Below are 68,921 nucleotides of genomic sequence, written 5' to 3' on the forward strand. Positions count from 1 at the left end.
AGTCCTTGCAGCCTTCCCTGACGGATAACAATTTGGCTTCCCTGGCGCAGTCCAACCATCTGCAGCAAGCACAAGCATGCTCTGCATGGGAGGACAGGCTTTGGTGGGGATGTCAGAGATGAAATGAAACCTGCATGGCATTTCTCTCTTTGAAAACAACCCAAGGCACACACACGGTAGATTTGGGCTGCATTTGTTGACGCAACATCCAGCTCCTACAGCATGGAGCAGCACGCAGAAAACCTGCTCCACCCTTTCCAGGAAAGAACAGCCCACCTGGGCTGGACACCACCCAGCTGCTAAACTTGCATCCCTCGAGCCATACCCTCATTAGGCTGATTATAATTACCCGCCAACCTAATTGTACTCTTTCCTTAGGAAGATGTAAGCTCAGAGATACAGCTCCTACAGAGCATCTGAGATTTGGCAGCATGCAGGGAAGCTACTGGTAATTAGAGAGATATTTTTATAACCTATACTGAGTGCCTTAAACCAAAAGCGTGGATCTAGGCATGCAAAAATCTGTGGCGTGTATCTAAAGTGTGCTGCTCATGCTCCTCGTGATTAAACATCATCATTTGCACATTCACTTGACAGACAGGAAAACCCCAGCTTCTGTGTTCATGATCTGGAAGGGCTATAGTTTCAAATGTGACATGATTTCAAGGGTGTCCTGGTTGGTTTCCTTGCTCAGAGTTTAAGCCTGGCTCAGCCTATGAGGGGTAGCACAGAAAAAAGATGCGTTCTTTAGCGACAGCACAAGAAAATTAACCTTGAAGATAAAAAGATCCCTCCTCTCCATTTCTAAGCATGGCATATGCTTCAGGAAGCCGTATCTTGGTCTTTCTGTCTTAAAATCATTGCTAGCTTTCCCCTGGAAAACAAGACAAGTGTATTTGTAATTGAAGGATGTCAACCAGAGGATGAAAACAAGCTGGTAAGGAAAGTTTTCACTTTCAAATGCTACAGCTCTGCTGTTTGGAAACTTTCTTTATTTCATGTTCTCCTTTCCAGCCAATTCACATTTTTGTTTCAATCTTTACAGGCCCAGCCAGGCACTTCTGTGTGGAGCTGTTGTTAGTGTGTCATGGATAGCAACACATACCTAAGGGAAGGAGTCAACGTTTGCTGGAAACAGGCCTGGCTGAACTCCCTTTCCCCCTCTCTAATCCAAATGGCCCCCAACTTTGGAAAAGTTTGCTTCCAACTCTGAACTTGCTTGGCCCCAACTGCTATAAATAGTCAGAACAAAACCTTCCGGGCCAAATGCCCTGAGTGTTTAGAAAGCTTTGATCCCACACTGCTTTTTGAGAGCATGAGCCTTTCCAACTTGTGCAGCTTGGGCCCACACTGTGGCTCAAAGCAGAGCCAGGGAGACCTGACTGGTAGGCTGGGAAGCAGGAGGGTGTCAAGCCCTGTCTGCACCCTGAGTGTGGATCCTCCTTGTCTCTCCTGTGGCGAACAGCATCAGTGCAAGACCAGAGGATGGGGCACCTAATTGGAGCCATGATACCTGCCTCGAGTCCATAGACCTCCCCAAGGAGAGCTGCCCCTCATCCAGAGCTGGCAAGGAAACCCTCCTCGCTCCTGGCTGCTGTGTTTGCTTTCTGTCCCCATTTTCCTGTGGGTTGAGGGTGCTTTGCTTCCCCCTCCCTCTGCGTGTGCCTGGCTTTTGTGCCTTGGCACCACTCGCCTTGACCAGAGACGGAAGTGGAAAGACACAAACATCAGGGGGAAAAAAAAAAAGCAACAAAACAGAACAGAAAACGGCTGCTCTTGCAGTATTTCCAACCCATCAAGCCCAGAGTGGGAATCCTATGAGAAAGTTGGCTCTCACAAAACTCCAGGCCAAGAGGTTTGGATAAGCGGCCCCAGGGTTTGCATCCCCACCATCCAAGATCCCAATGGTTTTGGAGGAGCACAGCTCAGCTCTGACAGCCACCGGCATTTGCAGGGGTGCTCAGAACCCACAAACGAGCAGCTGGAGCAGGCACCTGGGCTTGCCCTGCCCAAGACTGCTGTGGCTGCACGAGGAGGCAGCCCCACATACCTCCCCAGCCTTCACTGACCCCAGCCCTTGTACAGCTCCAGCCACCAGCTTGTTCTTCCCACCTGGGCAGATGAAAGGGACCCTGAAGGCCACCCCAGCACAGCTTCCCAGGCTCAGTGCTGCAGCAGGCAGCACCTGACTTTCCTACCTCTGTATTTCCAATGGGTTTCTATGTGTACAGCTCAGAGTCCCCAGGTCCCAGCCAGGAAGACAGCTTGCTGCCCAGGCACCTTTGTCCCCTGCCAAAGCTTCTCCTTTGGGAGTAGACGTTGGCAATGCCATTGCACACAGCAGCACAAGGAGTGTGGCAAGGCTGGGACAGGGCAGCTCAGGATAACTCACTGGCAGTGCCTTGGAGGAGAGGGGACCTCACCACCCACAGTAGCCAGCACAACAGGCAGCTAGGACAGAGGAACAGCATCAAAGCATCCTCCCTTCATGTTGCATTAGCATCAATAGCATTTGCTAGGAGTTTTGCTGCAGCCTCACACTTGCTCAGTGGTTTTCCCCAACCAAGTGACTTCAAGGTGGTTACAGGACACTTTGCTCCAGAGCAAACCCCACCTGAAACTCTTGGAAGTTTCTCAAACCCCAGCAGTGAGTGTTTGCTCCTGGCCTTCTGACCTTGCCATGCAGCAGGCTGGCAATGGTGAAGTCGTGGGTCTGTGGAAATTCAGGGGACCTGGCATGGGCTTGGCCTGGCACATCTCTGGGGAGACAGTTTAGCTAATACTGCATTGAGAAAGGGCTGAGGTCAGCCCCATCATCCTCTGTCACTGACAGGCACCTAGCACGGGGGCAAGAGAGCCTGGAAATTACTCCTTAGGGGAAGTTATAAATAAAGCAGCCCAGTTTTAAGAGTGCAGTGAAACCCCATGCACAGAGCCCACTGCAGAGAGAGGACCAGCATTTGACCACCTCCTGCCCTGCTGCGTCCCACGCATCAGATCGTGCTCAGTCCTGCTGCCTGGGATTGTGCCTTGTGGGGCAGCCAGGTCACAGCAAAACCCTTGCAGGGGACACCCAGCCGCTGTGTCCACACAGTGTCAAGCCTGGCGTCACTTCTGGAGCACTCATCCTCAGCTCACCGAGGCCATGGGACTTGCCACCTTAGCCCTGCCAGGGAGCTTTTCCCCCATTTTCCTGCTTGCTCCTCACCAATGCCATAGGGCAACACTCACCCAGACACAAAAATGGCTGCAGCACCCAGAAAACCCCCTGGGCAGGCCCTCATAACCTCCCTGGATCCCAGGCTGTGGCACCCTGGATGGGGTGGCTGCTCCTGAGGGGATGGGCTGCCCCGCGGGGGATTTGGCAGCACACTGCCTCTGAGGCGAGGGCTGGCTTGGGGCTTTGTTTTATGTCCTGTTTATCCTGCTGAGAGAAACAGAGGAGTTCAGTGTGCAGGAATCTCGTGCCCTCGCCCCACTCCCCCGCCGCATGAAAGCTGCTGAGCAAACAGGAGAAAATCAAAGGCGACTGCGCCCCGCTGGCAGCCCGCTGGGTTTCCGCACCACCAGACCTGCTGCCAGATCTTACATAAGCTGTCGGCTCGGCCCGGCACTGCACTCGGGGCTTTTTTCTTGTAAACCAAGCAGTCTCCCCAGTGGAGGGACCTGAGGGACCTCTCTCTGGGACCCTGCTGCTGTGCTACCCTCTCTGCCTATCAGGGAAGACACCTCTCCTGCATCCTTGACAGCCTGTTGGGTTTCTTTTCCTCCACCATCAAATAAGATGTGAAACCTGGGCAGCCCCTCAATGCACAACCATCCTGCATTCAGGTGGTCATTGGCATGGCAGGGCATAGGTGGTGGGTGACAGCCAAGCCAGGCTGTCCCCATGGCATCCTGCAGTCCCCAGACTCAACCCAACACCATGAGCCACCACAATCTCGTCTCATCTCATCCCACCAAGACTCAGGAGTGGGGCATGTTACCTTCTCCTGCCAGAAAAAGGAGATGCTTTGGCCCATCTCAGCTCGGCACTGGTGAGGCTGCACCTCGATTCCTGTGTTCAGTTTTGGGCCCCTCATTACAAAAAGGACATTGAATGACTCAAGCATGTCCATAGAAGGGCAACGAAGCTGGTGCAGGGTCTGGAGCACAGGTCGTACAAGGAACGGCTGAGGGAACTGGGGGTGTTTAGTCTGGAGAAGAGGAGGCTGAGGGGAGACCTCATCGCCTTCTACAGCTACCTGAAAGGAGGGTGCAGAGAGCTGGGGATGAGTCTCTTTAATCAAGTAATAAGCGATAGGGCAAGAGGTAATGGCCTCAAGTTGCACCAGGGAAGGTTTAAACTAGGTATTAGGCAGCATTTCTTTACAGAATGGGTTGTTAGGCATTGGAATGGGCTGCCCAGGGAGGTGGTGGAGGCCCCATCCCTGGGGGTGATGAGTAGAGTCGACATAGCGCTGAGGGATATGGCATAGTTGGAAACTGTCAGTGTTAGGTTAATGGTTGAACTAGATGATATTCATGGTCCTTTCCAACCTAGACGATTCTGTGATTCTGTAACATCAGACCTCACTTCTCTCTGTTTTGCACCCAGGGGCAGTCACAACAGGTTTGGCATCAGTGGCATTCTTGCCACCAAGCATGCCTGAAGCACCAGGGTAAACTGCCCCTGCTGTCTGTAAGGGAGTCTTGATCCTGTCATCTTTGGCTGTCAAGCAGTCCCCAGGTGTAAGGGTGTCCCCAGACACATGCCCTGCATGGATCATGAGGAGTCACTTCCACATCTCTCCTGAGCATGACCTCTCAGCAGAACAGAAATGAAAACCCCGCAGACATAAAAACACGTAGGAAAGAATATTACATCCTCTATGTATATGCCCCTCACCACCAGGCATGGCTTCACCTTTCTCTCCAACACAAGATTATTATTTGTTTTGGCAATGTGACAGCTACCAAAGGAGGACAAGGAAGAATGATGTCATCCTACCCTCTTTCATCCCCACCCCTTTTTTGCTCTCTGCATGCCTTTCAGCATCGGAAAAGGAAGAAAGCAAAGTTTCATGCTTTGAGAGGTCACTGGGAGCCAGTGCACAAACAGAGGTGGCTCTCAAGGGCCCCATGCCCCGACTCACCCATCCAGCCACACCAGTTCCCCTACCCTGTGCAGTACCCCAGGAAGAGCTCCCTAGACTGTTGCTTTAGCAGCTCCATCCAACACCACCTAGACCTGCCATCCATCAGTCTTTGCCAACATGCTGTCATCCTCTATCATGCAAAAGTATTCCTACTTCCTATATTTTTTTCACTCTTTTTAATAATTTATTATTAAAAGCAATAATTAAAAAAGTATCAAAATGCCATTTTCCTGGGTTTCACCATCATTCAAACCTAACATCATGGCAGCCCTGTTTACCTGAATACTTCCTGAGAACCTCAGTAGGGAACTCCTCACTTTCTAGCATGCATGGCAGAGGATTAGATCAAATTAACTCATACTTGGAGCTGCGGCAGTATCAGGCAAATCCTGGCTTGGCTATCTCTCTTCAGACTACATCTTGCAAAAAGAAGGGCTGGAAACAATTTTGCTTTAATTGCTTTTTAAAATACAGCTAGCAGATGGTTTGGTAACCTAAATTCATGACTCTTTCCACAGCTCCAGGCTGCTGGCTTGCAAACCAAACTCAAGAACAACCCAGGTAGCGAGGGACCCATCCTGCCTGTTTTACCAAAATGCTGGCCATGATGCCCAAGACAGGGCTGGCTGAGAGGGATACCTCAAGGCTGCCAGGCCATTGGCTGCCTTTGCTGCATGTCCTGTCTGCAATCCCCAGCCACCAGCATCAGCAGAAAGTTGTCTCCATTTCTGGCTGTTGGTCTCAGCTTAGAAACTAGCCAAATGGCGCTTGGGTAGCCCAGGGCTGGCAGGGACATTAAGCAGGCTGCTGTCCTGTCCCAAGTCTTATTTTTTGTTGGAGGGGTTCTAGGCAATGGGCTGGCTGCTCCCGAAGAGCACTCGCTCAGCATTGGACAGCCAGAAATGAGGGACAATTTGCAAGTGCACCACAGCCTGTGGTGTCAGGACCACCATGATCAGAAACACCCTGGTAATCCTGGAGAGCCCAGGAGTATATAAAACATGGTCCGCAGCTTCCCTGAAGAGCACAGTATGGTCTCTCCAGGGCACGGGGGGACATACCCTGCCCACATGTCCCTTTGTCAGTGGTTTATTCTTCATGTGTAGCCCTCACATCTCTATGAACACCTACATGCTCAGCATCCCACGGTACCCAGCTGCCAAGCTCTGCCCCAAAACCAGCCACATCAGTGTGGAGGAATTAAGGCCATCCTGAGAACCTTGCAAACGTCTTGTGAAGCAGGCTTGTTTTTCTCTTACAAAGTAATTTGAAATTCTTGGAAGGCAATCAGGAAAGTACAAAGTATTCCAGCTCAGGACAGCCAGGGACTCATTCCTTAGAGGCACAATGGTTGTTTACTCAATCCCTCATACATTAATATCTAAAAATTCATGAGTTCAATTGTAAACAAGAAGTACTGGCTTTACAGTGTTGTCTATTTAACAATAGTGGTTCCAGCCTGAATGCTGATTTTGTTGTTATCTTTCTTCTAATCTTGCTATCAGAGGGTCAAGATCTTGCAAAATTATGGGAAATATTTCAAGCCCATTTATTTCTGATTTTGAAATGCATCCCTCTGAAACCCAAGGCCAAAGAAAGATTATTTCAAATCAACATTGAAGAGTACAGGCAGGGAGAAGAGCTGTTTGTGCCAGCACTGTCCTCTGGCTCAAGAACAAATGAGGAAAAAGCCAGCCACAGATACATTTGTGCTGGAAATCTGTAGAAGATTCCTGACAACTGAAAGGGAAGGTCCCCAAGGCACTCTCCTAAGAGGACAAGCGGACACAAAATAGCCCAAACCCAACCATTTCCAAGACAAAGCACAACTGGTTTCTGGGAGCACTTGTACCAGCAGATTGCCTGTGGTGAACAGAGGTCTCATCTGCATTTGTCAGCCCAAGGACTCCAAGCCTTCTGAGGTCCAAGAGTCATGAATCTGGGTTACCAAACCAGGACCCTTCCCAACACTTGATCTGAGGAAAGCCTCTGAAACTGCATCCTGATGGCAAGCTGACAAGCCCAGCTCCTTCTCCCAGAAGGAGCTGTGGGGGATGAGGTTGGAGAGCCTGCAGGATGGACATGGTCCAGAGCTCACTGAAGTTCACTTCTCCTTCCACCTTCGCTGATTGCCACATGCCCTTCTCATCTCAGGTCTGTGCAGCCTTGAGCTCTCCAGCAGGTCCCACTTACAGACCTCTCTCCCATTTGGCTCTGATGCTTGCCAGAGGGAGTGAGCTGAGACCACGGCTGTGGGCTCCAAGAAGTTCACCAGGACATTCACAGCTAGGCTGGTGGCATTTCCTGGCTCCTTTACATTCCTGTATAAATGCACCACTGTTTCAGGAGTTACGCCAGGGAACATGGTTTTAGCTCAGCCTTCTCATCTCTCCTGAGCAACAGCTACTTGCTTAGGTAGCCTAAACAAGATGAGATCCATCCCTCTTACTTGCAGAGTCAGAGCAGATCAGCCAGCTCCACCCTGATGCTTTCTCACACTTGTGTGGAGCTCAGACACCCCCACACAAGCCCTTGTTCCAAGTGGGTGAGGAGAAACAAGTCAGAGAGTACTTTCATGGGTGATTAGGGCTGTTCGTGAAACTCCAGTTGCTTCTTCAGGGGACGGAGCCTCAGGCTGTAAAGCAGCAGACTGCATGCTAATCTCAAGGAAGCAGTGCAAAACGAGGGAGCTTCCTTGAGCAGAAGGTTCATGTATCTTTATCTTTGCAGCTGTCAAAGGGCAATAGCTGAGATTGCAGTGTCTTGGAAAGCCTCTATTCAAGCTATCTCTCGAGGACATCAGGAAGTCTGGAAAATCACATTCACTCTCTCGATAAAGGTTTCAGTGAACAAATGAACTCCACAGCAGGTTCCCAGGGAGCAATCACTTCTACTGGCTAGAAATACATCAACTTACATTTGAGTGAAGTCTTTGGCATCGCCTGGAGATGCACAAACCTGCTCTCCTGTTGAGATTCACCACTGTTTCAGCTGTAATTTCTGCCCTGCAGAAACCAGACAGACAGGTAGGGTTTATGGGGTGGTCATCCAAGTGTTGCCAAATCACTATCCATGTGTGAGAGCTCTCAGACAAGCCCAGATTTCAATCAGCAAAGAAACTGGAGAGAAGACACTCCACAATTCACTCTCCCTTCCTGCCCCATGAAAGACAGCAGGACGTATCACCTGAGAAAGTCCATGAGCCTTTGTTCTTTACTGCTGCCTCTCCAGTCAAAGAGACCTCCACTGAGGAGAAGTCACTACTGCATCAAAACTTGCAGAGCTACTGCAATGCAAAAGGCAGCATCTGGCTCCCTGTTCACTCCAGCAAGCAGCTATTTCCATGGACATCACAGGAACATCCCCTTTGGGACATTTACCTCTATGTCTGCACACAAATTTTCTCATTGGAAGACCCCTATAGCCTGTCTCCAAACACTGGCCCCTCAGCCCACCTCACCAAGGAGGACATGATCTGCACCAAACCCAGCTGGGACCATACTGATGCCACTCAGGCTGATAAATATCCTGATCTAATGAAAAAAATCCATCCCACTGCCTCAGGCTATGGTGGGAAAGGCTCCTGCTCCCTGCACGGGCTGGGGGTACCACCCTGCAGACTGCGGGCAGGGTGGGAGCTCCTCCCTGGCCGCCTGTGGTGACAGCAGCAGAGCACAAAGCAAAAATGCTTTCAGGGCTTTGCCTGCCCAGATCCCCGGCTCTTGTCCATCCTGACGGTCAGCCAGTCCACCCTAGAAGGCAGCTCTGTGTTTGTCTTGGATGACCTCCTGCCAGACAAGTGCTTTCCACAGTGCAGCTCTTCTGCTCTGCCGGAGAGCGGATTTCCTGCTGTTTGATCTAAATTTGCCTGTAATTTCACTGAGTGACTACTGATTTCCTTCATCAGCCCTGATCTTTCCATCAGGGAGGCAGCCCTGCAGCCTGGTTCCGTTTGGCAGGGAGCTGGAGGAGAGGCCTGGCGGTCCGAGCTGCTGGTCCGTGCCTCCTCTGGCCCTGGAGCTGGAGGAGTGGAGAGGACCTCCCCTCCCTTCCCAGGTGGATCAAGCATGGACAAGCAGTGCCCTCTGCCGATCTGGCCGCCGAGGGAGATGCGCAGGAAGAAGCAGCATGCAGGGATCAGCAGCTTTGCAAACCTCGGAATGGGCAGGCAAGCCTCCAGCCTCCCTTCTAGCTCTTTGCTGGCAAGGCAGAGACAGTACATTGCTCTCTGCTGACAAATCGCCATTAATCACAGCTCTTGGAGCGGCTGTTTGAGAAGCCAAGCTGGTTAAAGAGGCCCAGGTGGTCCCATCAGCCAACTCCACACCAGCAGGTTATAGCTACCTAAAGAAACCAGGACATCTTCACTATGCTCTGCATTCCACCCGCAATGCTCTCCTTCCCCATGCAATGGGGAGGGGGACAGCCTGGCAAGACAGACAGAACATTAAGGGACAAGGAGCCAGTGTAGGGGACAAGATTCCTTTTCCCTTGACCAGAGGCTCCCTTTCCCAAGAGAAATGTGCTGCTTTCTCTTGGAATAGTGGAGGGAAGCAGCCGCACAGGGAGCACAGGCTGGTGGTCCAAATTGTCCTGGGGAACAGAACAGCCTTAACCAGGAACCACACAGATCAGGTGTGAAACAGAGACATCGCCCGTACCAAGACCTCAGTTAATTATTGCTCTTGCTACAGAAGCCTTCCTACAAAGATAGACATTAATTAATCAAAGGCCCAGAAAGTTCCCTTGTAATGTTTCTGCTCACAGGACTATAAGGAAGGTTAGCTGTAGCCCATCATCGTTAACTGCAACTTCAATACAGTGGACTCAGTGGCTGCGAGGCGTGTTAGGTCTGTGAGGGCCTCTGCTGAGTTCTTCTGAACCAGTTAGGGGAACTGTGGAGCAAGGGCAGCTTCCTGCTCCCAATTTAGGCAGAAAGAGCATCCCAGCTGGTTTGGCTGGAGTTGGTAGGGATTCTACTGAGGCCCTGCAGGTGTGATGGACCTGGGTTGCTGCAGCACAGAGGAAGCAGAGAGCTTGGCACAACTCCCAGACCACCCTGGGTCCCCACCATCATACCGGAGAAAATCTGGAGCTGGTCCTGAAGCAGCACCCAGACATGGGGCTGGCAGGACACCCACGGCTCTGAGCAGCTCACACTGGAAGAAACCATTTTTTCTTTCTTTTCTTCCTCCTTGTCAAACCCTCTCCAATACATTTGAGGGAGAAGAACCTCAAGTGAGGTTTAAAGGCCACAATACAGGTAGCAAAGTCCACTCCTAGTTAATAAGATTCACTTTAAAAGATAAGGCCTATTAGCATCCAGAGAATGACAGAGGTTTATAACACTGGGAACAATCTGACCCCCAGCAGGTTTACGTGGCACAAGCAATGTCCAGCTAGATAGTCATCTCCTGGTCCTGCACTGAAATTGGCTCCTTCCCCTGACCGCAAGGACTGCATTTTCCTTATCTCTGCTGCAGGGGAAGGTCACCACTAGCATGCAATGCATTCAAGTTTTGATTGCCTTCCCCCTCAATTAATTTTTCCAGGAATTGTAGGTGCTCAGGACACAAAGCAAGTGGAGAAGGATCTGGCTCAGTTTTGCACTTGGTTCCAAGGCAAGGTTTCCTTCCTCCTCATTTCTAGCCACAGCTTTTCTAGCGCTGCCAGTCCCAAAGGGTACCCACATCCCCTCTCTGCCATCAGTCCCTGCTTGTTACATACCACACTTACCATCCTCTTGGACAGAGAAGACCTCTGCACCTTCACATTGTGCCTCAATCTCTTTGGTGCTCTTCCAGTTGAGTCAAAGTGACTTAGCTAAGGGCTAATATGAAAAGTCAAGTCTCTCGTGTAAACCAAAGCCTAATTTCAGATGTGAGGAGCACCTGAAACCACACACAGCAGATCCCAGCTTGAGAACCTCAGTGCCTCTCTCAGGACCTCTCATTCAGTCTGATCTCTCTCTCATGAGCACCGTTTGTTATGTTTCATGGATGTATCAGTTCCTCCTTCCCTGAAAAGCCAGTTACTGCTGCAGTGGAGCCTGGCCGCTGTCTAGAAAATAGAGCCACACAAATTCTCCTGAGAGGAAGCAATTAGGCTCAGGCCACACAGACCTGATGCCTTCTGGCATAAAACCTTAATTTTTTTAAGGAGCATCCCAAACCCAGCACCTTCCAAAGTACTCACATCCTTTAGCACGGAGCCGGGGATATAGCTGAGGGTTGCTGACAGGGGCACCACAAGGACCTATCCCTATTTTCATGACCCGCATACCCTTTTGCCAACCCCCATCTCTGGCCCCAGCCTGCTTGCTGAGAGTGCACAGCCGGTATCTCTGTATTGCACCTAATCAGGAGATACCCATCCAGGACGACTGCCACCCCTCTGTGCACGGTATCTTCTTGTTATCTCACACCCGCTGTAAAGTGCTGGCACAAGAAATGCTGAATCAGGAGTGCTCAGCTGGAAGAAATTGATTTGTTTTTTAGCACCGGCAATTCCCTGAGCCAATTCAAAGCGTTCCTGCTCAGGGAGTGGAGGATGGCCGCAGTAAGTACAGTTCAGTGCCTCACTCCCTGAGGAATATCTTGGTCCCAAACCAGGATGACGTTGTGGAGCTGGGCAATAGGGAGGCCAAAGGGACCCATAGTACACCTTTTGACAACTCAAAACTATTTCTTAGCACCTTCTGGCCTCTCTTTCATAGGCTTGTGATGAGGTGCCTTGGCTGCTGATGTTACTTGCAGTGGCAGCACCCAGAACCTCCCACCTGCACCCAGGGCTGATGCCAGCCCCATTTTCTGTACCACTGATGCAGTCACCAGCATGTTGTTAGCCTGGGGAAGTCAGCAAAACCCACAGCCACTCCTCAGGAGCCTGCCCAGAGTAGGCAAACAATAACCATTTCCCTGAGCTCAGCAGCCCTGCCTGATAAAGGATGGGATGGAGCCACTCAGCAAAAAGAAGAAAATGCTTTCAGCACTGGCTTTCCTCCCATCAGATAGAGAGTGCACGGCCGTGCAAAGTCCCTGAGGTATGGCTCTGGGATGGCCACATGGCCCCGGGATGCAGCCAAGCCAGGCAGTGACAGCTACAGGGAACAGCCTGGCTTTCCATCCCACCCGGGCTCTGTGGGGCATAGGAGCGGTACCTGAGCATGGGCAGGAGATGCAGCCATCTGAGCATCACAGACTGCTGCACCCAGAAGACACCCACTGGCACTGGAGTGAGTCAGGGACAGGAGGCATGACACCCTGCTGAAGCTCATGTCCTGGCCATGCCAAGCCTCTACCAAGGCTCAGCAGTGGGAGCATCTTCACCCCACTCCTCAAACAACAGCCGACCAGCTCCATAGTGTCTCTCTCCAGTACCCATTCACAGGTGCATTCCCTGCCTCAGTTTCCCCAGCTGTCCAAATTATACTTCCCAGGGCCTAGCCAGAGCCAGCCTAGGCTATTTTACATCTTGGGGCTACTCCAGCTGTGACCAGCCTGGTGTGGGCAGCCCCACAGCAGCCTCTGCCAGGCAGGACAAGAGGGCAGCAGGCATAAAGGGGTGCCCCTGCCTGCCCCCTCGCTCGCCTCTCTTGCCTGTGTGGCCACAGGGAGCAGGAAGCCAAGCTAGCCGGAAGCCAAGGAGCACCACTACCAGGCACCCAACGCACTGCCAAGGTCCCCAGTTTGTCCCCTGTCACCAAGCTGCCCACACGGCAAGCATCTCCCTGCCTGCGGTTCTCGCAGGGCGACATTGCCATCTGCTGCCTGCTGCTTGGCAGGACATACCAGCCTGCCTCTGCCACCCAGGCCTGGCCCTCCCCTGTCCCATCTTGCAGGGGACTGTCCCTGCAGGGACCCTCCAGCACCACAAGCACTGCAGCAGCACCCATGCCACAGCTCCCACCCAGAGCCACCTTTCGCAGATGCCCCGCTGGCACCTAACCCTGCGGGCACCGCAGAACTCACAGCTCTAGCCCAGCAGCGAGAACAAAGCACCTCGAGGTCTACCCTACTCAAGGGCTGTGTATGGGGTTGGTATCATTTGCAGGTAATGAACACGCAACCGCCCAGCAGCACAGGGACAGCAGAGCAGTGTCCCAAACCAGGGCCGTGTCCCCTGCCCACAGCTGGCTTTGCAAGCACCAGCTTCACTGCTCTGAACCACCCCCAGAGCAAGACCCTGGCACCAAACAATGCCCTGCTGAATGGGAACGCACACCTCCAGCTCCCTCTGCCTTGGGTTCATCACTGGAAACACAAAGATGTCATTTATTTAACAGCCATACCAAGAGACATTCAGTTATTTTAAACTTTAAAGCACCAACATATTGTTTCTACAGCTTAAGATAGAAGATCAAAGAGGGGAGAAGAGCAGTAATTATCTGCAGTTCAGAAGTTTAGCCTTCAGAGAAGGAATTGGGTTTCCAGCTACACTTGTTAAATGCTGTTAAGCTGATCTCTTCTAAGAGGCTGTGCAGTTTGTAATTGAGATTACCCACCTGAGACAGGAGGTTTCCACAAGCAGGCCTGGGTTTATAGGTCACTGACACAGACCACGGCAGATGGTTGCTCTGATCTTTGAGAGGGACAGAGTCACAGAAGATGGCATGGTAATACATTGCTGGAGGTCACTGCAGGCAAAAAACAGAGGAGAAATGTGGATTCCCCTTCCCAGTTACTTACATGACGATAGGGACTATCACCAAAGCCTGTCTGAAAGTCAACAAGAGGCATCACGCAACGTGATTCTGCAGGGGTCTAGATGATTTCTTACATGAACTTACAAGCACAGCAGTGCTTCTGTAGGAAACAGAATACAACATTTTTTCTTGCATTAATTGTGGGAGAATTGTGGGGGGAGCAACTACCAGCATTGATTGCTGGACAATGCAAGGGGAGGAAGGTGTACAGCAGGCTCTGTGTGACTGATGGATGCTGTAGGAGGTAGAAAGTGGTTGGATGTGAGGGATCACTAACCTTTACTCAGAAAGCAGTGAGGGCTGAGGAGAGCTGTAGTGCAAATGGATACAATCCTTTTATTGATTCCCACTTTATACCTGAACAGCAGTTGGTTCCACTGAAATGGGACCTGCCAAAATACTTGAGGACCAGCCAAGCCCAGCAGGTCCAGAACACTGATGGCTCTGCTTTGAAATTTGAAATTCACTGGTAGGATCTGAGACAATCAAGTGCTGAGCAATACACTCAAAAATAAAAGTTATCCAAGTATGTGGGACCCCGTCCCTGGACCGAGGGAGCTTGCTTTGTAAGTCAGCTGACATGGCAGAAGCTGGAAACAAGAAAAGACCTCGAACAGAGCAGGAGTGTCAGTACTAAAATAGGCATAAAGAAAAAATAAAACCTAGTTTTAAGGTGTTTCTCCATCTCCAAACAAGAGACAATACTTTTCTCTGTGGGGATGGTTATGTCTTCTGTTGTCAACAGTGAGCACAAATCTAACAAGTGCATCTGCCACATCCGCTTTAGGGCTGCAGTGAGTTTTTGCAAGACATCAGTAACGCTCACACTCCAGGATGCCGAGATTAACTGAGGCGTCTGAGCTTACATTGTTGTCGGGTCCTAAAGGGTGCAGAAATGCACAGCCAAAACCAGCATAGAAAACCAACCTAACTGTGGACCAGGAGACTTGAGGGAAGCCAAGGGCTGGTGTCCCTTGTCCCCACTGTGTCCTGGACAGACCATCTGGACAAACAGTGACTTCTGGACAGGCCACTCGGCCACTCACCTTAGTGCTGGTGTGCACATGGCCATGAGGGACAGTGTGAATGAGTGAAATCAGGCTTGTCTGAGAGCAAAATCATCTTCCCCTCCCATCAGGGCTGGCACTGAGATTTGCTGTGCCGTTGCCAAATGCTGCAGTATTGTTTCCTAAATTTTCTGCCCACATGGCCTCAGACACGCAGCCTGCCCAGTAGCTGCCCCCAGATCCCAGTTTTCCCAGTTGCTGGCACCTGTACATGCCACAGCCCCAGTCCAGTTGTGGCACAGACCCCCAGCAGATGGCCTTGGACATGCCCCAGAAATGGGGACATCCACACCAGAAGTGCTCAGAAGAGCTGCTCCAGCTGCCTTGTCCTGATGGCTCATGAGACTGAGGGTCTCCGGAGATGGCCCCAGGGGAGCCCAGCCAGGGTGTCCCCTCCTTTGAGCCTGTAATTTGAGGTCCTATCTGCTTTTGTGCCTCTGACAGCTCCTGTGATGGGCGTGGAGACAGCTTGGACAGGGTGTTATTTGGGCTTCCTCCCACCACCTTCTCTGTGGGCAGGCAACATGGTGTTTATCCCATAACCTAACACTGGCAACCAGGGTAAATACCAGGTGGATCTCATCTCAGTCTAGGGACTACAAGGAAAAAGGAAGGACTTGACAAAGAAAAATTAAAAAAAAATGGACATACCTGTGTGCTACAGATTTTGTGATATCTTTTTCTTCTTAAAACACCATTTTCTCACCCAGGTCATATGATTTTGTGTGCTTTCTTAGTATATGGTGTCTCATAAGGCTTTTTCTTGGCTGCATCTTCGGCACGGGGCTCTGCTGCAGTGAGAAACCAGCCCGGGAGAACATGTTACCCACAGATGCAAGCAGGAAGGACAGTTTGTTATATTTTTCCCTGACAACATTTATCCCCTATTCAAGATTCTGAAGGGGAGAGCAATACTCATCAGAATGAACACCTTTTTCTTCTGCAATATTTCTTTTTCTTTCAGGAATGCCTGCCCTGGGCAGACAAAGAGCTGTGCATGGGGAAGGACCCCCCCCAGATACCCCAAAACACTCAGCATGGCCGAAGGTGGACCAGCAATGCCAGGGTCACTATGGGACCATGCTAGCCTGGCAGTACTTTCGTCAACCTGTGTTAGAGAGGGAGCGCCAGCCCTGGTCCCTGCTCTCTTTGTAGCTTGTGAACAGCCCTCAGCTGGCACCAGTGATGTTCCTCACACCATAATGAGATGAACCTCTGCAGATCGCTTCCCATGACTTTCTCTTGCCCTCTGGTTTTTAAACCATTCTCTGCTTGTGTTCACTGACAGCTTCCCTACAGATTCAAGTCCTACCACTATTCCCCAACCCACTAAACCCCTCTGCTTTGCCAAGATGCTGCTAAGATTCAGCAAACGATTTTTGCTGGTATGGTGTGGTTTGCTCCAGTGCAACAGGCAGCTACCTGGGAAGGAGCATGGGAATAAAACTATTGGGAGGAGGATTTCAGACTCCTAGGAGCAGGGATGCTAACCTACAGAGAGTACTGTTTGGGAAGCCAGTTCGTTTATATCATCCCTGCAATAAATAATGGTTTCAGCCCCAAGAGCAACAGTGCCCTGCTGAAGCAGCCTGCTCATGGGTGCTCATGTATGCCGTTACCCAGCAGCGACCTCATAGCCCAGTTGGCTCTGACTCCAGAGAGAAATGGGTTTGCATGTCTCTGGTTTCCTGTGGGTGCCACAACATTAATTCCTTCAATTTATTGGATCTAGAGACATCTTGGAGACATAGGCTTTCATTTACTGCATGCAAGTTGTCCAAGAGAGGAAAACCAGAGCAAATTCAGTGGGATGGCAACAGCTTTGACATGCATCTACCTGGCAAGTGGTACTGTGCTCTGGGCCCTCCTCAAGATGCTCTAAATGCAGCCTGGGGTAACCACCTCTTCCCACGTGCTCCCCCAGTTCCTGAAAACGGGATCATATTTTCATATTTTCACGTGCAAAGCCCTCAACAGCAGTGCAGGACTGAAGCCTGCTCTGTAGCAGTATTGTTCAAATACTACCTGTTGCCAGGACTTTCTGGGATTTAATTTCTGCTAATCCCAAATAAAACAACTGTAGGCAGAGAGTCCAAGGTGCCGAGATTGCCTATGAAATGAGTCAGCTCAAAACAAGGGGAAAAGTTTGATTCTGATGCCAAAGGGGAGACAAAAATCCCCATTGTGAGTCAGGGAAAGCTAAGCAGCAGGTGTGAGACAGGCACTAAGAAAAGCATGGAGGAAATAACCCTACAGGAAAGCTCCCACACTGGGGAGGGACAGAAGCACACATGCTGGACTTATGGGGAGGGAGAATCCACTCGTTTGGTGGTCAAGGAACAATCAGATGGCAAAAAACACATCTTGAATGGAAAGAAAGCAGGGATTTAGTGTAACGCACCAGTGACAAGTTGAAGGTCACAGTATGAAGTCCTGGGAGAAAGGCAGGGGAGGAGCACCCAGTGAACACTACTGGTGCTGGGGCTCTCCAGCACAAGTGGAAATAGCATCTAAAATCCGGGAGAAGACAAAAGCCCTCTGGTAGGTGCAGCGGGAGGCACAACTCAGCAGGCGGCTGGTGCTCTCCATCACGGGTGGGGAGGAGGAGAGGGGAAGGGCTCAGGCAGGCAGGGCAGCCCTGCTGCCTTTGCCAGGCAGGTCTCTTCAATGCAGGCAGTCAGGTTGGCTTGAGGAAAGAGGTCCCACCTCTGGAGGCTCTGCAGCTTCTCTGCTGGACACAAAAGGGTGAGCCAGACACTGGCACACTTGCATGGGATGCTTTGCACCAGCCCCCCTCACGTTCCACGCAGGGGCCCGAGGGGCTCCTTCTGCCAGGCTGGCTGCCCACCCATGCTCATCCATCAAGTTAAGGCTCTGCAGTTGGAGCTGGGAGGAGGCATGCAGGCAGGCCTGAGGGTGGTGGGAAGCAACATGGGTGGGGGACCCCAGAGAGGGCATGAGGTTGCTGGGGTCTGTCCCCTTCTGCAGTGAGACCTTCAAACGCCCCTGGCATCACTTTGCAGACCGAAGGGTGGATTAGTGTCTTCGGGAAGCTGCTTCGGGGAAAACAGGTTCAGCCTCACCGTGTGTGAGGGGCTTTCCTGCAGGTGTTCTCCCACCTCTCTGCAGCAGTGGCTTGCAGCACGCAGGCCACTGTCCATAGCTTTCCCCTTGGGGAGCAAAGAAATAGATAAAAGCAGTGTTGGCATTTCCCAATGCTCGCAAGTGCTGTCTCTGTCAGCAGCAGGCTTGCTCAGGATCTGCCAGCTGGCTTAAAACTATCCAGCAGCCTCTGAACAAGGGTGCTGGGGGATACTAGTAAATCAGCATCCAAAGAGGAATTCAGCATCCAAAGAGTAATTCATTGCACCTCTTGTCAGTGAGAGAAACGGGGCTCCTCCCTTTCTCTGCTGGGGTTTGCAATCGGGTTTGCCTTCCTGAGAACGGATTGCTCAGATGCGCATCTCCCCATGTCTCCCCAGCCTTGCAGCAGCACAGGGAGCAGATACACATTGCTCTTCAGACTCTTCATGCAGCACGAGGTCCTTGGGCTATTTTACAGAGATGCATGACCACAGGGCAGAGCCTGCTGACCTGCTTGCAAAATTGCAAAGAGCACTGGCAAAATAGAACTCTCATGGGCCAAACCTCCCCCCCGCCCCCCCGGCACTGCATGTTGCACAAACAGCAAACCCACTGGTTGCTGGCTGCATCTGGCTCATGGCCAGGGTCTGACTTTAATTCTCTTTAAATGTTCTGCATAGAAGAGGGGAGTAGAAATGTGGCTGCACTGCTGCTTCCGTGCCTAGGGGCAGGAGGCAGGTTGGCTTGCCCACATCCACTGCTGGCAGCACACAGGGCATCTGCTCTGCCGAGGCAGCCCTGTGGGCTGTCAGGCAGCTTTCCACCTTCACCATCACAGCTCCAATATGTCGTCTTTGGTTTTTCACCCTCTTGCTATTCATATTTCTCTGGAAATGCTCTGTGTGGCCAGATGACCTGTATTAAGACTGTATTTTTTTTATACTGCAAGATTCTGCATTAATGTGGAGCTCTTTTCTCTGCTGGGCACTCCAAGAATGGAAGAAGCAGCTATTGCTCACCTTATAACATGTGAGTTCCTTAGCTGTGAAGAGAAACAGCCCTTGTGATCTGACACCTGGCAGAGCATCAGGGCCTCTGTAATTAATAACATCTACATTTTGTTTCCTGGTGGTTCTATATTTAAAAATGCAGGAACAGAGTTAATAAAATGCAGAAAATAAAAATCCATGCTTTCAAATAAACATTGTAGCCATTAGAATAAGGAAAAAGGACATCAGATCTAAGCATAAATCAATGTGACCAAAGACAAACCCAGCTACATTAAGAAACAGCTGCCTGGTTGCTTTTTGCTCCTCATGCCCGTCGTCCCCTCCTGCTCTAAAATCCAGGTCCCCAACAGCAACGGCCTCAGGGGTAGAGAAGCCTTAGAGGCATCCAGGCCTGACACAGGTGAGGAGCATGGCAAGCCTGAAGTGCCCCACATGCATGGACCAAGGAGTACCCCTGTGGCAGCCTGGAGGAGAGGAAGGGGGTCCGATGCACACTGCCTGGAGAGAAGGGTGATGGCAATGCCAATGAGGAGGAAATCAAGGAGAGCAACCACACCATCCCACGGAACAGCCCAAGGGAGGATGTGCTTGCAGACCCATTGTGGCAGGAAGGTGAGGTCTTCTACAAAACCTTCGACCTCATCAAGGCTAACAGCGTGGCCAGGCAGCTGAAGCTGCTGGTGAGCCTTCATGCCCTGGATGGCAAGCCCAGCTGTGGGGAACCCCTGCGTCAGCAGCACCCATCCCAGATGGATCCACATCTGGGGCTGCAAGCACCCCTGCACCCCAGGGAGCTCCCGGCACATGGCCAGTGGCCAAGGTGAAGGCAGTCAGCAAAAATCAGGCTGACCAAGCACAGGGGAAAGAGGCAGAGCTCAGTCATTCATGCATTATTCATTTCTGACCACTCCCCCTCCAGGAAAAGAGGATCCCAGCTTGGCTGCATGGCAAGGCTGAGCACCCTGCCCTGGCTGTGCAGAGGTGCCACAAGTGTTCCGCAGGACAGCAAAAACCCCAACACCCCGGTGGGTTAAGCAAATACTCACCAAGTTTAAATTTCACATGGAAATGGGCAAGGAAAAACAAACCAAAGCCCAAACCCTCCTGTGCTTCCCATGAGAAAAGCACAGCGAAAGACAACCCTTTCACATAGAGTATGCTGGATATGGTAATTAGAGGCAAAATATCTGCACCCCTCACTCTCCTATTGGGAAAGCCCCTTTCCAAAGCAGAAGTGCACTGTTTCTACAGCAATAAGCTGCTGTCTGAGACCAAGAACAGAGACTAGACAGTTGGTAAAAATGGCTTCTCTCAGGTACCTGATAGCTGAGGCAATTAAAAGAAAATTAAACTGACATTTTTAACTTGCTGTGTAAGAGAGATGTGCAGTGGTGAAATAATTAAAAGTTACTGCTGGGAACATACTGTTTTCACCCGTCTGTTGTAAAGAACAGAAGGGCAAGAAGCATTTTTCGCTTCTTTTTTTCTTTCTTTCTTTCTTTCTTGATAATTAATTGTCAGTTATTGCTGCATTCCCAAATGCTAGAACCCAAGGGTTTTCCAAATGACGACTGAGATGTTTAGTGGTCAATACCTGGTTTATCGAGCCTCACTTGGTGACAAACAACATTTTGCCAGCCAGATCTCCCTGCTCAAGTTATTCAGATGAAGGGCCCAGAGCTTCATTTTCTGGTTTATAGCACTTGCCTGAAAGGTCTTTCCAGCAAATGCCTGTGAGCGGCTCCATGATGAAGCTGCAGCCCCATCCCTTGCTGTCTCTTACTGTACAGCAGAATTTGGTTCCCCACCAGTTACACTGGTGTATCAGCTGCATCTGGGCCTCTCAGGCAGGAGAAGTGGTTCTCTGGATGGGAACCCACATTGAAGTATCCTCATACAGATAGGGCTCATGCTGCTGGCTCCTCCCAAGAGTTCACTGGCCACCTCTGGACAAGGACTCCCCAGGTGTTTTTCATACCTCCATGAATACAGTGCCCAGGAAGGAAGATTCACCCCCCAGGTGAGTGTTCCATGGGATCAGAAGGGGGCCTGAGAGACAAGGAGTGGCCAGGGGACACAGCAGATATGCCTTGTTGACCTCTTCATTGCAGCAAGGGCCCTGGCACATGTGAGAAAACAGAAAGCACCTTCCACCTTTCTCATTAGCTGAAAGAAAATAGTGGTACTTATTAAGTGCCTGCTCACCGGATCCAAGTCCCAGAATGCCCTTCACATGGACCTCCTACTTCTTGACACAACCCCAAGTCATCCTTGCCCTCATCATCACCTCCAGCAGCCATGCCTAACTTATGCTTCAGCCCATCACCCAAGGACACCCCTCCTGCCACGCCAGCCCAACACCAGGTTCATTTGCAGGAGACAACAACAGTACAGGAAAGCTTCTAATGTTTCCCCAAGTCAGAGTATCCTCGGATTTTAGTCTCTCTTGTGCAGAGTGAGGCCGAGTATACCCTGGGCTGGTGTTTAGCACTGACCTTCTGGAAGGGAGAACAGGGCTCTGTGTGGTTTTAGGATGACCATCCCCTTCCCCCACAGGGTAAGCAGGTGAGGGACAAAGCCCAGAGCCATAGCGTGTGCTGCTCCAGAGTCCAACCTCTGCTTCAGCCTGTCCAACCTCCTGCATGCAAGTTCTTCCAGGAAGGGTTTGGGGACCAGTCTGGAAGAATAAGGAAGGTGCATGCTAGGCTGACTCCATCATTTCCACTGCCAGGGGTGGTGGTCATGTTTTATTGGTGTGTACATGGTCAGACAGAAAAATTTTTACAAAACAAGACAGAAAAATCACTTAAAACTTTTCCTCAAGGGTGTTTCCTGAATAGAGAAGCAAAAAAAGCAATTATAGCAAACCATGAAATATAAAGGAAGTCAGGTCAAAAGACAGGTGAGTGCACAATGCACTCAGCAAGGCTCTGCACTGGAAATTGCTAAAAGCCCCCCAGATTTGCTTCCTCCTTTTGAGTATGAACAAAACAGATCAAGCTGGGCCTCTCCCTACTCAGAGCTAGCTGTCTTCCATCGCAAGAAATCCCCAGACGAGAGCTGTCCTTGTTTACAGTTTGGAGAAGGGCAGAGGTCTTACACCTTGCTGCCTTAGTGGGGCAGACCTTTACAACAACCCTGCTGCCAGCACCACCCCCTGCACTTTGGGAGGATGTCCTGTGCTGCTTGGATGTTGCTTCTGGATTTATTCTGCCCTTCATAGTGGTAAAAACCTGCTGAAGAGCCGAGCCCTAGTCCCAGACCACCTAGCCATGCAGTGCTATTGAAGGCATGCAAATATATCTGTAAATGAGGATACATAAACATGCTTATAATAAATGTGTTTGTATTGTGAAAGTATTGCAGCTGCCAAGGACACGGGAAGCCTAGCTTTATTTTTCGCTCTTGCAGTGATTACTGTCTGATCATTACAAACTGGATGCTGTGACATAGTAGGCTAACAGAGAAGGAAATAACGTCACTAAAACTGGGGATATTCTTTGTGTGTACATGAACTCTGCTGTCCTGGAGCTATTTTAAAGCTGCTGTTATATCTCAAGTGAATACACTCTCTATCTACTCATGTACGCCATGAACAGTCTAAAAGAAAATCACTTGAGCTTTTAGCTCACGTGCTGCCATGGTCTTGAGCAAATCCAGGTATCTGTACAAATGCACAGCGTATTTCAGTGTCTATGACTGTATACAAGAACTGCTCATCTGCACCTGTTCAGAAGTGAAGCAGGCCATGAGGTCTTGCAGCTACTCACAGATGTCTTCCTGTACCTCAGCCCAAGCCCACAGGTACCCCTAAGGATGAGTTTTGGTGTGTGAGAAGTGAAGGATGGTGGGAGGCTTTGCAAGGGGTGTGCAGGCAGCTTTGTCTCCACAGGGGTTCCACTTGTAGGACCACAGTCACAAACACAGACCTCAGCCTTCCCCACACACTGCGCTTCTGTCGTGCTCCCACACTGCTGGGCAGTAACTGGGAGCTGACGTGCAGGTGGAGATGGGACCACCTAACCCCCTCTCTGTACTCTGGAAATGCAGCCCCCAACCTCCCAGCTCTCTGGGAAGGAAGCATCTCCCAAAGCACACTGCACCAGGTGAAAAATGTGAAAAACATCCCCAGTTCACTGGGTTTGGTGCCAGCAGCCGAGGCAGTGCAGTGTGAGTGCTGACCTTCCCACAGTGCTCCAACACAGCTGTGCTTTCTGGCAAGGTCAGCTTTCATCCAGCAGATGTAACACTGCGCCAGCAGAAATACTTCCGTGGGGTTGCACTGAACCACGTTACAGAGTACAGACTCTCTCAATGCAAGAGTCAATGCTGCCTTTTTTTTCAGGCTCCTGGGGAAAACCATTTTTCACAGTCAGCAGACGGACTTCTACAAGCCAGTTCATCCTCTTTTTAAACAAGTAGGGTATAAATATGAAATCTAGCTAACAACTGGTCCAAGAGCTTCTTAAATTCAATACTAAGACATACATACTAGCAATCCTCTCAAGACGTCCCACAAGATAGGTCAGTTAGATCACACTTTGATCTCGAGGTCTGGGAGATTGAATGCTGTATCCTACCTTCTCCTAATCAATGGAAACAAGTCATCCACCACTCACACCACTTACCAAGCAAAGGTCTTCAGATCAAATCCCTTCACAACTGCTGACACCTCAGGTTTTAGTAACTCCTTTTTCTAAATTGCTGTCAATCCACCACACAATCCAAAAGAATGCACTTAAGTCACTAATCCATCCCTGCCGACACCACCAGCAGTATTTTCAGGAGCAGCAACAATGGTCAAGATACTGAGGAAACAGAAAATTAGCACCACCTCTTTCAAGCAGGAGAACAGAGGCTAGGCAAGCAGGCCAGCAAAACACACTGACTCTTTTGGGGCAAAACTTACCAGAGTCAACAAAGAACACCCTTGCCAGGAATAGCTGTTAAATGGCAAGCTGGTGGCTAGGCTACTGCCCTGGTAACTGTGCATGGCTCTGAGCCCAGGGACTATTCCTTAAGAATCCCTTTCAGCCAACAAGATGTGTGCTGGTAGCCTGTACAGAAACAGACCTGCTCAGAACAAATCATTACTCCTGCTTTCAGATTTGAAGCAGGTAAGCAACAATTAAGATAAAGCCCTTAATGAGAAAAGGAGTTGATAGCTCTGATGTTTTCCTCTAGCAGATAAACAGGAGGAAAGCCATTACACAAACTGCACAAGCACATTCGTTTGAGCACATCCTCCTCTGGAAAACAACATTCCCACACAGCAAGGGGCAGTTTCAAAGCAGCACAGTCATCCTACAGTGCATTTACAAGTGGGCTGCACTCTGGCACAGACCTGTATTACCTGCTTCATGGGCTAGCTCCCATTCAGTGGTTACTCTTTTAAGCTGACTCTAACCTTGCACAGGCTCACAATTTTTTAACTTCTCAAAGCATCAGACACAGCTGGGATCACCAAAATAAAAACAGCTCTCCTTTCTATTTCCAGTATGTTATCCTAGTGAAATGCTATTCATTTTCATCTGCTGTTCTGTCGGTGAGATCTCAGCCCCTGCTCGTTTTCAGTCTGTAAGCAGGAAAACTGCAGTGGGGGCTCTTTATGCCAACAGAAACTTCACAAGATCAGCGGCAGATCATCACACGATAAATAAAAGCTGCCTACTCCAGAGATTTCAATGCCCTTTGCTCAGATTGATTGACAAATGATGGATTGCTTAGTGCTCTCTGTTTTCATCAAAGACTCCTGCTCAGACTTCTCCATGCTGGGAGAAGGCAAATAGTGTAAGAGGAGGAGGATGGTATGCAGAGGAGCAGAAAGACCGTACAGTAGTAGCTTTTCCTTTGTGCAAGGTGCTCTATCTACACTCCACAAGCACTGATGTATTTACCATGCAACACCTTTGTTAACAAAGTAAGAGAACAGTGCTGTAGCTGCCAAGGACGGGCCAGTGATTCCCGGTCAGTGAGGGCCAGGCATCTGCAGCACTGGTGCTATTCTAACTTCTTATTCTTGAAACAATCTTCCTGTGATGGAAATGAGTTGGGCAGAGGCGACGTAGTGAGGGGACAGGAAAACTGGCAAAGAGCAGTGGGTATTTCTACGTTTCACTGTTCAGAAACACCATCCAGCAATCAAAAGTACTCACACAACCAGGACCCCCTGCCTAACGCAGAGCTCCAGCCCTCTGCTTGTGGCCAAGTGCTTCCCCTAATGCCCTGGCAGTGAGGGTCTGTGAGCGAGTCCTCTGCACAACACACTACCAAAGGGAACCTCTTCTTCCACGGCCCTTACAGACACAAACGAGCTAACAGATGCACTGGCTACTCTGAACAAAGAAGAATTACTTCTGCTGAAACGACTCACTTCAAAACCCCTTGAATTAAGCAATGCTGTAGAGCAGGTATATTTATTTGCTCACTGTCTCTCTTCCTGTTTCAGCTAGGTATCATGACCGGCTATGTGTGTTGTAAGCTATCAGCATCTCAGACTGACACTGTAAGGGCCTGGGAGAGATTTCCAAACCAAAGTAGTGACAATCTTTGGGTTAAATTAAGCTCCAAGAGATTTCCTGTAGCCTGCACAGGAGTTAGTAGAAGTTTCTTTGAAGAGGGTTCCCAGAAACCATCACACATTTTAATTACTCCTTTCACACATCCAAGCACTTTATATGCAAGTCAACCTTCCAGGCAAGTATCTTTAATAACCTTTTAGTTAAGCCTGGTACTTTTCATTTCACCAACCATTTACTCTTCCCATTAAATAGAACTTTGTTCAAAACACTTTCACCATTATGCTCTTACAGGTACAAATTCCACCAACTGCCAACACCAAAAAGCAGAATAACTAGATGTTCCCAATTACCACAACTGCCTAAGCAGAACAGTCACACAACATAAAGGTGCACACAGTGGTGCAGTTTAATTGAATATTAAAACCCCCTACAGCAAGAGCACCACATACCCAAGAGAAAAGCAGGATGCTGAGAAAGGGAGACTGTAGCTGATAACTTCAGAATGGATTTAGAAGATGAGGGTGTAAACAATGCATGATAGCTTCTGGAACAGCTTTGTGACCTTGCCACCTGCCCTCTCTTGGGTCATTTCAGATTGTGTTGAACAGCACGGTCCCCACAGAACAGCACTGATGAACTCTAGGACCTCATATCAAACACAACAGTGCCCGGCTCAGCTGTTGCACAAGTGGAAGGTGCTGAGCAGCCATCACCATTCTTTCACTCTATGAAATATGCGAACAAATGGCACTATCAAGTACCTCACATTAAATAGCCTGGTAGTAAATGCAAAGGTGCACTACCCTGAAGCTTTACTTTCACTCTGCTGCACAACTTCCTGCTGAAAAGGCAGAACGCATTAGAAAGAAATTAGTGAAATTATGGCAGCTGGCAGGGGACGGGAAGCAAAGCTTTCTGACAAGGAAAGGAAATGAAGGCTGCAACTTAAGGACAAACAGGATGCTTCTACTATGGTGGTTAAGAGTAGATTAAGCATCATCATGAAGTTTCAAAGTTAAAAGCCCCCCCTGCCATAACTGAGGCAATACTTACCTCCTTGAAAGTGAGAGAGCCTTGGGGCAGCACCTGCCTGAGTCTGCTGGGCTAGTTTCTAAGCAAATTTTTCTTTGCTAACCATTTGAACCTAAATCAAAGTGAAGAGTCTAGCAGGCACTTTGGGTAGCACTCAGACACGTCACAGAACACAAAACATGGTTTTGTTATGAAAAGTTTCCTTATGTGTGAAAACATTTAAATGAAGAAGATTCCTATGTAGTGAGTAGCAAAGGAGCTTAAATTCAGTCTTCTGCTCTTTGAATTCTGTGTTCTCAAACATTTTCTACTGTAATATGCAGCTGGATGTATTTAGACTGCACAATTCCAACAGAAGCACAAAATTACTCAAATCCCTCACCCCAAGAACATGCACCATCATAGTGAAAATAAAACTTTTTCAATTATCAACAGAAATTCAGCTAATCACATGGAAGCGCATAAGGGATCAGTACTCCCTTAGGTGGAAACATTTATGAAATACAACTGGTAACTGTTGAGTTTATTAAGGAACTTTTTTGTGTTTTGTTTATGTGGTTTTTTAAATAAGCAACATGATACCTCCCCTCCAAATAAAAAAAAAAAAAGTAATGGAAAGAAAAACTCAGCAGAATGCAAGGAGAGAAGGGACAGGACAACTGACTGTTCTGACTTAGCAAAGACCTGCAACAGCAGATCTCCAAACCAGTGCCAAAAAGCCATCACACTCAAGAGGGCAGGGCCAATTTATCCAGTGACCGAGACAGCAGACAGAAGTCTCATAGTCCATGTATTGTCAATTCAGCAAACTGAGACAGTGCTAGCACATATGAGTGAGTTCTGTCTTCCCAAAGTCTCACATTTCATTACTCAGTGGCAATTAAGATTATTTTTTCATACAAAGTCAGTTTAAAGCCAGTGAGTGCAATCTCTACCAGTACAAGTTCCAGAGTCCCCATGCTGTAGTGTTGTTCCCTGTCAGGCACTGCTGGGAAGTGGAACTGGACTGGCCAGAGCACATGCGGTGGAGTGCTTTCTCCAGCCTAGATGAGTGGGCCTCATTAAGGTAAGAAGCAACCAAGGAGAGCACAATCACAATCGAACTAAGAATTAAGATTTATCCAATTTGTGTGTGCGCTCATGCCTCCGCAGGGTACCTGACTCGGTGAAGGAATGACCACAGTAATTGCAAGAGTAGGGCTTCTCTCCAGTATGGATGCGGTGATGGCGCTGGAGCGATGCCAGCCGGGTGAAGGTCCCTCCACACTCCTTGCAATAGAAGGGGCGCTCCCCAGAGTGAGTTTGCTGGTGTCTCTTCAGCCTGAGCAGCTGGACGAACGCCATGCCACATTCCTGACACTTATAGGGCTTGTCTTGTCGGTGGATCACCTTGTGTTTGGAAAGCAGGTTAGGCTTATCGAAGCCTTTGCCGCATGTCGGACAGGCATAAGGTTTATAGTCGTCTTCCTCAGACTTTTGGTTTTCTGCACAAGGCTGATCAGCGTACTCCACAGTGTGCTGGTTACGGTGCACTATTGACCACGGGTTCCTAGCCATGCCGTTTCCCAAGATCACCATGGAGCGCTCTATCTTGTGCACGTTGCGTAGGTGCCTCCAGACATCAGCTGTGCGAATGAAACCCTTGTCACACTCTGGACATTTGTGCGGCCTATCACTAGAATGAATGAGCTTGTGCATTCGTAAATTTGCCGCACGGAAGAACTCTTTGGCACAGACGGGACATCGGTATGAGTTTTCCACAAGATGAGTTCGCCTATGCTCCTGCAGCTCGCTCATACCCTGGAAAGAGGAACCACACTTCTTGCACCGATACAACAAAGGCTCCTCAGAGATGGGCTCCAGCTCCTCATCAAACACACCAGCAAGAATGGTGTTTTCATTATCATCACATAGTCTTCTCCACGGTTTCTTGGATTGCTCAGAAGAACAGTGCTCTAAACCTGTATCTTCACACTGCAGGTCAAAGTTGGTACCGGAGGGGACAGCTACCCCAGCTGTACTCTCACCTCGTTTCTGGTAGTAGGGCTCATAGGTTTCTTTGTCTTCACGCTGCAACTCTGCAGGAAGCTCCTGCTTACCTGAAGGGCCAGCAGAGCTGCAACGAGGACTGCACATCTGCGAGTAATTCATGCCTACCTCCTTCTGGAGGCTAGACATGTGGCCCACCTGCTTAGTGGTCTTTCTGGAATAATTTGAATGCTTCTCACCTGTGTCACAAATGCTATCCTCAGAGTCCCAGTCTACATGCACATCCATCCTCTGAGGCGCACGCTGTGTTCATCTGCAGTTCATTGATGAGGTGTGTACCAAGGACTTCATGTCATTCATGGTAAGTCCCTCTCATTCTCAGCTCTCTTTACAGTCCTCCCTAGAAGACTCTCCCTAGAAAATAAAACACCCATTTCATCAGTGATTTTTCTGATATTAACAGAAGATAAAGTTATCACAGTGAAGATCTTTTTCTGATTAAAAGAATGGGACAAACTATTCATTATGCAGTAGGAGAAACAGAACCATCTACTATTATGTATGTAGAAAATATACATTCAGCATACAAAATACAAACTATGTTTACATTTAACGAAGTTAAACCCTGTACCATAATCCAGCCATCACTACAAATATAAATTGATAATTTCCATTTTAAATTCAGATAAAAATCTTTAGAACCTTGGGGTGCAAACACTTTCAGCAAAGTCCTACACCACAGCTGCCCTGTCATGACCTGTACTGGAAGCACAGAGAGCTGCAACAGTTCTGTGATCCCCTCAGGTTAAATTAAGATGAAATGACACCAAATGTTTTACTTGTGGTAGAAAACAATTCAAACTTGGAAAAGGATAAAAAGCAATGTGGTCTCTTATAAATCTGTAAGAAGAAAAAAAGGAAAGGAAAGAAAAAGAAAGTAGAGAAAGAGAGCCAAAGAAATCTGCATCACCACCCCTGGATCCAGTGTTGTCTCAGGTCTGGTAATCCTGGGTGGTGGGTGCACACACAGCAAAGTTTTCTGTCACCTTTTAAGTTCATTTTATCAGCTGATTAGCATACTACACAAGGAGGGGCAAGTAGTTCACAAATTCATTTCCATGAGAGACAAGGAAAAAGGTGGAGCACGGGTTCTGCACATGCATTAAGCGGGAAAGAGGGTGCACCACACCTTGTCCAATTGAGTCAGTGGTCTTACTCACCCTGCCCGCCTTTCATTTTTGAGCAATCTTTGCTTCCTGAGCAATCATCTGGCTCCTGGGGCAGAAATGATCACCTCTTATCAGTTCTTGTCACCTCTTCAATGGCGAAGGCACCAAGCCATTAGAAAGGCAAGCATGGCGTCTGGCTTACACAACAGAGCCACCAAGTATCTGGCTTACACAATGGAGCCAGTGATCAGCGGTACTTGTGCTTGAAGGGGAAACATTTGGTTTCACTCAGTTCATGTTTGCCCCTCTGAGGCTTATCTAAGGAGTTTGTCAATGCAACTGCAAGGGAGTGGGAGGTCCTGCTCCCTTGGGTGACATTCCGTAGACTAATCCAAAGGCCGCAGCTTGTCTTTGAGTTTTTCTGTGTCCATTGAATGAGGCATTACTTCCGTCAGTTCCTTACATGCCCCCACCACAGATCTTCCGAAGATTCATGCTGTAAGGGAAAGAATGTTGTTTTCGCATATTCAGCCTGACCAGAAGGGCAGGAGCGATTCACCAAAGCAATTAACGAGAACAATTCATTGAGAGAGCAAACTACCGAAATTCCTGGCCTGGGGTGAGAAGACAGGTACTCCTTTTGTCAACTGTGATGACCAGTACTTAGAAATGGCTTTAGATGGATGCAGATACCGAGAGACTTGGGGAACCTGAATTTCGAACTTTTTCTGTCTTAGTACGCTTGCGTGATGAGCTCATGCATATTAACTTCTCCACCCTGGAGAAAGCCAAGGTTCATTTCCATGAACATGCGACGTATGAACACATACATGAAGGGGCGTATTGGTAGGCTGTCCGGGAAGTCTGTACACCCTGTAGTACGCAGCCAATGAGGAATGAGGGGAGGGAACTCGCGGTCGGGAGAAACGGATATAAACCACTGCACGATGGCTGTTAGGTGCGTGCACCTCGTGGGGCGCCCCGTCTTGCAAGAACGTAATAAAGAGTGCTTCACACCGCACCCTGTCTGAGCCGTTGATAACTGGTAACTGAGCGTTTCTCACAATGCTTAATCCTTGCTTGCTAAATACAAACTAGGAGCACCATTCACAAGGTGTTTTCTTTCAGAAGCTAGTTAGGTAATGCAGCAAGACCCAGAAACTGTGTCAGTCAAACAGCCAAAACCAGAAGCAATGTACGAAAGCGGGGTCTGGAGAGCTCGGGAGCGCCTTTGCCCCCCCCCCCCCCCCCCCCGACTAGCATTATTGTAACTGTCTTGAGGATATTTGGGGTCCCTGTGCCACTACCAGCTAGCACCATGCAAAGAAGACCTATGCAAGGAAAGGCAAAAGAGAGCTGTCTGGAAAGCTTGCTTAATCGTCCTCCCAGGCTTCAAAGCACAGCTAGTAATCCTCCAGAGCTGGCCCACTGGAAGAGTTTCAAATTCTCTGGGTAAACTCCCTCTGCAGACCAGCCTTGCTAGCAGAAAATATGAGCAATGGCAATTGGTCAGAAATACCTGAGTCACAAACTTCCTAGATGCTTTTGTTTATGCAGAACCGACGTGTGGAATCGCAAGAGGTTTTCAAGATTTGTCCTAGCAGTCTCTGGTGACAGCAGCTCCATGGGGAGCTTTCACTCCCCTGGTATAAACCTGTGTTCACATTCAACTGCTAGTCCATGCTCAGAAATTGCATTTTCCCATCCTGATGGACACCTTGGCTATTCCTCCGACCCTGACCATCTCCTTCACACCCACTTTTCATATTCCCTTTACCCCCAGTTTCTTCACTTCCTCTTAACTGCTTTTGTCCAGGGAATATTTCTCTGAATACAGGCACATATATATATATATATATATACGTAAAAATACATATATGTAAAAATGAACATATTTCTACCTTTCCATGTGTACATAAAGCTTGTCTATTTAGTTTCCATAGGTTTAAACAGTTATAAAGGCCTACAGCAATGTGCATGAACTGAAAGGTCTTATTCACATCTCGGAAAGGCCAGTTTCATTTGAGACACAAGATGCGCTTTCTTTTGCTGTGATACAGAAAACAAGCAGAATCAGTCTTCTTCATTAGTCACTGCCTGGAACAGGATGGCTCAAGTCACCCCCCAACTCCACCCGTTCCCAACAATTTAATAACGAGTGCATCAGCTTAGGAACCACTCCTCACTTCCTGCAAGGGCTGAGCACCTCCAGCATCTCAGCCGTGCAACTGATCTGCTACTGCCTTTGTTGAAGAGGAAAAAAAAAAACCAAACCCAACTTTTCGAAGGAGGCTGGCACCGCTTGGCTTAAGAAAACGTCCTGACAAAGGCCCGCCCAGTTTCCAGGTGGGGGAGGGAATATTTAAAGTGCGATGTAGGATTAAAAATAATAATAACAAAAATAAATAAATCGGGTTTGCTTGCTTGCTTGCTTACGTGTAGAATGAACCCCCCAAACTTTTCCCCTCAGCGCGGGGGGCCAGCCCGCTCCGCTCCGCCGCCGGCCCCGCCGCCCGCTCCCTACCTGCGGGGCTCCCGCGCCGCGGCCTCGGCACCGCCACCGCGCAGCCCCTTGCGCCGGCGCGGAGGCCCCCGCTGGCGGCGGCGCAATCGCAGCGCGGTCAGGCCTGGCCCGCAGCGGCTGCCAGCAGCGGGGCGGGACTCGGGGCAGCCCCCCCTCCTCTCCCGGCCCTCCCTCCGGTCATGCCGGACCGTCCCGGCTGCGGGGCCGGCTTCAGCGCCCCCCACCCCGCCCCGCGCCGGCATCCAGGTGGGTCGAGCGCTGGCTGAAAGCGAGCGGGGGTGCCCTTCCCGCCCGCTCCTGCCAAAGGCGCTCCCGACCCCGCGGGGCTCCGGGGGACCAGAGCCTGCGCCCCACCTCCGCCCTGCGGCAGTTGTCGGGGTGCTGTTGTCTGTGTGTGTGTGTGTGTGTGTGTGTCCCCGCCACGGCAACAACCGCGCGTCTTCCCGCAGAAGTTTGGTGGTGGTTGGATTCACCTCCAAGCTTGGCTTGGTCAGATGAAACAGGCTCTGGTCTTGTAAGGAAGTCTCTGACCATGCCCCCCACTCTGGTGTCTCACTTCCAACTTGAGTATTTTTTCACCCTGAGCGCCCAGAACTGCACACAGTATCTTCAGCAAAGTCTCACCAGGGCCTTTCACAGCAGCACTAGGTGCTTCCTAGTGGAAGTCCCTTACTCGACTTGTCCTCAGAGCCCATTTGCCTTTTCCAAAGCCACGCTACAGTCACAGCCCATAGGCCACCTCCACCTCCTTTTTTCCATCCCTTATAACTGATAACCCACCAATTTGGAGCAGAAATTTTCACCATTTCTCTACCACCATTTCTAGAAGACATCTCATTCTTCCATGGCTCTGCAGCCCTCCCTCTCGTTCAAACTCCCTGTGGGCACATTTCATTCCCACATGTTCATTTCCACATTCCCATCATTAACATAACCATTCAGCAGGACTCATCCAAGGTCCAACCCCCCAGGAGCAGCGCTGGGAAGTTCCCAACAGCTTTTGTTCAACTACAACCCAAGTCCCTGACCCAGTCGCCTCAGAGCTCTGCGTTTGTCCCTCCGTTATCATCCTGACCAGTTCTGTGCTTCCTACAGTCTAAACTGCTCTCCAACATCACTGTGTAAGCTTACAGAAATTGCTCCTGATTTTCACACTGTAGTTACATTGCACACTGGACAGCTGTCTTGCTGTCTTAACAAAACTCCTACAGGTTTTGGAAATGGGCTTCTACAATTAATAGCAAGTATGGAACTGAAATGAACAAGAGTGTACATTACTAGCATGCAAATATGGTATATAAGAATGCTGCAAGTTCTACATTTTTGTGATCTCACAGATCTTTCTAAAAATAAACATGAAACCAGAAACTATTCTGCTGGGAGTTGAGGGTGAGGAAAAGAATTGTACCTACTCCTTGTACACAGAAAAGCAAGCTGCTTCTGAGAGCAGAGTAAGCACCAGTTCAGTTTCTTCAGATTAGGCAGTTAGAAAATAAGTTAGCAACAATCCTTTAATGACAGTCCTTGAATCCATGAGAAACCCACATGCTGCTTAGTATGGTGAACCTTGCAGAGAAAGAACCATCACTCCAACTCTCATAAACTAGGAAAAAACCCTCAGATGATTTTCAGCATTTTTTTTATAATCTTTCTGAATTTGAAATTCTTAGACGTTTCTTACTGCAATGCAGTAGCTGGGCAAGGTACAGGCTTTCTTCCACCTAGACCCAAGATGCATGAAATCAAGTACCCCTTCCACCTCCCTAATGGAAGAGAAGCACACAACCCTCTCCTTGTTCATCAGTTCTCATAAGGAAAACTCTAGTAATATATAAGCACACACGGCACCAGTACCTCCACAGCCAAGCATGTTTGTGTGGGGTGCAGATGATGAATTGGTGTTCTTTAAAAAAACAAATCATGGTTCATTACAACTAATAGATTAACATGAGAGGATGTATGGAGAGAAGAGATGGAGGAGTTGTTCTGGCCAAGTGGGTTGTCCTGGTTTTGGCTGCGATAGGGTTAATTTTCTTCCTAGTACCTGGTACAGTTTTCAATTTAGTGGGAAAACAGTGTTGGTAACACAGGGATGTTTTTGTTATTGCTGAGCAGTGCTTACACAGAGCTGAGGCCTCTTCTGCCCCTCACCACCCCACCAGCAAGCAGGCTGGGGGTGCACAAGAAATCAGGAGGGGACAGAGTTGGGACAGCTGACCCCAACCCGTGGTATCCCACACCATTCGGTGTCATGCTCAGTGGCGTCATGCTCAGTGTATACAGCTGGGGGGAGTTGGCTGGGGGAGGGCAGATTGCTGCTGGGGCATGGGTCCAGTGGGTGATAAGCAACTGCACTGTGCATCACTTGGCTTTTCTTAAGAGTTTTATTTCTCTCTTCATTATATTCCTTTTCATTACGGTTATTATATTTTATTATTGTTACTGTTATTATTATATTTTCGTTATTAAACTGTTCTTATCTCAAGCCACAAGTTTTACTTTTTTTTTTCTCGATTCTCCTCCCCATGTGTGGTGCTTAGCAGCTGGCCGGGGTTACACGACAGCTGTGCAGCCTAACAGTGACATCTTTGTAAAACCAGCCCCTGAGTGTGATGATAACCTAGACAGCAACACTGTAACTTGGAGAACACTGTGCACAAGAGCACTAATTTAACACCTCAGTCTTACAAGTATAGATGCCCAGATGAGTCCAGCTAGTCCTGATCACATCCAACAACCGCACATCTCTTTTGACTTCAACCTGCTACAATGGCAGCATTTCCTCTTGCAGCTGCCAAGGAATGGCCTAACACCAGCAAACAGTGGTCCTCCTCATAGGGGTCATGGAGGAAATGACCAAAGCATTTCCAGATGCTCTAGGTCTCTGTCTCCTCCTCCACCTCAAAAGCATCAATAAGAATGCTGCCTTCATCATCCTCACTTATCCTTTCTTGAGGTTTCTCAGTGTCCAGGGGAGAAACATTCATCTTCACACTGCAGGTCAAAGTTGGTGGGTTGGTTGAATTATGCTTCTGCTAGTAAGTTGCAAAGGTCTCCTCCTCTTTGCACTGCAGTTCTATATGGATTTCTTATCAGACTGAAGGTCTAGCAGGATGTACCCAGGACTAGATGATGGTGAGTAATCTTCCTCCCCCTCCCGTTGCAGGCTGGCTTTGCAGCCCACCCCTTCTGAGGCTTGTTTGGAATCACCTGAGTGTTCCTCACCTGTCTGACAACTGCCATTAACAGAAACCAAGGCGACCTCCATCCTATGGTATCGTATAGTGCCTTCTTGTTAGTAATTGTGGAGACAGGCAGTACAAATTCCTGTGACCTCTCACAGTTGGCTTCTTTCATGCCAGCTTCCTTGGAAAAGAAACAAGAATTTCATTATCTGCCAGGCAAGGTTAGCATTTAAGATGTCAGTTTAAATGAAAATACTTTAGTAGTAATAAATAATGCAGAACACTCCAAATGATGTCTCATGGGTGAGATCAAGGACCCAGGGCAACCCTATTCAGTGCACCATGTCTTCTGTTATTGGTCAGAGACAGAAAAGGACTGTTAAGGAAAGGTAATAAAACCAGCATGTACACACCCCAATGCTTAGACCAACAAAAGTGTCAACACACTCATAGAATTCATGAGTACAGTCCCCAAACTAGCCTTTTTCTTTCAGTAATGAAGAACAAGACACTCTACTGTCTCCTTTTTAACCTAAAATAAAAAATGTAATTTGGAGGTCTTATCTACATTGGTCTTCAGATGAATACACTTAACTCTATCAAGTTCAACATACTTGAATTTTTCTCCTAATGCTGAGGTATTTAGAATGTAGTCTGCCTTCCATTTCATATGTTGCATTTATAAGCACGTGATTTCATTAAAATTCTAAGCTTCTCCCATCAGCCTTTAAGAGTTATTCCAGCACACACAAAAAATAAGCTGTAATCCTCAAGGAGAATGCAGCAGAAAAATAAGTGAAATACCTACCTCTTTAGAATATATGATTCCTATTAAAATTACATTATAGGTGCTTTGTACCCATCCTACATTTATATTCCCAACACACATATATGGATGCCAAATCCTTCTTTTTATTTATGCTACCTCACTTTTATGTGTTCTAAATGTGAAGAGTCTGTCAGGACAGATGAGTATCTGTAATCTCTTTGTCAGTTAGATCTGCTTTGGAGTAATTTAAACAAAAAAATACACTCCCATGTTTCCGTTAAATTCGCTAAAAAGTGCAAACTTGCTTGCTGTCAGAATAGGAACTTAATATATTTTATGAAGGGTTTAAAATCACATCCCATCAAATCTGAATTTTTATTGGCCATATAGGTTTCTCCCCTGACATCTGGATACTTTGTTTTAGGACTGCCGTAAACACTTTAAACATCTGAGAGCTTTAGACTCTTCTACATAAAATAAAACAAAACAAAAAAAAACCCAACCAAGTTTTCTTCTAAATAAGAGCTGAATTCAGAGAGAATTAACTGGTATTTGGCAGAGGCCTGAACTTTTAACTCTCCAGGGGAAAGATGGGTTCCTTTTAGCACACTGAACCCTGGTGAAAGACTAGCAATAGCTGTTTACTGTTAAGAGATACTGAATTTTGCAAGAACACCATCATAGCACCCAACAGCAAGTACTCTCCTTCCAAAGCCAATTACACTACATGTGACATGCTACAGCCACTGAGAGGGAGAGTGAGCAGCCAACACTCCAGCAGTACCCTGCTGAGAGTGTGATTAAAAGAAGGCTCAGGATCTCTTATGCTGTTCTTTCAAATCAGCTGGAGCAAGGAATCATTCCACTATCTCTAGCCAGCTGTTATCATAACATGCTTTATTCTGTGAAGCTTGCCAGGATCTTCAAGGTCTTTGGGTCCCAGTCAACTGTTATCTCATAAACAAAGCATTCAGAAGAAGCTAATATGTTGAGAAAATAAGTCCTAACTACAACAAAACCGATGCAGTTACAAAAGCTAAAGTCGAGCTGTAAAGAGCATGTAACAATTAATTCCCAAGCCCGAACACATTCTGGGCAAGGAGTGGATTGAGAGCAGCCCTGTGGAGAAGGACTTGGGGGTAGTAGTGGATGGAAAACTGACTGTGAGTCAGCAATGGGCACTTGCAGCCCAGAAAGCCAGCCATGTCCTGGGCTGCATCAAGAGAAATGTGGCCAGCAGGTCGAGGGAGGGGATTTTCCCCCCTCTACTCTGCTCTCATGAGACCCCACCTGCAGTGCTGTGTCCAGCTCTGGGGCCTCCAACATCAGAGAGACAGGGACATGGACCTGCTCAAGCAGGTCCAAAGGCCATGAAGATGATCAGGGGCTGGAGCACCTCCCCTGTGAGGACAGGCTGAGAGAGTTGGAGAAGAAAAGGCTCCGGGGAGACCTTAGAGCAGCCTTCCAATACCTAAAGGGGATACAGGAAAGCTCGGGAAGAAAACTTTATCAGGGGGTGTAGGGATGGGACGAGGCTTAATGGTGTTGATCTGAAAGAGGGCAGATTTAGATTAGATATGAGGCAGAAATTCTTCACTGTGAGGATGGTGAGACACTGGCTCCTGTAATTCTGTTCTATGAATAGAAGGAAACTAGGTGAGGGCTGCAAAACATGTGTTAAGTCAAATAATAACTTTCTGGCATGCTTTTGTTTCTCAAATTTACATTTTCCTTTGCATATATCAATCTAGATTGCAGACAAATCTCAATGCAAAACTCTTGTGTGATTTTTCTAACATCCCCAGCCTCTTGTGTGATTTTTCTAACATCCCCAGCCCAACTCTGACAGCTCAATTCAGCGCTGGACGTGCAAGATTGTAAAGGGAGTCTGCAAAGTAATGACCTGACCCTTTTGCTGTGGGACAGAAAGTGCATATGCAGGAACAGTCATGCTCTATGGCTTCCTGCAATGACAGGCTGTGGCTTTAGAGATGTACCTGTTATATGCACAGGTACCTTATACATTCTTAGTTTTGAAAAGCCACAAAACGCATATGCAAACTTGTTAAAGAGTTGAAGGAGAAATCTGTAACTGCTGGACAGTGATCTCAACACCCTTGATCTGCAGTTACTTGTTTTTATTACAGCTCTTGGTTGAGTCAAAAGCATTTCATCATGCATCCAAATAGCCATTCAGCATAAAAGATTTTTACGGGAGTACCCGATGAAGCCTAAGTGGGACGTTGCTAGCGGTGTTCCCAGAAAACACACACTCTTTTGCGAGCTTTTTTAATTAAAAGGGAAACTGAACGAGCAGCTCCGACTGAAACACGGCACTTCACTCGAGACACCCCAAATCCCGCGAGGGGAGTTTCCCAGTCCTCTCCCCCCGACCCTGCCTCGCCCACTCGCCCCTCGCTCCTCCCAGAGCAAAAGGGCGATGGGCGGGCGGGAAGCTCACAACTGTCCTCGGCTCGGCTCAGCGCGGCCCTCCCCGCGGCAGCAGCAGCCCCCGCCGCCGGCAGCCCCTCACCGTGTGCGGCTGGGCCGGACGAGGGCGGCGGCACTCACGGCCCAGCCCGGCAGCCGCCATGCTGCGCCAGGACCCTCTACAAAGAGGGGGCAAGCACCCCGCCCCCGCTGATGACGCGTGACCCCCGCCCCCGCCTGACGGACAGCCCCCGCCACCAATCGGTGGCGCAGCCCGGCTGTCGGACAGGCCCGCGTCACCAACCGCTGCGCGCGCGAACGGCGGTTCGGCGCAGCCCGCTGCCGCCCCCAGGGGACCGCGGCCCCGAGGGCGCTCCCCCTCAGACCCTGCGGTGACCGGCACACCCGGAGACAGGCCCCCGTTACACCTCCAGCCACAGGTCAGCGCGTGTCACACCCTCGTGGGACTGACACCCGGAGACCGGTCCCCATCACACCCGCGGCGGGACTTTCTGGAGGCTGGCCCCTGACACATCGCCTGTGTCACTGACACCCGGAACCGGCCCCGCCACACCTCCAGCCCCTCTCACAACCCTTTGTGTGAGTGACCTCCCCTGTCGCACCTCCGATGTGATTGACACCGCCAGGGACCTCCCCTGTCGCACCTCCGATGTGACTGACACCGCCAGGGACCTCCCCTGTCGCACTTAAGATGTGACTGACGCAGCCAGAGGCCGGCTCCGCTCACCCCCCAGTGGGAATGACACAGTCACAGACCAGCCCCTGTTACTCCCCCAGTGTCACTGATGCCCAGACACCAGTCCCTGTTATTCCCCCAGTTTAAATGATACAGCCAGACACCAACCCCCATCACAGCCCCAGAGTGACTGACATCTGGAGACAAACAGGGACCTCCCCTGTCACACCTCCGATGTGACTGACACCACCAGGCACCACCTCATCACACCCCCAGTGTGACTGACACAGCTGGGGACCGCCCATGTCACACCCCAAATGTGACTGACACCGTCAGGGACCACCCCATCACACCCCCAGTGTGACTGACACAGCTGTGGACTGCCTCTGCCACACCCCAAATGTGACTGGCACCAGTAGAGACTGCCTCTGTCACTCCCCCAATGTGACTGGCACAGGCAGAGACCGCCCCATCACACCCCCAGTGTGACTGACACTGGCAGGGGCCGCCCCTGTCACACCCCAAATGTGACAGACACCAGCAGGGACTGCCCCATCACACCCCCAGTGTGACTGACACTGGCAGAGACCGCCCCTGCTACACCCCCAGCACGACTGACAGAGTCAGGGACCAGCCTTGTCACTCTCCCAGTGTGACTGAGACTCTGATGCTGCCCTGCTGTCACAACACCTGTGTGACTGACACAGCCAGGGACCAACCTCTGGTCCAAGCCCCAGCATGACTGATGCGCTGAGACCACCCTGTCTTCTGACTCATCACACTCCTGTGAGGCTAACACCACCACCACCAGTGAGACTGTCACTTGGAGACCAGCCCTTGTCACCCCGCAGTGTGACTGACACAGCCAGAGTCCAGCTCCCGCTACAGACCCTCAGTGCGACTGACACACTCAGAGACTGGCTCACCTTTCCACAGCTGTAGCTTGACTGACATCCAGGGCAGCCACCCCATTGGCACCCTGTATACAGATCCAGAAATCCTGATGGCAAAAGATACCAGCACGCCCACCACTCCCACAGTGTGCCTGACAGGGATCAGTCGCCTGTCACAGCCTGTCATGGTCGTGATATCCCACCTCCTCACGCAGCTGTCGCGCCCAGGACACGTCCCTCCCTGGGGCTGAGGAAGCCAGAGAACATCTACTCACAGGGGTCTGGCTAGACACCAAAAAACACAACAGGAGACAGCACCATCGCACTCACAGGAGGAGCATACTGTTCCGTAGGGTCCTTAGCCACAGGAAATGCCTCATCACAGCATAAAGGACTCCAAAACAAATAAAAGTTCCCTATCTCTGTTGTGTCTTCAAGCCCACCTGCTCCATCCTTCTCAAAAACACACCTGCAGACAGAAAGGATTTTTGTCTGCTGGAAGTCTTTCTTTAAAAGAAACACTTAAATGCCCACAAATTCCTTAGCTGTCAGGTGAAAATAATCAACACCCAGCTGTAACAGGGTTAGGGATGCTGAGGTGTCATGTGAAAAAGCTCGTTTTCCTGCATCTCATCCCAATTTAATGCTGACAACCTGCATCCCAACTTTTCAAGATTTTTTTCCCCCTAAGAGTTTTGTGTAGGTTCAACAAATCTAGGGAAAACTTGTCTGTAGTTCCTAATCAAAGTTGTAGCATTTGGAAGACTGAACACTCTCCTGGGACATCAGTTCCACCAGTTTATCAGTACAGCTTTTATCACTGCTGTTACACATGGTCAATGCAAAGTTTTTCCACATAAAATCTTCTGTCTGTACATTAGCACACATTTTTTAACAATGCAGGATGTCGGGACACAGTGTGGAGATCCAACGGTAGAGGCCATGCCCCCGAACCAGGGTCTGCCACGCCTGTTGCAAGCTGCAATTTATTCTCAAACCAGCTGAGCAGCCCACAGATAACAGAAAAATGACTGCATGAGCGAGCGTGAGTGCACAGTGCATATGAGCAATCCCCTAAATATACAGCCTATATGGGAGAAGACTCCAGATCCAGGACTCTTTGCTAAATCAAGTCAGGGGTATGATGCCTGTGCTATGCAGATGAGCTGTCATATTGTCTCCCACACAAGACCGTCTCCAAAAGAACCTACACCTACTGCAGCATATGGACATTTATAGGTCAACCTGGAAAAAGTGAGAGTAATGATTGTCCCAAAAAAGCAGGAACTCAAATAATTGTCCAGTGCTATTCTGGAAAATGGAGACATGGAACAGGCTGAATTATACGTACCTGAGAGCCACTAGAAAATGTCAGATTGCCTCTAAAATGCATTAGAAGAATAAAAATGCCTCCAGCTTTCTTGTATGAGAAGAGAATGCAGTATGTAAATAAGATTCCCTAATAAAATTCAGCACTGGAACGAATTTGCAAGCACATTCTAACCCTCTGTTGTGATGCGGACAGAGTCTGGGGTTTCATCCTAACAGCCAGAAACATCATCAGGCTGAAACTCTGACAGAAGAGCTGCACTTTCATTGCAGGAGCAACCATGATGTATAATCCAGGAACTCCTCCTGTAACAATTTCAGAGCAAACCCAGAATATTTGTTACCCTTCTCTAAATTGAGCTGGAAAAAAAAATAACTTCTAGTGCCAACTCTATGAAAACAACACATGTGTCTTGACAGCATAGCGCTAGATGATTTAAAAATGAAGACCAACCAACAATGCAATATTCTAGGTGTTGGGAGAGGAAGGAGACTGGCAAACCCCATAGTCTGTTTGCATTTCCAAACTCTCAGTGTTCACCTCCAGCATGTACCTGCCACATCTCCCACCTGTATACATCATCCTCAGTATTTTTTTCCAAAGCTTCAGCCTCTGTAAAGAGCTGAGCCCTCTGTTGACTGATGCTTCTGCTGGAGAGCTGATTTCTATAATTAGCATCAGAGAGAATTGGGGAGGGAGCTGTCTCTCTTGGTTTGGGGTTTGGGGGGTGTTCTGGTAAATTTGGATGTTGCACATTTTAGAACAAAACATTTTACTTAAAACATCAGCACATCAGTTCATAATTGCAGAGTGGAGATGAGGAGCATGTCAGTAGTTGAAAAAACATTAAATTTGCAAGGAAGTGACTGAAGCGTTTGCACAGAAGGGGGCAAATGGAGATAAGACAGGCAATCTGCTTGCATTCAGCTGTCAGGAAACTTGTACAGCAGGGACTCACCCTATATAAAAGAAGCAAGGGGGAAAAAAAAAACCAACAACCTATGGAAACACCTGATTTCCCTTCTCTTCTATGTGCACAAACTCTCATTAGATGAATTATTGAATCACTGCATTTATCATTGGAGACAGTCCCTTGCCACCAGAATGGATCCCTCTCACATCTCTGCTGGGATCTGTGCACCTGCTTCCCGTTGCAGGACTGTGCTGGGAGCCATGTTCACAATCATTGCATCATTCAAGGGGGAGAAACTGTCTGTCCCTGTCATCCCATCACCTCTGGGATGACAAACAGATCTGTCATTGCCCTCTGTATGAATGTCTTTTCATTTGGCTCCTTTTTTAGTTTCCTTTGTCGTAATCCTCAGGAAGAGTCAAGACATAAAATCCCATGCCAATAGGCAGCTGTTGAGCCCAGACTGGCCATGTTTTAGCCACTGCAGACTGTTGCTTCCCACGAAAGAGAAGCTTGGAGTGAATATAGTCGTGTGGAACTAGGCACGCTCGGGGCAGGGAGAAGCTTTGCCTTCAGCCCTGCAAACACTACATAAAAGCCTTTCTCTGCCAGGGAACTGAATCTGTGCTGTCCCACACGTACGAGGTGGCCGTGGCAAGGTCTGTGCCAGCATCACAGCTTTCCATGCTGAACAGCTTGCACAAAATCCGTTTGCACTGCCCACAGCTACTGACTGCACAAGAAGGACACCCAACTTATATTAAACACGCAAATATCTCAGCAAAATCCCTCTAACCTATGAGGTACAAAAGGTTTGATTTGCATTTAGCAGCCTTTCCAACCTAAAGTATAACAAGCTCAGTATCATCTTCTTACACTGGGGAGATATCACAAAATGCTTACCTGAAATAGAGGCGTCTATTCTCCATCTGGTAAGAAAACACATTTAACATTTAAAACTGTCTGCAAGATCGGAGAAAATGAAGTCCTGAGTGAGTGTATAAAGGAACAGAACGTAATAAAACTAAACAGGTAATTGCTGATAGATTATCTGGAGACACAGGCTAATGCCAAACAGACCAGAAGCGAGAGCTCAAAAATAACTGATAACCAAAGCACAGCTCCAGTGCAGAGTGTGGTAACAGGCAATCTCATTCTTGACACCTCTGTATTTGATTTTTTGAAACTCTGCAGTTATTCAGATTAAAAAACATCACTTTCATGAATCCAGCTAATGTTATTCACATCATTTTGCACATAGATACTCTACAAGTGCCTCTGTGACTTCACATGGAAAGTAAACCTTATTTTATATAAAACGATCGACTTGCCAAGTAAAATATAAGCTGTCCTCAATTTTTTTTTTTTTTCCCAGAGAACTGAAACTTGAGCTAATGAATCAGAAAATGTAAAATGATCAGAAAACACCTGGAAAAAAAGGTTAAAATAGTTATTCTTGTTCATCCGAAGAATCTATTGGTTATCTGTCCTAGATATAATTAGTGAAAACCACAAAGATTGGCTAGCTCAGCACAAAATTTCTGACCTGAGCCAATTTCATATTTGACAGGATAAAATACAGCTACTTAGAAGAGCTAGCTGAACAACACCTACGAAGCGTGCATGCTGATGAGTTTTCAGAGGGGAAATGGTTTGACAAACCCAGCCCAGTTTTGAGGAAACATATGAGAGATTCAGCAAGTATGAGGAGTAATCAGGGTGCAGACTGGGCCCCTTTGGATACCCAGGACTGCCTTGGGGTGCAATTCTGGCTGCTGTATCCTTTTGGGTGACTTTTAAATTGAAGGACCATGGGCAATGTAAGGCAGCCAACATAATCAAAGCCACTGTCATAGGTAATAATTTCAAGATTACCAAGCTGCTTATAAGTACATGGTACCCCTATAAAAATTAATGACCCATTGACTGCAAACAGCAAAGTACAAGGCAAAACCAGATTTGTTGATGTATCTATTTGCCATTTGCTGTGCCTGTCCTCACACTAAAAGTATTTCTGGTTATGGTTACTGTTAATTGCTTTTTATCTAACAGTGCAGCTAAGAGGTTTCAGCTGAGATGGGGTTTCACAGTGTTAGGCAATTACACAAACATCCAGATGCACAAAAATTCTCCAGTTTGTAATCTGGATGAGGCAGAACACAGTGAGTTATCTTGGGCCTAAAGAGAGGTTTCTGATCTGGAAAAAAACCAATGTCTAACTGACCAAGGAAGCATCAGGGAAGGTGAAAAAATGAATCACTGCCTCCTTGTGCTTCATCTGTTACAGCTCACAGATTAAAAATTCACCCACGGTTGCCTGAATTTTAAGTCATCAACAGGAACACACAGAAGCATCGTATTTTCAAACACTCCTCATCTTCTGAAGACATTCCTCCTAAGGAGGGCTTCCTTGTGTGGTGTCATTATCTCCGACAGATCTGCTTTGGAAATTTCCTCTCGGGGCTCCTCCAAGTTGACAAGTGAGTTCTCTGCATCAGAAATATTTGTTCAGAGGCTGCCAGGCTCATCAGTCACTTCTCCGAGAAGGAGGCAGTCCAGGGGGGATTCTGCTCTTCCCCCTCCTATTGCCTTTGCAAAACTGACATTATTGAGGGGACAATGACTACAGCCACATGCCTGTGCCACTTGTCTCTCTGTGACACCACTCATTTCTCTGTGTCAGGGCTAGGAACAGCACTGCTGCCTGGCCTTGGTCCTCACACCCAAATCGCAAACACACCAAAGGCGAGAGGCTGGAGTGGCCTGAGAAGGACTTTCAGCCCCCTGGGTACCCTCCTTCTCTGGGGGTTAGGAGAGCTAAGACATCCCTGCTGGCTGCCAGCTACCAACACAGGGCTAATTATTTGAGAGCTAGCCAGGCAGAAGGGAAACACAAACATCCCAGCATGGGATTGTTTAACACGCACCCTTGGTATGATGGCAGGTCTTCATGGAGTACAAGTGATTTATGGCATCTCCATGTAACACCATGGGTGGACAAGGACAGGATGGCTGTATCTCAGGCAGCATCTAGGCTGGTGGGTTACCAAAGGCCTCTGACAGCTCTTGATATACTTAATGATGAGCTCCTTCCTACAGCTCTGACTGCCGCTTCATCATCCATCATTAACAGAGCACTTAGGTGTCTTATCTCTGAACAGTGAGATTTCTTGTGAACACATATATCAGCCTCTCTCTAGCAAGAAAGCTCAGTTTTCACCTAGCCAGCTCTTTCTGAAAGCGAAGGCTGTGCGACAAGAAGGAAAAATATCTTCCTGTTTTCATTCTCAGACATGCTACATGACAGTCTTTTCCCTTTCTAATGCTATTCACTCTTTTCATTCCATGTTCACCAATTATTAAATTATTTTGCTTAGGCAGAGATGAGCAAAGTATAGTGTAGTTTCTTCTACTTGTTTTTTCATTTTCCATGTTTTTGTCACACAGGTGAAGATTTGATTTGGTCTCTTTGAAGGATGGCCAAGGACTCATTTGTCATGATTATCCCACTTTTATGCTGGTGCTGCTCTGCTACACATCTGAAACCAGATGAACGCAGTGGTGAACATGTCAGGTTTTGAAAGGTGTCACAGGAGAAAAAGTGTTATTAGTTCATCCCGCTAACAAAGGTATCATGCTGGATTTTCAGCCTCACCATTACTGCTGTGTCTATGGTTTCTGAAGCCAAAAGAAGAAGATTCATTAATTAACAAGAGAAGCTGGGAGATAATCTTGTGATTAAGTTATTGGGGTGGGACCTGGGAGAACTGGGTTGATTTCTCAGTCCTGGACTGGTTGCTATGTGATCTCTTTCAAATCACTGCATGGAGATAAATGCAAAATGTTGGTAGTGCCAGGTCCCCATAGGCTGCAGGCACTGTGCAGAGGGGCTGCTGCACATTTTTCATTATTACCAGCTGGAGTCAGTTCTGCTGTAAAACAAGTGGAAATAACCCCCCGACTCTAAATGCATTTTGTGTTCTGCAACTGGCCTTTGCTCAAGCTCGATATTTTTCCAGAATCTCATGTGATTGACGAAATCACTCCTTTTAATGGTTTTTCCCCTTTCTTCTGTTTCCTTGTGAATGTCTTTACTTTCTGTCTGTTGCAAATGTGAACAGTTTTAATTAGGTGCTGTTGAAATGTCTTTTGCAGTTTGGCATCCTGTTTGGTTTTGCTCCTCTCGTTCTCTTTGCAGTTCTGTTCCTTCCCACATTGCTTATGTTTTCTTGTTTGTGGAAGCACTTCTTTATATGCATAATTTAATCATGCTGCACTTCAATTTCATCTCTAATAAGCATAAATAGGCAAAAGGGCATCTGAAGCCCATCTCTCCAGATGCTCCTTAAATAGTCCTCTTTTGCTCTAGCATGTGCCTCAAATGTTACGGGTTTCCAGCTGAACTCAAGGACAAAGCACTCATCTCAGCTCAATGGATTCATTGTGTTTTCAAATTATATTCTTAAATGACTTCATTTTTTTTCTACAACTTTAGCAATCATACTGAGCCTACACCTTCATCTGAGGTCGAGAACAGCAGGGAACTGCCCAAGAAACTCAACAAAGAACCAAAACCCCAGGGGTTGTGTCATTAAAGCCAGTTCCTCATCCCCTCCTTTTCCTGCTCTAGGGTTGAACTACTGGATTTTGCTTTTGATCAAGTCATCCTTATATCAGCAGCAAATTTACATGGTCTTCTTTCCCCACGAAGATGCACTATCGCTGTGTCACTACTCCATCTTCAGTGCTCTAATCCGTGAGTGCTGGATATCACAAGTAATTTTTCTTTATTAACGAGATCACTGTTGATCTAGTTACATCCAGCTTATCTGGGCAAGTCAGTAATTTTGATTAAGCTATGCTATGCATTTACTTCTAGCTTTATAAGAGAAGATAGACTTCCCCTTTTATTCTTCCTGATCACCAATAGCAATACCACAGAAATCATAAAATAGGGCTGAAGCGAACTGCAGAGGTCTGGCAGTTCACCCCTCTAACACAAGGTCATGATCATCATCTACCCAAATCCAGTTCACAGAGAGAATTTTAATAGGCTCCACACACAAACTTTTCAGATGCAGCCACTATAATCTCTCCCACAATCTCTAGCATTTACCCTATCCTATCATAATCATGTTTTCTTTCCCTCCTCTGTCACATTCAGACTGCATCTGCTTTGCTATTGTTTAAGCCTACTACTTCTTCTCCCACCCAGCCCATGTGTGGTGAGTGCAATTTTTACAAACGTGCAGTCTGCTATCAGATCTCTCCGCTTATTCCCTCCGTTGACTGCTGACCCAGGCCAGTCCCCATAGAGAAGTGGCAGAGGGCAGGCAACACACCCTCTGATCAGCCTAAATTTGCGCTGAAGTCAACCCCACCAAAAAAAGGTATTTGAGAAGCAAGGATTAGCTGGAGGAATGTAATGAAAAGTGGATAAATTAACAGCGACACTTCCTTAAAATTCATTTTTCTGAGGTTTGACATAAGCTGCTCAGGCAATTGCCTCCTATCACGTTATCAGGGACAACTGCCTTGCTGCAACGAAATCATTTAGCCATGCATAGGAGAAGAGAGGATTAGACAGAAGGAGACTTGATGTGTGATGAATGGGATTTACAGGCAAACCTGCACACTGCACACTCACTGCCTTGCCTCCATCCATGGGAGGGTGACAAACACAGAGCTGATTTCTGGGGCACTTTGTCCCGGTGGTGATTCTAGTCAAAACATGAACGACATTGCCAGAGTGTGCTTTGGGGTATCAACAAAACCCTTTGAAGGTGCTCTGGGGTGGAAGACTTGGCTTTATCCTGACCCTGGGAAGTACACAGGCTTGTCCCTTTTTCCACACCTCTTTGTGAGAGCATACCAGCATGGCTGTCCACAGATAACTTGGCGCAGCAGTTCCATCTCTGCAATTAGGACTTCTGTTTTAATGATCTGCAGCACAAGTAAAGAAACTATTTTTCGCTCTTGTGTCATCAAATGAGAACACACATTAAAAAAAAATATCCTGTAGCTTTTTTCCCAGTGAATAATAGCACTTCATTCACCAGGTGCTCCTAGTTCAATCCCGAGGGGACACCTGTTGATTTCCTTCTCCTCTTAACCACTTAGTGGAAAAGCAGCAGCCCTGCTCTGCAAGCTTAGAGGTCTGTTCTAGGCCCACAACAAAAACCAGATTATTCACAAGTGACTTTTCAGCTACAGCAGATGAAATCTGTACCCTAAAAATCAATTCCTTCAGTTATATTTTCCAGGCTTCCTTTGGACACTTTGGAGGGTACAAAGTCTTGATATGACTGGTGGTTTGAGTATTTTTTTCCAAAACCTGCACATCTCCTTTTGAATTAGGGCGCCAGCCAGGGGCAAGAGGGTCCAAAACACCAGAAAAGCCTCTAGGGATGGGATGGCTCAGACAGGAGTAAAAAATCTTTTAAAGAAACCCTTTTCAGCACAGCTTCCTGCTCAAGTTTTCAAACCCAGCCTTGAAGTGACCTCCAGAATTATCCAGCATGTTGTTTGCCTAGTTCAGGCTCTGACACGTTATAGGTTTGCTCATGTTTAATTGAAGTAGGAGAAGCCTTGGGTAACTTGGCTCTGACAGGCACCATGATATTTCCTCTCTATAAGGGGAAACCTCAAAGACACCCATGCCTGATAAGATCCGACTTTTTCCACGGTTCACATTTACAAAAGGAGTAGGTAAAAATATCTATAGCTACTGGAGAAGAAAAAGGAGCCTTTTTACTATGTGGAGTGGAAACCCCAGCTTCAGAATTAAGGCAGCTAAAATCACTAGTTGCTTTTCAAAATGCTGGCCAAACAGCTGCTGTTTGACATTTGTGTGAGCAAAGTTACTGTACAAAAAAAGGAAAGAGGAGAGACATGTTTGGAAGCACAGCGGTAGCTGCATGCAGAAGAAAACACATGGTTCCTTCCAGCCCGGATTGTGTCATTTAGTATGTGTCTGGATGGTGGAGCTGAAGGCATCACATTCGATGTGCTTGCTGGCTATCAAAAAAACCCCGGGTTAAAGCAGGTCAGTGGTATTAACGCTAAGAGTGGGATCACCCTGGCTACATGGCTGGACTGCACCAGCTTTTTGGTCATCTTGTGCACCTCCCATCAACGTGGGAAAGCTCAAGAGAGGATGCTGTGTAATATGGATGTTTTTTCTGATCCTGAGTCAAAGTCAGGACTCCTCCAGCCCTCATGCTGGGTCTGTTCAGTGACACCATGTCTGCAGCACCAAGTTCACTTCTGACAGCAGAGATGCAAAGGGTGATGGAGGGCCTGAAATGTTGTGCCCTAAGAGAATCACCAGCCACAGCAGAGAGGAGAAGGATGCCAGTAGTGTTAGTATAATGGTCAGGGAATCTTTAGAGATGAAGATGACATGGTTAGATAAATTCAGGGTGGTACTGCAGATTAAGTGCGTGCCACTAAGCTAATGAAAGTGCAGCCTGCATTTCAAGAAGGCCTCGCTGCAGTGTCAGCAATCAGCTCATTTTTGTTGGTTAAGATAGTGGCAATGGTGGGGCAGCAATGCCAGCAAGCAAGAAATACTCTGCGAAATTGTGACAGATGACTTCAGGAGACCCTTAACATAATGATAAAATACTAGAGCAGGAAAGAGGTGTAGATTAAGCTGACCTGCTGGATCAAGTCCTTTCTCCATCACAGCAGAAAGACCCATGGACGCCAAAATGTTCAGCTAAAATAAGACAAGATCGATAGGTGCTTAATTAGAATGAAAGATGGGGAAAATAAATAAAAGATTAAACCCTTTAAATGAACGGACAGCAAACTCCAGCAAGCAGGGCCTCTAAACTCACACCAGAGAAAACATACTGCTGACCTGGCAGTGGAACAAAAGCAGGGAGGAGAGAGTGCCGGGTGCTCCAGACACACTGTGAGCTACATAAGAGCCTGGAGTCAGGCTTCTCCCACTTTTGCTCCTGGGACATCAGGTCTATCCTCCGGGAATGGGAGGCTCATGCTGGCCGTGGCAGCAGGATGAGGCTGTGCAGCTCTTCCCTCCCTTCAAAGTTATCCCGACTACCAGCTAGAAACTGCAAGCTCCGCAGCTTATTCGCCTTCATCAATATTTTAATAGATATTGGTTTTTACTGTAAGAGACATCACTTCTTGTTAATTTGAGTGCTGGAATGGCACTGGCAGGCAGAATACCTTGGCTCCAAACAAACCCTGAGGGGAAAAGGGAAATATATTCCCAAGAACAACAATTGGAAAGAATCTAACTCAATAATAGATTTTGTTTGGTATCATTCTGGCACCAGCAGTCATCTTCCTGATATTTTTAGGTTCTGATGACGTCAACAGGTTTTGTGTTTTTCTTTATGGGGTTTTACTGTTGCTGTTATGCAAAAAAATCCCAAGGAGAAAATTTCCATAGTTTAATCATATTGAATGAAATTGCAATTATTTCTAGAATTTAAGACTTTGTACCTCTAGATCCTCAGCAAAATATGCAGAGGTTTGCCTGAGTCCAGAGAGGAGGATAAGGACTTCTTAGTTGGCTTTTGGAGAAAGATAGAGGGATGAGATGAGGACAGAAAGCAAACACATATTTACCTAGCAAGAGACTAACAGGGTTTTAGATGAAGCATATTACACAGCCCAAGAGGCAGAATTTGTGTTTATAAATACAAAACAAACATCAAAATCATCTTGTTTCATGTGACAACATCTCTCTTTGTGCTTTTCTTTCCAAGGGATTACTCATGAAAGTATTTATTTGGGGATATTAGCTGCAGTAGCTAAACAAACCAGGCACCAAATATTACAAATGCCTGGTCCAGTATTGTTTGTGCTTTCCACTAGGTCATTAAATTCTTGGTCTGTAAAAAAATGCATGTTTTGAAGAGCTTTTCCCTGTAATTTCTTTTGCTTCGTGCATCACAAAGACTTATTTTTTTATCCACTAAGTGGCTTGATAGCAGGGTGGAGATTGCAAATCCAGACTAAGTGAGGAGGGGCTCCCAAGGAGAGCGAGTGTGAGAGAAAGCATGTCAGCGTCAGCTGTGTGGCCCTGCACTTGGGGTGCTGGGATGGGGAAGAGGGGTAGCTGTTGATCCCTAAACCCCTTACCTTTATTGACTCTGCATTCAGGATCTGTTGCAGGTAGACACCATCAATTGACCATGATGGGGCTGTGTGGTTTCTGAACCATGTTGCCTGGTGCTGACACCCGCTCACCGAAGTGCAAAGAGATGCTCGCCTAGCTGTAAACACACCTGTAGCACAGCTCAAGGTCACAGTCCAGCTGAGATATCTCTAGCCTGTTTCCAATTCCTGCAGATTTCTTATTTTTCAGTGGAAAAAGCTCCTCTTGAATTTCATTACTGTGGAGGAGAAAGCAGGAAGGGATTTCACTGAACATCCCCATCTCTTCCCCAGACCACTTGGCCAAAGGAAGAACAAGTGGGAAGCAAAGACCATCAGATGATTCTCTTGGGAGCTGCACGTCCAATGGTGACAAGAAAGGTGTCCAAGAAAGGACATTACTGTTCCATGCCTGGCCAAACTGAGAGCTAACCAAACCGTTACAAATGAGGGAATTTGTACTTTGGGACAGCAGGATCCGTATCCCTTCACTGCTTTTACTGCCAGGCTCGAGGCATTTTCTGTTCTTGCTTGAGCACTTGGGATGAAGAGACATTGGTTATAAAACTGCTTGGCTATGAGGAATAAGATGCAAACTATAAATTCATGTTTTCAAGGGTTTGTTCAACTTAGATGTCACTTCTGGGCTCTGAGTTATACAGGATCCCATATTTTTCAAGGGTTAATAACTGATGATTTTTTTTTTCTTTTCTTTCTGTTTCTTTTCTTTTCTTTTTTTTTATTTTTACAATTACAAAAGTTATTTGCAAAACATTTTTTTTTTTCCCAGATAGCTTCTGGCTGCTTTCAAGCTGAAATTTGGCAGTCAGCATGCATTTCTTATCCAATAACAGACACAGATTCTGCACTTTAAAACTTGTGGTGGGTACAGACCCAAGAGATTTCTTTCAAATCTGCATTAAAATCACACATGACCTTTTTTTTTTTTTTTTTTTAAAGCAAAAGTTCCGACAGAAAATCCTAGAATGTATATTAACAACAGCCAGCTAGCCACATATTGCCTGAGTGGCCCTTGTAGAAGGGTTTATCATCAATAATAGTCATGGAAGCTGAGGAATTTTACAGTGGGCTGATTTAATATTGGGGAATCAGATTGTCTTGGATGAAAAACAGAAGTATGTGTGGCTTTCTGTATCTCTTTGGCTCTTGTCCAAAGCCAGCCCCCATCAGCTCTGCCTGATGCTTTTACTGTTTACTGTTGGGATTTGATGATAGGTGCCCGTGGGGTAAAGGATATGGGAGATGGCCTTTCATTAACATTGCTGGAGGGGAACCCCTTGGCTGATCCTTCTCTCCCCGGGCTTTTGCAGTTATCACCTATTTCCCTGGAGGGCCGTACATCAGAGAACAGGGAAATGTGCACATCTAATTTTAACTTTGAAGTGGGGGAAATGGTGTCAGGTTTTTTCCTGGAGCTCCTTCTTATCCCCCTTCTCTCACCCCAAATATCTTTGCAGACTTTAAAAAACCTAGTCGGTTTGAATATGCACAGGCTTCTTAGTGTTTTCTCAGACCAGCGCCTTTGGGTAGCTTTTTGAAAAACATGAGAAATTAACATTTGAAAAGGTATTCCCACACACTCTTTGAGCAGGAAATGTGGCTTCCTTCTTCATCCACTTTATCACTAAGCAGCTTGGAGATAAATAATGGAGACTTTCATGGCCATTGTGATTAAAAACCATCACCCGAGCTGGGATAATCTCTCAAGCCTGTCTTTGCTGAGCAGGGAAATTGGACGGGGAGCTGCACATAGATATCCATGTATTGTCTCAGCCATTGCAGTCACCCACAGACCTCTGCTTAAAAGAGGGTGAAATGAGAGATTGAGTAAGTCAAGAATGCCATGTCCAGAAACACTCACCTTTCAGCCAGTGCTGGCCCTGAGTCTCTGTTCCTGGACACCGCAACAGCCATTGGCACTTGGTGAGGTGGAGAAGATGCTCTCGTTCCTTGTTCCCTGTCCCTCATATATGTCCTCAGGTCCAGACACACAACCAAGTTACTGGCAGCTTAAAGCTACCTCCTGGCATCTGTATGGGCAGGTAGAGCCTGCCCTGAGCAAGGCAGCTTGCTTTAAATCATTGTCCCTTAGGACATCATCACAAGAACTTGCCAGTCTTGGGTCTAAAGGCCTGAGTTGATATCCTTCCTCAAACTGTATGTCTTGTGCTAACAGGTCAGATCACTTTGGGGCAGCAAGGGGAAGGGACTAAATGCCTTTCAGGAGGGACATACGTTGAGACACGAAGTTCAGGAAACAGTCATGAAAAAGCTTGATGGGTAAAAAGCTAACAAATATTGTAGGTGACCTACTGCACCAAACATGGAGGCAAAATTTAGTCAGTTGGAGTGCAATATCTGGAGCCAAAGCTCTCCTGAAGGGCATATTTCAACACAGCTGTAACCAGGTAATGGTAAGCAGCACCTTCACAAAAAATGAAGGAAAAAACAGACCCAATTTGCCATCCAGGCCTCAGTGTTTTCTTGCCCATTTTTGCATGTGCACCAATCTGCCAAGCCAGATGTACAAATGTGTTGTGTGGGCAAACAGTCAGTTGTATGGGCAAACATTGTCTGGACGCATGCATTCTTGTGGGCATGAAATCAGGCAGTCCACGGAGGCAGCGAGAAGCAGCGGGTTTGAGTGAAGGCTGGGCCCTCTCCCTGGACACAAAAACCATTCCTCTAGTTCCTGACACCAAGAGGCTGGGGTAACTAAGCTCAACAAGGCTTGGAAAGGTGGGTGATGCTGCAGGACCTCCTTTCAACCAGTGTCCTCAGGAGGCTGAACCATCCTGCCTCAGTGGCATTGCCATGGGGTTTGACACTCCTATGCTTACTGTGAAAGCTGTGCTTGACTAAATCACATCCAAGGTGATGTGATCAGCTTGGATTCGAAATGAATCACACCCAAGGCGCTTACCTCATCTTTCATAAGCATTGCTGTATCCCTTAGGCTAAGAAAGGACACCCAAGTAAGCAGGAAAGTGATATACTACCCTAATATGACATGCAACACTGTTTATCTTCTACTATCTATGAATAACCTTGTATGAGACATTAAAAACAGGTATGAAGTAATGCATTTGCTGTGCTTTCACAAGCTAATTGGGAGCATTACAACAAATGACTAGGCAATTAACCAGTGTTTCAACCCCAATAATCACGTATTGTATTTCTAGCAGAACCACAAAAACTCTGTAATATTGACTCCTTTTGGAAGGAAGCACCGATAGCATTGTAGTCTGAATCCCTGTTCTTAAAGCAAATATAATTCTCCCAGAAACAGCAGCGGGAAGGGAGCATTTTCCATGCTCAGGGCTTCAGAACACCCTGGAGCTGACTATCTCCAAACATCAGTCCTGACAGCTCTAGCAGATCAGCCCTTCGGCTGTGCCTCTTGGCAGAGGGTGGGGGAATAGGGAGATGGATTTCATCTCGAGCAAGCCTTAGCTGCAGGATGGCTGGTTTGGGCTGACCACAAAGAATTAAAAAGCAGAGCAGGGAGAGAGATCTCCATCCATCCCGTGTGGGCCAAGGAGCCCCTGGTCAGAGTGATGGGCATCAATACCAGCTCTCACCGTGGAGAGGACACCAGCTGCTGGTCAGGGTGTATACTCTCTCCTTCCAGACCCAGAGGGCCAGGGGCCTCCATGGATTCATTTTTGTTTCAAAGGACAATTACATCTGATTTCGGTCCCAGTTCACTCTGTCTGGGTGGAAACCAGAAACAGCTTAGAGTATCCAAAAAAATCCCAGGATCTGAGTATTAGTCTATTGCAGGTTGCTTTGGATTTAGTAGCCCCCGCAGCCAGCACAGCCACTGGAAAGGCCCAGGGTTGCTGAATATCAAGGGCAACTCGTAGCAGAAGGAGCTGACAAACACAGCTCCCTCCTGCAGCTCTGAGCACGCTTTAGTGCGCTGCTCTGTCTGATGCAGAGGATGCCAATCTGGCACTGAAATCCTCCTCTAAAATATTCCTCTCTCAGCTCCTAAAACATCCCCCTCCCTCCCCAAAATAAACAAACAAGTTAGAAAGCTCACGAGCCTGGGAACAGGCTGCAGGCAGGAAGCTCTGCGAGATGACGATGCTCCAGCGTCCCACGAAGGCGGGGGCTTGCGCATCCTTCTGTCTCATGGTGGTTTCCGGGCCCCTTCACATCACACCCCGCAGCTCCTGCTCCCCCCGCACCACAGCTAGCATGGAGGTGGCTCACATAGACCGTGCAACAATGTCACAGTGGGTGCTGTCAGGACACTGACACAGGACTAGCATTGGATGACTTTCAAGAGAGTCAAGGTGCTGTATGGCTGGTTGCTGACTGGGAAGACATGAAATCTATGTTATTAACACTGAGCATGAATGATTTATCCCCCCATTCAACACCACAGTGCTCCCCTGTGTCCAAGTGGGACAGGAAGAAGGGTTGTGTAAGCTAGGCATTGAGTTCTCACCAAAATTTAGGGAGTCAAAATGTAGTCTGGTTGATCTCAGCCTCCATCTTTAATCCGCAAGGGCACACCAAGGGATGCTAAGGCTGCTCCCACCTGTGCCAAGGACCAAGGCAGCTGAAACTTCTCTCCCTGACTAAACCTCATCTGCCCTTTACAGGTCTCTGCCCCCCTTCCTTCCTCAAGAACAACGAGGCAAAGTGAAAAACAGAGGCGTTATTACAAACAGTACCTGTTTCCATAGAGATTCACTTAGAAAAATACACAAGACAAAGATGGAGGTTAGTGAGGAAAACACAAGGGTTTGTCCTTGCGCATCACAGGGATATCTTACCTGCCTGCAGCATTCAGCAACCTCCACTCTCCTGGATGGGGCTGAGTGTGGGTGTGTGACAAGACCCCCAGCCCATCCCCACCCAGCACAGGAGCTGGTGTCCCCTGTCACAGCAGATCATCTGGCAAGTCCTGGCACCCCCCATGGGGAGGTCCCCAGCCAACCCCCTTGCAGAGCTCAGAGGTAAAGGAGATGATCCTGGCTATAAAACAGCACAAGGATGAAAGGCAGAAATGACCTCATCTTAAGGGAGAGGATGAAAGTAGGAGGCAGCTGCCACTGTCCTGCTGCCTGCAAGGGGCACGGGCAGTGCAAGGCCTGCCTGTCTTGGAGATGCAGCATCTCACCCCACCACTGTGGCACTACCCTCCAGCACAGCAGCTCTGGGGAGAAATTTGCCTGCATTCTTATCTATGCAATGCTCAGCCTGTGACTCACCAGCTGTGTTTGCTGTTCTGCGTGGGACAGGACAGCGCAGCCCCGGTGTTGGCGGCTGCCTTTGCCCAGCTCGCCCTTTGCAGGGTGTCTGCCGATGAGAGCCTCGCCCATCTCTTCTCACGTGCTTGACGCAAACTGGGCCAAATTCACCTCTGGTACAACTCCGCTGACAAGAGCAGCATTAACACAGTGAGAGCTGCTGCTTCTGTTTATCAAGGGACATTAGAGAATTTTCCTTGGCCCCACAGAATTCAGGATTTTCTTGTTCTTCTGGCAAATCATGATGCCTCAGGAGGAGATAAAAGCACGGATGCAATTAGATTCTCTCCTATTCGCCTTTAATCAGCTCTCCGAGGAAACAAGCTCTGTAGAAAATTGTTGCAAATGCTTGATTATTTCCACAGCTTTCCAGAGTAAGGAAGGAGTTGCAAGACAGGCAGAGTGGAGGAAACAAGTGGGAAGGGGCAGGCTTAGCGGATTCTACAGCACTTCACACCGCCAGTAGGTGATACTGGCTCAAACTGGTAAGAAGTAGCTATTCCCCTCACCAGGTAGAGGGATGGACATGTGCTAGTCCCACACATTTGGTAAAGTACATAAAGGGATACCATCAAGGAATTAAATAGATGAGACTTTCCTAGACCATGGTGTGCTGTCCTGAGGAAAAGCAAACAAACCCTGAGAGCATCGCCAAGACAATGGCAGTGGGGTGGGCTCGGGGATGCTGGCACCTGGCTAGTGAGGCTGGACTGCCTGGGCTGAGGGAGAGGTGTGCTCATACGAGGATGGGGTCACAACATAACACCACTTCCATCTGCACACCTGCTCCTCTGAAAGCAGAGGTCCTTCCCCTGCACATAGACTGAACTTTGGGGAGCCTGTGGGATGACATCAGGCCTTGAGGAGCACCTGCTTCTCTGATGGGAAATCAAAGATGGGTTTTATTGCCATGATCCAGGATGATCCATGAATGAAGGTGTAACTGCCTTCCAATGGTACATCCCCACAGAAAACTGGCCACTTTAATAGAACAGATATATATGAATGGCAAACAAATTCCCCAGCTAAAGAAACCCATGGATTCACAAGAAGGAAGTGACAGCAGTTTTGAGACACTGTCTTTGCCGCACAGGGAGAGATACCATTTGGGGGCAAATGAACCTTCTCCTTGAAGAATAGCAACGACTCAGCTCCACCAGCCAGGAGAAGCAACCAGATGGAGTTGGGCATTTTCTCAGCATGGGAAAGCCTCTCTGGGGACTGGGCAGGAGGCGGTTGCTGCTTGTATCCAGCCTCTGCGAGGCACATGGAGAAGCCAAGTGTCCTGCTGCGCCTTCCAGCCAGTGGGTCAGCCTTCACCGTCACAGCAACAATGCTCTCCCAGCCACCCTCGAGCCCTTGATGCCACTTTGATCCCAACGCTGCTGGCAGACAGAGTGACAGCCAGGGTAAGCCCAACTGCTGTTGGTGCTACCCTCTGATGCGTGTGTTTGCAGGCACACACTACCCACGGAGGGGGAGAACAGTGGTGTATCAGCTTTTCCCAACAGGGCTGGGAAATTAAAATGTAAACAAGATTATTTGGTATTATCTTAGCTGGGCACATTGAGGAATCATCTGGCTTTTGCATTTGCAAAACAAGAGATGCTCTCCACTGGCAGGGCCTCACAGATGCCTCTGCATAGCCTCTGTTTAAAAAGAAAGAAATTCATCTACCCTCAGCTCAACCTGCAAGATCAGCGCCTGAGTACACACACAGCAACAGATACCTGCAGAGTGATAGAGCATCGCTGCAGAAAGGGTGAGGCCAAGCTGCTCTGCACATCCCTGCAGGCTTATGATGCCCACACAAGACAACAGTGGCACCACAGGGAGCAGACTAGAAACTTGGGCCACTTGGTCCTCCAGACAGCAGCTGGTACTCCCGGGGAATGAGAGCTGTGAGTCTGTGTCATAAATCTGTGACAGTCCTAGCACTTAAAAGACACTTGGGGACAGCTAGAAGTGCAGTAGACCGAAGGGAGTAAGGAGCAGGATTTGTTTAAAAAACATGGCCATTGTGTTCACTTGCATGGTTCAGCTGAAGTGACCAAAGCCCCGTAGGACGCACACCTGGATGAGCTGGTTTTCAGGCAAGCGCTGTGACTGATGCTGTGATTCAGCCTGGAGAGCTCTTCTTCCTGACTTAGCGCTGAAAGATCACTGCTGAAGAGCCATCAGGGTCCCTGTGGGAGAGGCTGTCATGAGACACTCATGGCTGTGGCTGCTGCTGGAGAGCTTAGAAAATGCCAGAATCCCCTTTTACAGGGGATCCTGGCCCTGCTGCTCCATGAAGCTCCCACTAGGTGAGCTCACACAGCCACTGGAGCCTTGTGGAGCACTTTGAGTCACCTTTTTCAGCTGCAGCTGCAAAGCCATTGCTGTACAGCCTCTTCTGTTGACTGGGGAAGCCACACAAACTTCTGTGTGACAGAAAAAACACACTGGGCTTTTCTGACTGGGACACGCTGCATGCCTCCTGAGACGCAGACCCCTGTGACGTCTCAGATTCAACAAAGTCACAGCACACAGGCCAATTGCTGGGTGTGCTTTGATTATCTGTGGAGAGATTTTTAGATTTCATCCAAATATCTGCAGCCATCCTCATCCCAGGGAGCATCACACCAGCCAACATGAGGCACAGGCAGCCAGCCAGGCATGCAAACAACCAGTCTGCAGGGAGCCAGCCCCATGCCAGGTGAGCTCAATCTGCAATGGGCAGGCAAGGCAGGCAACCTCTGCCTGTACGGGGAGCCAGCGAGCTGCCCGCAAGCATCTGCTCTCACCAAAGGCACACTCTGCTCTCTCTGCTGCTGAGACCTCAAGTCTCAGGTAGCTCATGCCTGGAGCCAGAGACGGGATGCCCAGGACTCAGTAACTACTCCTAGTAAAGTGTCCTTCTTCCATCGATGAAGCTATTCGTGCCTCCATAAAATAGGATTTGCTTCTCCCACCCTGAGCCGACATGTTTCAGGGAGCAAAGGCTTCTCCTCCTGTGTGACCAGATGGCACCACCCCCAGGAACCCCATCTCTGCTGAGAGGCAGGCTGTTACTGCAGCACATGGCAGCAGCAAGCCTGGGGCTTCTTGACAGCATCAGAGGAGCCCTGAGAGAGCTTCTGGTGCAAAAGTAACAGCACCTTGCAGACATCTGCCACAGCGGCCTTAAGCACAAGCATCTCATCTCTATGAAGGAGTGCAAAAGAGCAGCTGTTAGGTTGCCGCTCCCTTCTTTTATTTTCTCTAGGAGCAGTTCATCCTCAAGCTCCTGGGGACTGTGTCTCTTAGGACAGTGTCTGCACGGGTCAGCTCCAGCCCTGCTATGTTCTCCCCTCCATTTTGCTTTTGCCCTTCCTTCCTTTCTACACCTGTCATTGCAGTGACATTTAATCCTGCATCATAGTCTATTCAACCAGCAGCACCAAAGAAGCCAAGCCAAGCTGAGGTTTGAATAAATAGACCAAAACCCACTAAAAAAATCCCCACTTCCCAAGACACTGCTCGCAACCAGCACTGCTGTGTTAACACCAGGAGAGCTGTTGGGTCTGCCAACTGCCCAGATTGTCCCAGCAGGTCCGCAATACAGAAACTCATAGCCATTTAGTGCATCTGCTGCCGAGTACACCACAGGACCCAGGTTTCTGCCAGAGCCCTAGAAATGTAAATTAAAACATGGCTGTTCAAAGGAGATTTTGCTATTCCCAGGCTCTAAACGGAGCCACATTTCACATCTGTCCCTACATGCTGCAGCATCAGGCACAAAGCACAGGGATGGGCATGAGATAAAATTCCACCTGCGTCTTAAAGTAGATTTATCTGCAATTTTGCCACTCAACTCTCAGCTGTCCCCTTGGTCCTGCCGTTGTCTGTCTCACTTCTATGAGTGCCAGCACGGAGGTGGGGTGGTGGAGGCAGCCAGGGAACAACCCTGTTCAGAGTAAATCCTTTCTCTGAGGGGACAGGGGCTGCTGGAGCAAATGGTGAGGAACAAGGGAGCTGAGCAGAAGGAGGATGCCAAGGAAGGAGGGTCTGCCTTGGTGACCCTGGCAAAAAGAAAAAAAGAAGCCCTCCCTCCTCCCTGCAGCACATTCTGGCAGGGGCTCACAGTATCAACACTGGGAGTGGGGAGGTTGGTAGCCTGGACACCAGCATTACTGCGTGGCTTCTCAGCTTTATGGCATCAAGACAAGGCTCCGTGCTGCTGGACCAGGCAACACTGGGCCCATCCAGTCCAGGTACTCATGGGAATGTCACTGCCATCCTCTGTGCCTGCCTGCCGCCGTGTGACAAGGATGCCAGCACACCGTGGCTTGGCTTCCTCTTCTGCAGGACCCAGCCTGCAGGCAATTTCTGCTGTGCACACAGGAGCTTTGCTTTGGGCTTCTGGAGGTTCTTATGATCGACAGAGAAACATGAAATTATGGAAAAATACAAACACTAAATAAGCTCTCTCTGCCTAAGCCCCTGCTTTATATTCAAGCTATCATGACAGGCGTTTGTCAGGAACGAAGGATACAGCGTTCTCCGTCTGCAACATGTCTCCTTATGGCAACGCTGGCAAAATCAACAACTTGTTCTACTCATGGCTGTGAAATTCAGCCTGGGAGGTCTGTCTAACCTTCATGACCTCCAATTTCCCAGCTAAAATAAGTTTTTGTTGCTGGGCAAAGATCCAGACTCCCTTCTAGTGCTGCTGGAGCTTCCCCTCTGCCCCAGCCTGCTCATGGGACAGCATCCTCCCAGCTGCCCTTTGCCTGCAGCACTGCACAGGGATAGTGGAGCCATCCTCCTGTACCCTGATCCAAGTGAAGGGGCAGAATATGGAAAAAAGCTTATTTTCTGGCCTGATTTCAGCCAGGAGACAATTGTAGTACATCACTTACCTGCTTTCTTCCCAGACTGAAACCTGACCTATTCTCACGGCCTCTAATAACATCTCTGCGTTAACTCACTGGAGCTGTAGTCATCTGTGTCCAAAAATATGGCTTAACCTCTCTCCCTTGATGCAAAGTCTGGTCCAAGGGGTGAGAGCCCCAGCGGCAGTGGGTACAGCAGCCCAGCCCCAGATGAAAGACTCCTAATCCCCACCAGATAACTCTTGCAAGCAGAGCAAAGAGGGGTTTTTACAGGGGGAAACGTTAAGAAACATGATAAAATCATTCAGGCAGTGAGCACCAGCTCCTGCCAGGACCAGAGAAGGAATGCTTGTCCTACTAGGAACTGTTATTCTCAGCCCTATGATCTTGTGCCTCTGTTTCCCCATCCATAAGCCAGACTGGACTCAGGGATGGTGAAAGCCTATCCTGGCCAAAGGACAGACCTGTCTCTGCAGCATTTGGCTGCAACTCCCCCAGGAGAAGGGCAGGGAGAGGCCCTCAGCCTCATCACTGCTATTTAAGAGGTGGCTCCTAGGTCACACCTGGGGACTGCAGCATCTCCACCCAGCACAGCTGGGAATGGGCATCTGAGCTCGGAGCTGGCACCAAGCCCACTGCAGAACATCCCACAGGAAACCCAGGAGCACACTCGGTGCTGGCAACTGTGTCCGAAATGTGGTGGTGTGCGCATGTTGGCAGAAGGTGTGTGCGTGCAGCAAGTGCAAATAACAGGGTCTGGGAACAGCTAATCCCAGCAGGGGCTGCAGGTTTTATCTGCAAAATCTCCTTCTGCTACAGTCTCCTACAGTCTGCTTGCTTTGGCTGAATATTTCAAAGGGGTCTTTCTAGCACAGAGGTGTGGTGGAGGCAGAGGTTCAGAGGGCAGCACCAGCTTTACAGCCAGAACAAGTAATCATTGAACAAGTCTGTGCTGATATTAATTGATGTACAGCACCCAGGGTGAGTGGCTAACCCCAGCTTTGAGCCAGCTGCCTCTATCACCCCTTTTCCTTGTGCGGGTGTGCTCAGAGAGCACCCACAAAGACAAAGGAGGTCTAGTGAAAGCTTTCTGCTGTGGCTGAGACAACTTCCTAGACATTAGCTGCTGTCACCAGAGCATATCTCTAAAGCTCTTCCAAGGGCAAGGATCACTAAATGTGAGGGCAATGCAGGAAGAGGGGGAAATTAAACAGGTCAGTCTCCTTTTTCATGCAGATAGTGGTGGGCTGCATCTGGGACAGCATAAACCCGAGTGGGAGCCAGCAAACAAGCTGCAAAGGCCTTTCCCTTACAAGCTGCTGGGCTCTCCAGCAGCCGGGGAGGCTTTCCTGCCAGGATGCTCCTGGGGCACCATGCGGGGGAAGGCTAGCCTCACTCAGAAATGTCCCGTCGGGTATATCTAAACACCCACCAGCCTCTCACAGACAACGGGAAGAAGCCGAGTGTGTCAAGCATAAAATTGCTGTTGTTAACATAGGATGAAAAACCTGCTCGAGGAGTTAATGCAAGGAAAAAAGAGGCTAAAGCAAGAAGAGGGTGGCGGCACATGTGACTGATAATCCCATCTGCCCATTTCTCTGTCAGCTGTAGGTCTTCATCCCTGCTGGTGCTGCGGAGATGCTGCAGGCATGGAAAAGCAAGCTGGTTCTCTGCAGCACCAGTCCACTCAGCGCAGGGTGGGAAGATGTCCCTCTTCCCAAAGCAGCACCAGGCGAAGCAGGGATTTGCCAACACTCATCACAGAAATGTCCCCAAGCAGCAAAGAGGGGCGGGTGTAGGCATGGGTGGCTTTCTCAGCATGGCTTGCACCCTCCATTGCTCTCATTCCCTGCTGCCTGATCTGCTGGGGCGTCGTCCATCCCTAAGTGATCACTGAGATCTGGGGGAAAGGATGTTTGTCCTTGCAGCAGGGTGGTCCAGCCACTGTGGGACACTTACGGCTGGAGACACCAGGCATTTGGGACCACAGCAAAGCCCCTGTTCCCAGGACCAGTGTGGATAGCTTGGGCTGTGGGTGGCAGACTGGCTGTGACCTGAGATTGTGTCCTTGAGAGGATGCAAAGATTCATGACCTGTCCCGTTGCCACCCCAGTTTGCACCCCCTCTGCTCTCACTTCTGCTGCAGCAAGCAGCTGCAGCTATTCCTGCTAGGAGGTGTAAGACAAGGCTTTGCCAAGGGGCAGGGGAGGCTTTGCTAATTCACAGCTCTTTCTCACAGCTCACGCTGGTTTCCTAATGTACTCCTAGCTGCTAAAGGAGGTGAGACTTGCTGATACAGCGCAATATCACATGCTGGAGGAAGAGGGGCTCAAGCTGGGACAGGTCCTTAAAAAATTATTGCTGTGTAAATGAAGCCCACCCTTTCATCAGTGAGAAAAAACTAAAAAAAGCTTGATTGCACTTCCCCACCCTCCCCAAAGTAAATTAGAAATTAAATAAGGCCATGTGCAAGCCCCTGTTGACACTTCAGAGGCCAAGGAAAGGGGGCAGCTGGGAGCTATGGATCTGGCTGATTGTCCTGCACGCTCCATGCTTTGTCCAGAGGACCCAGAGGTGTGATGTCATGGCTCGAAGCCTGTGTGTTTGCCCAGATACCATAGGATTAAATGCCGCTGGGAGGTATAACCCTTGGATTTATTTCCTTTCTCTGCTCCTCCCCCTTTGGAAAGGAAAAATCCCCACATCATTCATGATGGCCATGATGCAGATCTGTGAAAATCAATCTGAAAATCACATAATCTATGGCAGATTGCTCCATAAATTGACTGACTGCGTCCCAGGGGAGCGTGTGTGGGAGGGAGAGAGAATCTAAGCTGTCTTTAGCAAATAACAGCGCATTCTTAACCCTTATCGCCATTCCCTCTCCCTTGCACCTCAAGTGGCACGGGTATCTCTGCTGGAGCAGCCTGCTGGGTGCATCACATCCATGCCCTGGGCCCTATTGCAGCTTGCTCGTGTGCTGGACCACGGCAGAGACAGCCAGCTCTCAGCCCTGCAACGGCTTTGAGCCGAGTGCACCGGATGATTTTGGCTGCAGATCGCCTCTGCTGGGTTTCCACCCACTTGCCCAGCCTTCCCAGTACCCAACTGCCCATTGCCAGGGGCACCTGGCACCTGGAAAGTCCTGCTATGGTGAGAAGAAGATACCAGCTGGAGAAGGAGAGAAATTAATGCTTTGTACATTCATTTAGAAAGCAGAATTGTGTTGGTCTGGGTTTTTTTTTTATTACTACACGGAAATAGCAAAGGCCAACGAACAGTTGGATCTTTTCTGCTCTGTGGCATTTAATCAGGAGATGGGGCGGTGGGTACTGGGACAAAACAAACCCACAGGATAAGCAGGGGTGAGAGCAGACATGCCCTTCCCCTTGCTCCCTGCTACCTGTAAGGCCAAAGGTGACACAAAGCAGCTCCCAAAAATCTCCTGGGAGACAGTATTTGCCAGCTTGCTCTTCTGTGAGCTGGTAGGGGCCAGTTTCCAGGGCAATCCATGGCATTTCATCTGCTTGTGTGGAGGCTGGCAAACACAGCCAGAGCAGATGTGCAGCACTGTATCACTGAGAAAGGAAGATCATTGTCAAGAGACATAAATAAATAAGAAGAATAGAAAATAGAGGTGCTGAACCAGGCTGGGCTCTTCAAGTCCTTTGAGGACAATCCTCGTGAATGCATCCCACTTCCCTGGGGGGCCACGCTGGTGCTGGAAAGGAGCAGCAGTTGCATGTGCTTGCTCATGGTGGGGGTGCCCACCTGTGGGGGGGAGGCTCACCTGGGGGGGATCCTCACTCGTTGTGGGGGATGCTTGCCCAGGGAACCATAGGCGCTACTAGCCCGCGAGCCAGCAACGCCATGTGGCTCCTGGCATGAGTGAACACCAGCCCCACTTCAGAACCCACACACATCCTTGGCACCAGGAGAGTGTGTGTGTGAGTACCACCAGAGGAATGAAAGAGAAGAGAGGGGGGCTGAGAGCTGCCCCTGGCATCTCCCCTCCGAGCCATCAGCTGTGTCCCCAGAGGGAGAAAACCTCTGCCCCTCAGCCTTGTACATATGGATTTTAAATACCTCACTGAGACTGGAAAAAGAAGACAAAAGATTTCATTCTTTCACATTTCCTAGTGCTCCCCTCTTGTCCTTTCCTCCCCCTAGGGGCTTGGGTTTGACTCCAGCATCCTCACATCTGAGTTTCCCTTGTTTTGGTGGAGGAATGAGCATGGTCATAACCAGGTGTTTGAGCAAGGGGGTGCTTGAGTGCTCAAGGACCGGAGCCAGGCTTCCCTCGCAACCCCTCAGAGTTGCACAATTGCTGGCATCCTGACTTAAAAATAATCTGGGGAGCCTTTACGCAAGAGTCAGTGCCCACAGAATTACAGATGCACCCAGCACCATGCACCATCACTTGGCTTTCCAGGGGACAGTAGGAGGAAAGCAAGGCAGAGACAAAGTGAAAAAATCTAATAAGATGAGGACTCTTCAGGGAAGAAGAGCCATGTTATGGGCTGATGATTTTCAGCAGTCCCTGAAAAAGGACTGTTCATGTCCCCCAGGTACCTGGATACAAGACAAGCTGTGCACAACACTGGCTGCGATGCTGGTACTGTGGGCAGGGACTGCTCCCACATCCTGGGAGCCCGCAAGCTGCCTGGGCAGCTCCGCCAGGACCTGGAGCTGGAAGAGCCCTGAAGCACCCACGGGCAAGGGGAGTGAAGCAGGTTGTGGTGCTTCTGGTGTCCCTGTCCTCTACGGCTCCTCAAGCCCCGGCAAGGAGGAACAGTCCTGGCACTTCTGCCAGCTGCATGCCAGCAGCATCTGTTTCTGGGGTACTTTTGTTCCCAATTTATCCTGTCTCCTGGAGCTATTATAAGCAGGTACAATCTGCATTGCCATTGTTATTCAGATGATGTACAGATAATTTTAACCTTTCTGTTCCATTTGTCAAGGGGCTTTTTTTAGCCTCTGTGCCTGCCAGGCAGAGCGCTGGCTCTCCAACAGCAAAGGCTCCCCGTTCTGCAGCACCAGTTTCCCTTGTTAGGGTGAAGTTCTGACTTCCTTGTGTTGCTCTAGGTATCTTTTTCATGGCCCTAGATATGTTAGGGGACTTGGGGAAAGGTGGCAGAGGAGGTTAAGCACTCAGCTAGCTACATCAATCACTCATCCTGGCAGGGCTCCATGGGATGTCCATCAGACACCTGCACACTGAGTCCTGATTTCAAAGCCTCTGGAACAGCTCATACTTCAGACACTCACTTCAAAACATTTTAACGCAGGACTTCTGGCCTGCACAGGAGGTCTTCTCCTTAAACTGCTTCCAGTGCCAGTGCAGTCCCAGTGATGAAGAAGGCATCACCACCCTGCAGAGCTTTCCCCACAGTCAGAGAAACACATCACTTTTTTGGCTATAAGATGGGAATGTGCTTCCCAGCCTGAAAAAATGCTGGGCTTTGCCTCCAGCCCAGGGTTGTCACTGCATCCATTGCCTGGGCAAGTGTCCTCAAAGCTGGGCCATCTCATGGGCGATGTCCCTATGGAACTGTACACTTCCTGCTGAAAACATGCTTTTTAGCACTTCATGAGCCAAAGAATTGGAAACCAAACTTGACAGCATTTGGGAAATAAAAGGAAAGATGCACATAGTGAAAGGTAACATAAAGCCAGTTCCCACAGGTCATGATGTCTGGGCTTGATCCTCAGTGTCACCTGATCCTGATCCAGGTTGGTCCTTGGGGGCAGCAGCTCATGGGAGACACACGAGGTAAGCTTGGCTCAAAGTGGTCCAGATGAGCAGAGCAATTGCCTTCATCCTTCCCTGAGTTGTTCTTGGCACAGCATCTTCCCATCACCAGCAAAGAAAAAGAAGAGTCCCATCGAAAAGCCATAAAATATCCCTGTCACCCGTGCTCAGCCTGCAGACTGTCACAGGCTGCTGACTCACCTCTGACTGCCGGCAAACTTTTTGTGCTTTAAACAGCTCTGCCAAAAAGAAATATAAGACCTGACTTCAGCATCTTTGCTTGACAACTCACCTGTGAGCTTTGGACCAGGCAACAAAACCTGAATCCACTTGGCATCTCCTGGGCACAGATGTGGAGGGGTGGGCAAGCTGTTTGAACGCCCCAAAGACCTGGATCCCAGCAGGTTTTCCAAGCCCTTGGTTTACAAGCTGTTTGTCCCTTGTATTTCTCCAGCAATACAATGTCATCACGATGCTCTCGGCTTCCCCTGGCCAGTTCGCTCTGGTGTCACTGTTAACAGCTCCTCAGGCTCCTGGCACTGCCCCCCCCCAGTGCCCCCCAGACCACCACTGTCCCCCAGCCAGCATGTCTGGAAGCAGCGAGGCATGAGCCACAGCTCTTCTGGGATAACAACCCTTCCCAAATGTGCTCCCCACCCTGCTGGGGGACCATAGGGATGCCAGGGCAGCACTGGCAGGGGACGGCCCTGTGCCCATGCTGGGGAACTCCCCATCCCTCGTGATGGGACTGCCCAGCACAGGCTGTGTTCTAGCCCCTTGCTGCCACAAGGACCTTTTGTGGGGGTCTAGCATTTCACCCGAGGTCCCTGTGGCCCCACCAGTGTAGGGGGGTGCCAACAAGACGGGATCCACGGTGATTCTTTACAACAAGGTTTTATTTTTCTTTTCTTTTGACAAAAAACATTGAAGTTGTACACCGCTGTCAGTAGGTTCAGTTCCCCGTTTGGGTCCGAATGAGTATGTTATGTTACCACATCCTGCCCCAGTGCCTGGGGGATGAAGGCAGAGCATCTCCCACCCCCCCACCCTTGGCCCCAGGAGCTGCCAGACTCACACGGGGGGGTGGAGAGGGGCTCTGCCCTCCGAGGCATCACGGTGGGGGGGACAGAAGGATGGGGCTGGGACAGCCAGCTGAGAGGGGACAGCAGGGCTCCATGCTCCAGGGCTGCCTCATCTTCCTACACACCCTCTGTTGTCCCCCCAGGAGCTTTGCAGGGCTTCGAGCCCAGTCCCACCACCAAACTGGGAACCAGTTGCATACTACTGGTGAATTCCTGCCTGGGCAGCGGCTTGTCCCATGCAGGCAGAGAATGAAACTCATCCCACCCTTTCTCATCCTCCCTCTCATGGCCAAGCACAGCCAGCAGCCACTCACAGCAAGCACAGTGGCAGGTCCCCAGTGTCCGGGAGGCAAAGGAGA

The 68,921-nt window shown here is 48.7% G+C and overlaps 1 protein-coding gene across 5 annotated transcripts; it reads right to left on the bottom strand.

The window, feature by feature from the left end:
- Nucleotides 1-26,952: 26,952 nt before the first annotated feature.
- LOC141961401 (uncharacterized) lies at nt 26,953-32,814 on the bottom strand. 5 transcript variants are annotated; one of them, XM_074908273.1, is made up of 3 exons: nt 32,712-32,814; nt 29,766-30,210; nt 26,953-28,959 (listed from the first exon to the last, which is right to left on the bottom strand). In XM_074908273.1, exon 3 carries the CDS (start codon nt 28,831-28,833, stop codon nt 27,667-27,669), a length of 1,167 nt encoding a protein of 388 aa, XP_074764374.1. In that variant the 5' UTR covers nt 28,834-28,959; nt 29,766-30,210; nt 32,712-32,814; the 3' UTR covers nt 26,953-27,666. The 5 variants fall into 5 exon arrangements, with proteins under 5 accessions (XP_074764374.1, XP_074764371.1, XP_074764373.1 ...); XM_074908270.1 differs by lacking the exon at nt 32,712-32,814 and adding an exon at nt 32,239-32,342; XM_074908272.1 differs by lacking the exon at nt 32,712-32,814 and adding an exon at nt 31,994-32,196.
- Between the last annotated feature and the right edge of the window lie 36,107 nt (nt 32,815-68,921).

This window comes from Athene noctua, chromosome 5, assembly GCF_965140245.1.
Source record: "Athene noctua chromosome 5, bAthNoc1.hap1.1, whole genome shotgun sequence".
In the NCBI taxonomy this organism is placed as follows: Eukaryota; Metazoa; Chordata; class Aves; order Strigiformes; family Strigidae; genus Athene; species Athene noctua.

Bases quoted from the DNA above. Each gene is read 5' to 3' on its own strand.
- LOC141961401 (XM_074908273.1), bottom strand. From the start codon at position 28,833: ATGGATGTGCATGTAGACTGGGACTCTGAGGATAGCATTTGTGACACA.